This window comes from Trichosurus vulpecula, chromosome 4, assembly GCF_011100635.1.
Source record: "Trichosurus vulpecula isolate mTriVul1 chromosome 4, mTriVul1.pri, whole genome shotgun sequence".
In the NCBI taxonomy this organism is placed as follows: Eukaryota; Metazoa; Chordata; class Mammalia; order Diprotodontia; family Phalangeridae; genus Trichosurus; species Trichosurus vulpecula.
The window spans coordinates 298,561,679-298,633,767 of NC_050576.1; the positions used below are offsets into that span (position 1 = coordinate 298,561,679).

The following is a 72,089-nucleotide window of genomic DNA, read 5'->3' on the forward strand; positions in this document are numbered from 1 at the left end:
ATCTGAGCATGTCACTTCCACGCTTAAAAATCTTTAATAACATCCTATTGACAATATGATAAAATAAAAGTTCAGACTCAGAATTTAAGTTCCTTTGCAACCTGCTTCAAATAATTTTCTAACCTTGCTCATTTCCACACACTCTACATTCCTGGTCTCATCCACTCTTTCCTCTACGCCTTTTTATAGAACATCTATCATGTCTGGAGAACTCTCCCTTCATATTTCTTCCTGTTCAAATCCTTCTTTTCCTTCTAGGCAGAGCTCAGGAGACACCTTCATCATAGAGCCTCGAAAACTAAAGCTCTGTCACACAGCCTTATCATAAAGCCTCCATCATGAGACCTTTTCTGACCTCCCAATCTGAAATCATCTTTGGCCTTATCATGTTTTACCTCATATTGCACTTATCTGAGTACCTGTATTATTCTTCCTACTCTTTCAAGGCAGTAAGTGATGTGTTTTTCATCTTTGTATCACCAGTGGCTCCGAAGTTTTTAGGAGCTAAAGGGAAAAGAACCCAGACCTGTGATTTCATCCATGTAGGAAATTCTCCATATGGAAACTTTCCCCCTCCAATGAAAAACAGGCAGCTTATCTATAACTCAAAGTCTCGGAGAGTTGCTTGAGGTACTAAAAGCCTAGGTGATTTTTCTCAGGGTCACATAGCCAATGTGTCAGAATCAGGAATATGGTTTCCTGACTGGTGTGAGAGGCTTGAATCCAGATTTTCCTAATTTCCAAGTCAGTGTTATGCTGGAGTCAGCTTAGAATAGCTCAAGAGAGTCTTGTTCAGTTTTCAATGTGAACATTTATAATTCAGAAGTCCACAAAGGCTACAAATCAGAACTTGGTTTATTATTTTGTTGATTTCCAGTCTTAAGAAAGTAATGGAAAAAAAGTTAATAAATTAAATAAATGTGTGTCCTGTGAACATCTTTTTTTGAGAGAGAGATAGAGTCTGTTGTTAAACATTTACCAGCACACTCTTGCTCCAGGGTCGACCCTCTATTCCCCATGCCTCATCTCACTGTACACATTGTAGTGACTTAATAAATATTTGCTAAATTTAATTAAATTTAAATGTGAGTGGGAGGTTTGATTTCTAATGCTTCTTTCAATTATGCAATTTTATTATTCCTCTTTTACTTAATAGTTAACATGAGAACTTGGGATGTTTAGCAAAACAAGAGTTTTGAAGCTATCATCAAGTTTTTGAAGGATTAACATATCTAAATGGAAATAGACTTATTCTACTTGGCACCAGTGGGCAGATCTAGAAGCAATGATTGCAAGTGTCAGAGAGAAAGATTTCATCCTCTTGTACGGAAAAACTTAGCAGTAATAAAAGCTATTCAAAAATGGAATGAGCTGCCTTGGTACCCCCTTAATGGAGGTCTTCACAGAGAGATGGGATGACTGTTTGTTTGGAATACTGTAGAAGGGATTACTATTTAAGTAAAAGTTAAACTATATAGCCTTTGGGGTTCCTTCCAACTCTGAGATCCTATGAATTAAATGGAATTAAATTTTGATTGAAAGTATCATCAATATAACCATTTCTCTTACCAGCCAGCATCTCCCTGGTTTGACCCTGGGAATCCTGCTTTCTTTTTGTTTTCTCTCTTCAGCCTGGGACACAAGCCCTGTATTTTTGATAATGTCTCAGCTTTTTTCAAAGGTTATATCGTCTGGTCTATATGTTTTTATTTTTTCCTTTCTCTTCACTACAATATTTTTTAAAATAAGTATCATATATCCTTTTAGAACACTGTTTTTCATTGTCATTTTCCCTTCTGGTTCAACAGAAAGTCTTACATTTCTCCCAAACCGATCATTGCCTCCTTTTATAAAGTCGGGGATTCACTGCCTACATTTACCAATTAAAATCCAAGCCAATTCAATAAGCCTTTATTAAACAGCTACTTTGTGTAAGGGCAAAAGCAAAGGCAGTCCCTTTCCTCAAGAGTCTTCCATTTTACTGGAGGAAGGGGGATGGTTCTAAACAAATAAGCAAATACAAGATAATTTGAGGAGATAGAAAGGGGTGCGCTAGATAGAGCACTAGATGGAGCATGAGGAAGACTTATCTTTCTGAGGTCTACTCTACATACTGTGACACTGAGGAAGTCACTTAACCCTGTTTGCCTCAGTTTCCTCATCTGTACAATGATCTGAAGAAAGGAATGGCAAACCATTTCAGTGTCTCTGTCAAGAAAATCCCAAATGGGGTTACAAAGACTTGAACACAACTAAAAAAACACTGAACAACAGAAGAACAAAAGAAAATACTAAGAACTGGGAGACTAAAGAGAGGTTTCCACATGAGCTAAGAATTTTAGCAAGCCAGGGTCCTAAGAGGCTGTGATGAGGAGGAAACAGTACAGTGGAAAGAAAAACTACAGTCAGAGGATTTGTGTTCAAACTCCATCTTATTACCTGGATGACCTTGAGCAAGTCATTTAACTTCTGTTAACCTCAGTTTCCTCATCTATCTAATGAGAGAGTTGGACTAAGTAGCCTCTGATGTCTTTGCTAGCTCTAGATCTATGATGGAGTCCAGGTCTATGAGAACACTCCAGGCTTGGCAGCTAGCCCCAACCAAAGTCATTGAGATGAAAGATGGGATGTAGTCAATATATGTCAACTTCCATTAAGCAGTTAAATGGTATTTAAGGCCCTGCATTTACATTTTTCTGTGGACACCTCTACTTGTGTCTGTCCTTTGGGGAAGGAATGGGTTTCCCCTCAATGGAATTTTTCAAGGAGAGATTGGATCACTTCTTGTTTGGAAATACTGGAGAAATAAGTACTGTTTAGGTAAAGGTTGGACTCTATTGCCTATAGCATGTTGTCACAGTTAAATGACAATTCTAGCACCTTCCACAAAGTAGGAGTAACTGCTTCTGTTGCTAATATTCATTCTATCAAAGTAGCTGGGGAAAAGGCTAGTAAGGTTCATTTTCCATGATGCCATGCTACCCTTGCAGCCAATAGATTGCAAAATACCCAGTGCTTCCATTTGGAAGCTAAACATTTGGCCCATGGTTAGTAGCTTTCTGTCTCCCCTACCCTGCCTACAAGTCTCACTACAGGAACTGGTCCCAGAAGGAGGAGCTTCAACTATAAACAAATTCATCTAAAAAAGTATCTTTGCCAGTTGGACACACACTCAATCAAGGGCCTATCAAGCTGGAAAGGCTTCATTTATGTCTAGAGGCAGGCACTATGTCTGTTACCCAAGGACCAGGCTAGCTAAATGCAGAGAGATTCATTCCTGGAAGGAGGGGAGGGGTTTGAGGGATATCTGGACCTAGAATTTCATTGTTTTAGAGAACTCCCAGAGTGGAAACTCCCTCCATCAATTTGGATCAGCATCTTTTGTATCTCACAGTCCTAACGGGTTTCCTGGTTGAAAAACTTGCCCAAGGACCACACAACTAGCATAAATCTGAAGCAAGACTTAACCCTAGGGCTCCCTGATTTTAAGGTGAGCTGAAAATCCACTACGCTAGTGGTCTCCAAACTCTTTTGATCCTGCATTCATATCAGAAAAAAAGTTTATGCATACCCCTCCGATATGTGTGTTTACTTATTTATTAATTATATAGTTGTACTACTATATCAATAATTATGGGCATTATAAGACTTATACAAAATATAAATTTGTAAAGGTTGAGGTAAAGATTAAGTAACATTTGGTTCTATAATCAATAGGGATCTGTTGGAGTTAATTGAGTAGGGGAATGAGAGGGTCAGACTTTTATTTTAGGAAAATGACTTGGTGTCTATGTGGAGGATGGATGGGAGGGTCAAGGGTGGGGCTTGAGAGTTGGAGACCAATTAAGAGATTACTATAATAACCCAGGGAGATGTAAGGGGGGCTAAAGTTGGTGGTGCCCTGAAATGGAGCAGAGAAGGCAAATGTGAGATTTGGAGAAAGGAACAAGATTTGGCAACTACTACATATGTGGGGTGAGGAAAAATGAGGAGTTGAATATGACAACAAAGTTGTGAGAACCTGAATGACTAGAAGGATGATGATGCCCTTGGCTACGATAGAGAAGTTTGGAAGAAGCGTAGGATGGGGAGGAGGAAGATAACAATGATAGCTGTGATGCAGATGGAAATCCATGACCATTTCTGCACTTCCTTCCATCACTCACTCTATCCCACCCAAAATGAAAAGGGGGAAAGAGGGTTCTTATAACACTAAGAGCAGAGCCCACTATCTTAGAATATGCAATGCAGCCATGAGGTGATCTGCTGAATAAGGAGGGGAGCAGAATTTTGCCAATAGCACCAGCTGTAGCTACTTCTGTTGGTTTTAGGATTCTTGAGAGATCCTGACCCCTGACCCAGAAGGGGAGGAGGATGGGAGAATAACAAATGAACAGGAAGGAGTTGGAGATTGCTGGTAGGTGGGAAACAATAAGGTTTTACTGGAGACAAGCCCCATAATTGACTTTCGCAGTAAGAGTGGGAAGTTATCCATTTCCCAACCTTCACATTGGTTGATCACGTACCTCTTGAAGCCCATCCATGGCCAGGGATAAGTCCACAGTGCCCATAGGCCACGGTCCCCACTTTGGTGAACAATACACTATGGCATACAGCCTTTCCACATTAACTGTTTCTGATACTTTCTGTTAGTTTATGTTTATATATGGTTTATGTTTATATAGTTTATTTTCTGGTAGTTATATATGGTTATAAATTGTTTTGAATATGTCATCTCATCTAATTCACCCTTATTTGATGCCTTAAGGCACATGCATTATTTTTGAAGTTTCTAACACAAAGCATCACTTCAGGAAGAAAGAGTTTCAGGTACAAACTATACATAATCAAGGTACGTGCCAAGTAACTGCTTCTGTTGTCAACATCTTAGCTGTGTTATTGGTCAGTAGCCAGCCATGCATGACAGGGCACTAGATTTGATTGCATTAGACAGAGAAGCATTGAGTAATATTGTTCTGAGTATACTTCTGAATCTTATTTTTATACGCACACCTCAAAAGTACTGAAATAACAATTCAATTTATATGCACACGGAAGTCACGAACCTCAAGACCAGCAGTTTACTTAGGTCAGTTTCTATTTGAAATAGTGAGAGAACCTTATCCTCACCACATCCTATGAGGTTAAGTAAATAATATTGTCCCCTTGTCACTAATTGATTTTGCTTCTAATGACTCAATTTCTTCCCTGTGTCATTACAGTGGGAGAATTTCATTTGAAAGGAAGAAAATGCAATAGAAATTTCATAGAATCTCACAGTTGAAAGAGATATCAGAGGCCATTCAGGCCAATCTGTAGCTAAATAGGAATGCCTGCACAACATCTCAAATGAGTGACTAGTCTACACTTGAAAACCTCCAGTACAGAGATATCCACTCTATCAAAAGGCAGTTAATTTAACTTAATTCATTCAAATTGTTAAGATTTTTTCCCCTTTCGCTGAGCAAAAATTTGGCTTTCTGAAACTTATATCCATTGCTCCTATTTCCTCCCTCTGAGACAAAGCAGAACAAATTTATCTCTTCCTCATGATGACCTTTCAAATACGAAAGACCTGTTATGCTATTTTGCCTGTCATGTCTAATTGTTCATTCATATTAAATTTGCAGTCCACTAAGACCCCCAGCTATTTTTAACATACTAGTTATCTCTTATCTGTTTGTGTGAATATGATTTTATATCTATCCCTATTTAGTTCCATTTCACCAGACTCATACTATCATTTAACCCTGTAGAGATCTTTTATGATCTTGATTCTTGTGATTTTGGAGGACAGCTAGGTGACACAGTGAGAAGACAGCTGAGCATGGAGTCAGGAAAACCTGAATTCAAATTTGACTTAAGACACTTATTAGTTATATGACCCTGGGCAAGTCACTGAACTTCTGTTTGGCTCCTTTTCCTCAATGGTGCAATGGATACAAAGACACCTACCTTTGACAGGTAGGTACTGTGAGGATTGAAAGGGTTGTTGTGAGAACCAAATGAGATAGTATTTGTCAAGTACTTAGCACAGTGCCTGGCCTATACTAGGCACTATATAAATGCTTATGCCACCTCCTCCTTGATCCTGTTGTCCTATTATTTATTTATAAATTTTATACTAGTACTGCTATACTAGTAATTATGTACAATATAAAACTTATACACAAATATAACACTTTTAAAGATCAAGATAATCATTGAATGATGGCTGTTCTTATAGTCAATAAGGATCTGCTGCAGTTTATTGAATAGGAGAATGGAAAACCACTTGGTAGCTATATGAAGGATGGCTTTGGAGATGCAAGAAATTTGAGGCTTGGAGACTAATTACACTAATCATTGTAGATCACTACAATAGGAGAAGATGATGAAGGCCTGAAATTGACCCACATTGATGTAATCTAAAAATTCCATAAGCATGCCTTATGAGTCAGTGATAAAAATGTGGAACAGACAAGGACCAAAGACAGATAGTTTCTTGGGAAATTCCAATCCACAGTTTCTTCAAAGATGTCATCATTCTTTAGGTCTGAAAGTTCAACTATTTCTATATCAACGTAACTTTATTATCATCTAATACATAAATGTCCATTTCTTCTACAGCATATCATGAGAAACTTTTGTCAAGTGCCTTACTGGTCTAGTTATACAATGTCTAGTGTTTTCCTGATCTACCAATATCATAGAGCTAGAAGGGATGAAAGAAAGGGAAGGAGGAAGGAAAGAAAGAAGGAAGGAAGGAAGGAAAGAAAGAAAGAAAGAAAGAAAGAAAGAAAGAAAGGAAGGAAGGAAGGAAGGAAGGAAGGAAGGAAGGAAGGAAGAAAGAAAGAAAGAGAAAGGAAGGAAGGAAGGAAGGAAGAAAAGAGAGAGGGAGGAAGGAAGGAAGGAAAGAAAGAAAGAAAGAAAGAAAGAAAGAAAGAAAGAAAGAAAGAAAGAAAGGAAGGAAGGAAGGAAGAAAGAAAGAGAAAGAAAGGAAGGAATGAAGGAAGAAAGAAATAAAGAAAGAAAGAAAGAAAGAAAGAAAGAAATAAAGAAAGGAGGGAGGGAGGGAGGAAGGAAGGAAGGGAAGGAGGAAGGTAGGGAGGGAGGAAGGAAGGGAGGGAGGAAGGGAGGGAGGGAGGGAGGAAGGATGGGACAAGGGAGGGGAGAGAAAGGGAGAAAAGAATAATAATCATTAGTACTGATGGCCCTCAAGTTTGCAAGATGCTTAGATAGCTTTCTATGTTACCAGAGAAAGAAAAGAATATCATCTTAATGCTGTGCTATTTGTCTAATTCTTGGGAAATTGGTAAACCACCTATCACATAAAAGGCATTACTCAGGTAACCATTGTACTTGATTAAGCAGAACACCCCGTTCCCCAGACATGCCAAATAACAGAGAATTTATTTTACTTGTTTGCCTTGACATATTTGCAATTAGCTGAGCTATTACTTTCCTATGTGCTGGCGAATGCTCAGCATGCATGGCATGTCAGCGATACTGAAATATAGCTGCACTTGATTAAATGCAGAACCAACTCTGCCGACCAACGCCCACTTAAGTGGTGTAAAAACAATGCTTTCCATTCTTCAGTGCAAACCTAGACTTGACTTTCGGCTACTGTGTCTCATTTTTCTGGGGATAGAAAATCATGAGAATATAATGCTAGAAAGGGATCCAGAAGACATATTCAGCCATTCCGAAAGTCAATGGGAAACATTCAAACTGCTTCACCTTGTACTTTAGACTTAAGGAACAGCAGAAGCCAAGTCACTAAATAATGAATTTCTTTCAGTGGCTCTCAGAAAGGACATACAAAGACTTTTTTTTTCTTCTACAACATTTTCCATGAGTACAGCATCAACGTGCCAATACAGAAAAGAGTCTGACTTATAGTAAGAAAACCTGGATTAGAATTCTTGTTCTACTATTGCAGTCCTTCAGAGCCTGACCTCTCCCTCCCTTCACACTTTTCTGACACTCCTCCTCCCAAGTGTTCTATGATCCAATGACACTGGCTTCCTTGTCGTTCCTCCCACACTGCACTCCAACTCCTGACTAAATGGTTTTTGACTGGCTGTCTCTCATGCTTATTGTGCTTTCTCTCCTGATCTCTGCTTTCTAGCTTCTCTGGCTTTCTTCAAGACTGAATTCAAATCTTTCCTCTTCCCACCTTCTGTAGGAGGCTTTTCCTGGTCCTGCCTTTGACTCCTTCTTCCTTACCACTACTGGAGTCTGTCCTATGAGACTATCTTCTGTTTACATTCTATATCTATATATCTTTTGAATATATCTACTTCCTTCTTTTTTATGTTATCTGTCCCACTAATTTGTGAGCTACTTGAGGTCAAGACTCTTTCTTTGTATCTCCAGTGCTTGGCACATAGTAAACTCTTAGTAAATACCTAGTAACTGACTATTAAATGGGAATAATAATTGCACCTACTTCGCAGGGTTGTTGTGAGGATCCAATGAAATTTTATGTGTTAATCACTTTGTAAACTTTAAGGTGCTTTATCAACTTAGCTATTATTATTATCTTTAAAAGAGATAGAAATGTTACCCTTTTAAAATGTGTTGCTTTCATGAGAAATAGTTTTCATTGCTTCCTAAAATTTGAAATTATCTATGGAAATTTGCTACTTAGTAGAACTTCTTATCTCATTGCTCGTGAAAGGACTCCCCTTCCCTCCCTTTCCTCTACATTCAGCCGCTATGATTGGTTGCTATAGTAACTTGATTGTATTCAATACTAGAGTGCATATTCATTGCATCTCAAGGAGAGAGGATGACAAGATTTAAAGCTGGAATGTAGGATCTAGTCTAACGGATGAAAAACTGAGGTCCAGAAGTGGTTAGGTGACTAACCAAGGTCACGCATGTAGCAAATCATAGTGCAGTGATTGGATTCAGGTCCTCTGACTTAAAATCCAGTACACTACCTTCTCATCATTCTAGTATAAATTGTTCTCCACATCATTGAAAAGATGTCCTGATAATCTGTGGGTGAGATGAATATCTCCTGTGATATTCTGTGACCTGGTGAAGGCTGGGAGAAGTTTGCACTGAAAACATGTTTCTATTGGCATAGCAGGTAGCTAGGTGGTGCAGTGGATAGAGCACTGGGCTTAGAATCAGGAAGACTCACTGAGTTCAAATCCAGCCTCAGATACTTACTAGCTGTGTGAGCTTGGGCAAGTCACTTAACCCTGTTTGCCCCAGTTCCTCATCTATAAAAGGAGCCAGAGAAACAAATGGCAAACCACTCTATGGGGTCATGAAGAATCAGACACGATGGAAATAATTCAACAAAAACATTACCGTAGCAGGCTATAGAGAGGAGGGAAGAAGACAGCAGGCTACATCTCCTAGGACAAAATATTAATAACATTAATTTTTTTAATTAATTAACTTTCCCCATCATTCAAGTCAAAGTGAGGTGTCCTCAGGTCAATATAACACAAAGAAATAACTTCCCCCCTTTACAATGGCATATCATTCCAAGAGGTTATCTCCCTACCAAAACACTGACCTCAGCTGGAGGAATGAATTTGGAGTGAACACATGACCCCACTGATTGCTTAATTCAGCTGCTAACACGCTGCCCCTTGACAGCTGTTGATTCTGTCCAGTTTGCAATAATAAACTCCTCTATTGTCAGCCAGAAGTTGCAGGAGAGGGAAGAGAAAGAGAACGCTCTCCTGCCCACCCAGTCAATGACACAGTATGTTGTCCTTCTGTTCTCAAAGGAGAAAATCAAGTCAAGATGAGAAAAATGCCAAATATAATTGCACTGCCTGGGAGCATGAATGTATATAACCCCAATTAGGTGCAACATATCAGAGAGGCAACAGGAGTAGGCACAAGAAGAAAAGTAATTGTCTTCATGACATTGTTAAGAGATTTCCCAAAGCAATAAGTTGAAGTTGTAAATTCTGCTTAATCTTTTGGCCTAACTTTCATGCTTTTAATAGCAATCCCTACATCACATCATTGCCAAGCTACATCCCAAGTCAATTTATTGAGCATCAACCACAGAGCCAGAGGGAAGCTCAGAAGAGGATTTGAAAGCAAAACAAATCTCAGCAGTCCAGAAGGTGCAAACCCAAATGAAGAAAAAGAGAAAGAGAAGATGACTGAGAGCCCAATGCCATCAAGTGAAATATAAATATTTGTTGTTGCTATTCTAAAATATGTTATTATTATTCATAAATATAAATATCTATTGCTATTATAAAACATGAATATGTTGGGTTATTATTGTAAAATATAAGCATTTTATTATTTTGGAATATGAATGTTTATTATTATTATTTTTATTATCATTCCTTCTCTTCCTCTTCTGAGCAGCCAGTAGCTATATTCAGTTGCAAAAAGAAAAAGCTGCCAGGGGATAGGATGTCCTAGATTTTGCTGTTCATTTTTGACCTGGATTCACCTGAACCAATTTGTGGAGTAAAAAGAACCCTGTAGGAAGTGACAAGGGAAGCAGCCTAATTCTGACCAACAAGAGGGACCTGGTTGCCAATGTGGAAATAATAGGCTCTCAAAGGCAAATGACCACTCTCTCCTAGAGTTTGTGGCAGAGAAGAAGGAATGTGGCCCCAATCTGACCAGCACCCTAGATTTTAAGAAAACTGATTTCAAAGGACTCAGAGGAAGTATAAAATGGAATCCAACAGCTTCATAATCTACAGAATAAGTTGACCCAGTAGAACAGTGCTCAAGAATGAAGTCTTGAAGATAGACATGACTGTAATGAAGAGGAAAAGGAGGAGCTGACTAAACAGAACCACATGGTTGCACATAGAACTCTTCAAACAACTCACATTAAAAAGAAGATAGAGATTGGAAGCAAGTGCCGAGAATTAAGGATGAATTAAGATAAGTATCTCTAAGAATAATTTAAGGAGTGTCTAACACCAGAATGAACTAAGGCCAGTGTTGAATGCTCAGAACAATAAAATTGGGGGAAGGGGAGCTGGCCATCTATGTTGGATGCGTGAGGAGGATCAAAGAAGGGTTAGAACTCAGGAGACATGGGATAACACAGAGATCAAGCAGGATCTCAGAGCCCAAAGGCCCTCTGCTTCAACCCATACTTCAACTAGAATAAAAGTAAGAGTTTATATTTATAGAGTCCTTTATAGTTTACATACATTTTACATACATTTTCTTGGTTGATCCTTACTTTGGGATATAGGCACTATTATTAATCTCATTTTGTATATGAAAACACTGAGACTCAGAAAAATTAAATGATTCACCCTGGGTCACCCAGCTAGTAAGTATTTGAGTAAGGGGTTCAAACCCAGAGCTCTATGCACTGTGATATCACACTGCTTCTCTCTATATGGCAGCTAGATGGCACAGTAGATAAGGCATTGGACCTGGAAACAGGGAGACCTGAGTATAAATCCAGCCTCAGATACTTACTAGGTTTGTAATGATGGGCAAGTCACTTAACCTCTGTCAGCCTCAGTTTCCACATCTATAAAATGGGGATGACAATAGTGCCTACCTCCTAGGATTATTATGAAGACTATAAAGAGGTAATCTGTTAAAGAGGGTCATTTGGAAAAGTCTGAGTGTCCCTTTCTCATACCTTAATCAAGGATGTATTTGATAAGTATATAGACTAGTTCTCATGATTTTTCCCCAAGCACTTGCTATCCTCCCCTCTTTCAGGAATATTGAGACTCAATCCCTCAACTACTGCAAAATTCTGTGGCCCTAGTATAGAACTCATCCATGTACATTTTGTCATTCCAACTGCTCTTCTTTTTTTAGTGGCATTTCTATGCACCCATAGAGCACATGAAAGACTATAGTATTCAATTCAAAGGTTCTAGTTCCACTACTATGGATGTATTTTTTTAATTGTTAAAGAAACCTTGACAGATATTTTCCATTTTCTGTCATTATCTACCTTTTGTCCTCCTTCCAGTTTCATCTTTCAGTGATCCCAAAATAGTCAGGGACGTTGTATCCTTCAGGGCAATATAATTAGAAGTAGGAATGATTTCAGCTTTGTCTTTGCATCTCTAGCACTTAGCATAGTACCTTGTAAATATATGCCATATAATAGAATTTTATTGGATTGAATCGAGTCTCTCATCAAGCTTGCTGTAAACATATTTTCCCTTTCTTCTTGATATTTATTGAGGTTGTATTGTTCATAATCTTCCACTATCCTCTTCTATAAGATTCTGTAAGAGTAAAGACTCTATATCAAGTGTTACCCTTTAGTTGCCATACCTCTGTTCGGTAAGAGGACCAAGTGGTAGCTGGCTAAGGTATTTCTTGGGTTTTTTAGGTCTTTTCATCAAGACAATTGATGACATCAGTTCGATTTCCCAAGTAAATGATGATAGTCTGAGTTGATGTCAATTCTTTGATCTATTTCCCATTTCCATGTTAATAGCTTATCTGAGATTAAGTTGATGTTTTAATTCCATAATATAATTTTCTTATCATTTTCATTCTTCTAATTTGGTATTTGATTTTAATCTTAACTCTAACAAATAAATGTTCTGACTATACTGAGAGATGATTCAGAAATTATTCCTTCATAAGTAATTTATCATTTCCTATCCAAAATTTCACCTTTCTTTATTTGGTGCTCACTAACATTTCCCCAATCTCTTCTCTCTCTCTCTCTCTCTCTCTCTCTCTCTCTCTCTCTCTCTCTCTCTCTCTCTCTCTCTCTCTCCCCCCCCCCCGTCTCTCTTTTCCTCTCCTTCTCCCTCTCTCTCTCTTCCTCTCTGTATTCATAGTATGTCCAAAATATGGCCCACAGGCCTCATATGGCCCGTAGTGCGATTTTGTGTGGCTCGCCTGTGGGTTTTAATTTTCACAAGCGAAAAAATAAAATAATAATTTGCACGGAATGTGTATTAGATTTTTTAATTGCATCGCTAATAAATAATCTCATTGATGTTAATTTTCTTTGGTGTTTTTTAAGCAGTATTATGGACGGAACATATCACACAGAATTTTCAGTCAATCTGTGGGATGTGTTCCATCTACACAATGCAGACTAGTCAGTACGCACCTACCTTTATACTGTTGTGTTGTCACTTTATTGTTTTGTGTTTACTTTTGAGCTTCATACCTTCGCCTGTTGTATTGATAACACACGTTCCCCCACTTTCTATTAGTGTACTATATTTTTTATTCTGGGTGTGGCCCTCAAATAATTATTTTATTTTAATGTGGCCTTAAGATAACCTAAGGTTAGACAGCCCTGGTATATAAGCATGAGACTCTTGTGTAATCTTACCATCTCAGACCTTTTTTGTTTCTTAATCCCAAAACATGGTTTCCAACTTTTTACCACCAATCCTTATTCCTACCTTTTCAATGAAGTTATCAAGTATCAAACATATTTTGATTCCAATGAGGCTAGGGGTCTTCTCAAGTTATCAATATAATTTCTTTACTTGAAACAGCTAGTTGACACAGCGGATAGAGTCAGGAAGCCTGGAGTCAGGAAGATCTAAATTTAAATATTGTCTCAGATACTTACTAGCTGTTTGACCTTAGGCAATTCACTTAAACTCTGTTTGCCTCAGTTTCCTCTACTTTAAAATGGGCACCTGACTCTCAGAGTTGTGAGGATCAAATGAGAGAATATTTGTAAAGTACATTTCAGAGTGCCTGGGGCATTGTTGTTGTTAGGTCATTTCAGTCATGTCCAACTCTTTGTGACCCCATTTGGGGTTTTCTTAGCAAAGATAAGGGAGTAGTTTGTCATTTCCTTCTCCAGGTCATTTTACAGATGAGGAAACTGAAGCAAATACAGTTAAATGACTTGCCCAAGGTCACAGAGCCAGTAAGTGTTTGAGGCCAGATTCAAAATCATGAAGATGAATGTCTCTATGCACTATGCCACCTAGCTGCCCCTATGGGGCATGGTAGGTGCTTATTAAATGCTTGTTTCCTTCCTACTTGCTCCCCCTTTGCAACGGATGTAGGCACTTAGTCTGCAGTTCTCTTCATGGTGGTCCTTTTTGAAAATGCTTATCATAAGCACTGACTGCAATGAATGATGATGATCAAGTGTTGAATGAAATTATCATATTTGCCTTTGAACATGTAAGAAGATTAACTCCCCTATTTGCTACTTCAAGGAGGCTGTGACCCACATTTCCACTAACCTGCACTTGCCTTTCATCTTCTAGTTTCATTTATAATTATGATATAAATATTGATATCATTGGATTAGGGGCTCCCATTTAGGGTACTGTCAGTTACATTAAGGTTTATAGACAGTCTAAAAAGCTCTGCAACTGTCCCTACAGAAATCGAAAGGGGCTTCCCAAGTTTGAAAGACATTGTTATCCTTTTCTGTGTTTTGTGGGTCAGCATAGCTAGAGAATTCATCACATAGTGCCCAGTCTACTAGCAAAGCACCACCCTGTACTCAGCTAGGATGGTTGTCAGGAAGCAAATCCAATCTCTCATCAGGATTGGACTCAAAGCCTTTCTATCTTGATAGAAAGCATCAGAGTTTAAACCCAATTGATGCAACTTAATGCAAAAGAAAGCATTGGACAAAAGAAGGTATCTGCAGCCAGATTTCAGTGTAGGGCTGCCTGACCACAGGCCCAGTACTCTTTCCACTGTACCATGAAGTGCCTCAAGTTGTACAGATTGGTGACTCCTTACTAAGGGGAACTGAGGCAGCTATTTTTCAACCTGATAGCAGCAATAATGAAGTCTGTTTTCTTCCTGGGACATGTATCCTAAAGAATATCCCAAGACTTTTCAAAACAGTTAACTATACCTCTATTTAACATGGATATATGTGATACTCCAAGAAGGAATAGAAAACAATGAAGAAAAAAAAGTATTAGGCCTTGGAAAAGTAATGGAAGACCATAGATACAGGGAGTGTTTTCATCCCTTGTGCCCATTGAAAGCAAGGGATACAGAATCAAAGAATTTAAAAGTTCAAAGGGATCTCAAGAGCCATCTGAAAGGAATCCCTACCAACTCTATCATACCCAACAAGAGTAATCCAGACTCTAAAAGACCATTAAAGAAAGGGATGGGGTAACTAGGTGGTGCCATAGTGCACAGAACACCGGGCCAGGAATCAGGAAGAATCCTTATCATAAGTTCAAATCTGGCCTCAGACACTTAATATCTGTGTGACCCTGGACAAATCACTTAACCCTGTTTGCTGCAGTTCCTCATCTGTAAAATGGGCTGGAGAAGGAAATGGCAAATCACCCCAATATCTTTGCCAGGAAAACCCCAAATGGGGGTCACACGACTGAAAGAACTGAACAGCAGCAATATGTTCTGACATGGGAAATGCAAAGAAAGGCAAAAACAGTCTCTGTCCTAAAGGGGGTAGACAACATGTAAAATAAGAGGAACATACAAAATATTTTCAATACAGAGGAAATGGAAGGTAATGTCAAAAGGAAGGCACTAATTGCTAGGGCAATAGGCAATGGTCTCCTGCAGAAGGGGTATTGGAGCTGACTCCTGAAGGAAACAAGGGAAGCTAAGAGGCAGAGATAAGGAGGCAGAGCATTCCAGGCATGAGGAACAAGCAGTGCAAAGCCACAGACATGGGTGACGGAATGTTGTATTCAAGGAATAGCAAATAGATGCATGTAATACAATTGTTGTCTATCCTTTGTTTCGAAGAGGACCAATGGCATCATGAGTGATGTCTTGACTTGCGAGTGAATTGAAGTGAGGCAGATTCACACGGTATCAGCCTCACTCTTCTCTTCCAGAGTTATCAAAGTCCAGTGGCAAGACAAAGTCAAGATGATTGGCCATGCAGTAGATGACCTTGGCATTTTTAATATCTGGCCAAACTCTAAGCACTTCACAGAGCCTACTTCATCTACCTTCATGACTATCGGAACAAATTGTTCTTGTCCACCCACTCCACAAGGGGGAGTCTTCACTTATCTGGGTATATATCCCCCTAACACAATGACGGGTTCAAGGCCTGTCAATTGTCCTCAACCTGATTTAGCCCTCCTGCCAAGATGCTTTTACTGGGTTGTAGCCACTGCATATGGTACAGTTTCCTGAAGCCACAAGTGAGAGTCGGGTGAAAGGTGGACATCAATAGTAGATGAGCAGCCCTGTAAAGGGCTTGGCAAACTCTAATACCAGACGTGCTAGTCCTCTCTGAATACCCCATAGATCCCTATAATTTAATTATAAAATGCATGGAGGGGAGAATTGTTTAAGATGGTAAAAATAGAAAAAGGATAAGTAGGGAAGGGTTTTGAATGAATCAGGACCTTATATTTTATTTTGGAGGCAAGAGGTAGCCAGCAGAATTAGTTGAGTAGGGAAATGACATGGTTAGATCTGTGCTTTAGAAAAATCCCTGTGTTGGCTGAGTGTAGGATAATTGGAGTGGGGTGATATTTGAGGAAGAAGGGTCTATCGGAAGTCTATTGCAATAGTCCAGGTAAGCGTTAATGAGGGTTTGTAGTGTTGTGGCTGTGCAAGTAGACAAAAGAGGGCATATCCAAGAGATTACATGCTTAATGTGTGGCAAGCACTGTGCTAACTACTGAGACAAAAATATAAAAATAAATTAATTCAACTTATACTTCATTGAGAAGTCTTGTGTCCAGAAAAAGTAAGATAACATTCCCACTGCATTCTGCCCTGATTAGAGGCCCAGATTATATCTGGAATATTATCTTCAATTTGGGGTGCTGATAACATTGACAAGAAGCAACCAGAAGAAAGCAACCAGGACGGTAAGAAGACTGGAAATGATACCATGTAAAAACTGGCTAAATCAAGTTTATTTTAGCCTAAAAAAAGAGAAGACTTGGGTGGAGGGCAAGGAGCATATGTTAGCAATAGTCAAGTCTTTGAATGGCAAGCATGTAAAAATGACTTGAATTTTCAGTGTTTGATCTCTTAGTTGAATAACTAAGAGAAGTGGGAAGAAGTTGAAGAAAAATAGATTTAAAGTCAAGGTAAGGACAAATTTCCTAGTCACTGGAGATACTGAAAAGTAAATAGGATACCTTAGGAAGTAGGTTTCTCTTCTCTTAAGTTCTTCCTTAAGACAGACTGATATCAAACTACCAAAGAATTATTTTGTAGAGCTAGAAAAAAATAGTAATAAAATTCCATCTGGAGGAACAAAAAATCAAAGAAATCAATGGGGAAAAAATGTTAAGGAATGCTGCCTTGCAGTTCCAGATTTCAAAGTATATTACAAAGGGGGTAATCATCAAAACAATCTGGTGCTGGCTAAGAAAGAGAGGGGTGGATCAATGGAATAGATAGATAGACAATACACAGTAGTAAATGACCATGTAGTGTTTGACAAACCAAAAGATCCTCGGTTTTAGGGGAGGAATTCAACATTTGACAAAAATTTCTGGGAAAACTGGAAAGCAGTTATGGAGAAGCTAGGCATAGACCAATATCTCACACCATATACCAAGATAAGGTCAAGATTGATAAATGATTCAGACATAAAGAATAATATCATAAGCAAATTAGGGGAGCAGAAAAAATGTACCTCTCAGATCGATGAATAAGGGAAGAGCTTATGACTAAACAAGAAATAAAGAGGATTACTGAAAGTACAATGGATAATTTTGATTATATGAAATTAAAAAACTTTCATACAAACAAAACCAATGCAGTCAAAAGTAGAAAGAAAACAGGAAACTGGAGGAAAAGAATTATAACAAGTTTCTCTGATAAAGACCTCATTTCTCAAATGCATAGGGAAATGACCCAAATTTATAAAAATAAAAACCAGTATCCAGTTAAAAAATGGTTAAAGAGTATGAACAGGTAGTTTTCAGAAGAAGAAATCAAAGCTACCAACAGTCATATAAAAAAAGGTCTAAATCACTACTAATTAAAGAAGTGCAAATTAAACAATTCTGAGATACCACCTCATACCTCTCAGATTGGTTAAGATAACAGAAAGCAAAGTAACAACAATATTGTAAGGATGATCAAAATGGCTACCCTGATCAAGACAATGAACCAAGAAGAACTCCAAAGGATCCATGATGAAAAAAGTGCTATTCACCTCCAGAGAGAGAACTGATGAACTCAGAATGCAGACTGTTTGTGTTTTCTTTTGTTTGTGTTTTCTTTTGCAACATGGCTAATATGGAAACAAGTTTTGCGTGACCTCATGTGTATAACCAAAATCAAAGTGCTTGCCTTCTCAAGGAGGGAGGAGGCATAGCAGGGAAAGAATTTGGAGCTCAAAACTTTTTAAAATGATTGCTAATTATTTTTACATGTAATTGAGAAATATCTAATGAAAGAAAATAATTATTAAATTAGAATTATTAAATTATAAAATAAATTATAGGTTAAAATAATTAAATTTATAAAAGAAAGTAATTATTTTTAAAAGATTAAGATAATTTAAGGAGAAAAATACTAGCAACTGGGCAATTAGGAAAGAGAAAGACTTCATATAGAAGGCTGCAGGTCTTAAGTGAGTAGGAAGTGCTTTCCAGGTATGGAGGACAACTAGAAAAAAGGCACAGCAACAGGAGAGGCAAAAAATGTGCTTGGGCCAATTTGGCTAGATTGTACAATAAATGAAGGAAAATAATGTATAAAGAAAATATATGCATACATATAATATGTATAATATATAGCATGTGTTTGTGTTTGTGCATGTGTGTGATAACCTTATCAATGGCATTATTGAGAAGTTCTTATTTAGGCTCTCATTAGACTAGATAGAATTCTGAGATCATGTTCAACTCTAAGATTCTATTCTATTTGCAGTTTCATGTGCAATCATCTTTTTTATTATACTATGTTATGGAAATGCTTGTTTTATTTCATAAATTAAAAATAAAATAAATAAAAATTTTTAAAAAAAATTCTATTCACCCTCACTGCTTGCTGCAAAACAACCTCCCCTGCCCCATCCAATTAACTCTTAATACATTTATCATATCAGTTATTCCAAATCTCCTCAAAGCTCCAACCCAACCAGTATTCCCTTCTCTCAACAAATGACCTCACCTCCTACTTTATTGAGAAAATTAAAGATTTTTGTTGCAAAATCCTTCTTCTGATTCATACCTCAGAACTCTCTACAAATTTATTTCATCCTCCTTTTCTCCATTCTCTGAAGAAGACATCCTACATCTGATTTAGTTGTCAGTTATAGGATTATGGGTTTATTACTGGAAAGGGCTTTAGACATCATCTAGTCCTCTTTCTCTACATGGAACTCTTCCTTACATGAAAAAGTAGTTCTCAGTGTAACTGAGTTCCAAACTATCTGGTTTGTTAACAGTATCTCTAAGACAAGATTGTAAAAAGTGTATAGCCTATTTGACCAATATTTTATAAGAAAAAAAGGAGTTCCTATACTCACGGCCTCCACTGTCTTATCACCTGCTAACTTCTCAGACCGTTGACATCTGGCTTCTGACCCCATAACTCAACTGAAATTGCCCTCTTCAAGATTACCAATGATTGAAGTGGAAAACACACTAGAACTAGAATCATAGAACATGAATTTGGGCCCTAGATGTTCCACTCAATTCCTGTGTGACTTTGGGCAAGCAATTTTTCTTCTCCAAGCCTCAGTATCCTTCCTTGTAAAACAAGGCAGGTGGACTAGATGAAGTCTAAAGCCCTTTCCAGTAATAAACCTATAATCCTATAACCTAACAACTAAATCCGATGGCCTTTTCTCAATACTCATCCTTCCTGACCTTGCCGTAGCTTAAAGTCCTGTCCACCATTCCCTCTGACTAGAACTTCTTTCCTCCCTTGGCTTCCTTTATCCTTCTTTTGCCTGATTCTCCTCCTGTTGTCTTTGTGTATAATGTCTCCTGCTTAGTATCCTTCGTGGGATCATTATCCATGCCCTAGAGATGCATGTCCCCTAAGGCTTTGTTCTGGATACTTTTTTCTATGTATTCTCTCCCTTGGTGACCTCATTTGCTCCCATGGTCTCATTATTATGCTGAACAGCTACATCACTGTGCCTTGTTATTATTATGCACAGTGGTAAACAGTTCCCTGTGAACAAATATTTTCAAGGCTCTGCACATAGAGTTTATGGTTAAAACAGACTAATTGTCACAAATGCCATAATAATTCAAATCAAGTTAATAAATGTGAATTAAAATCCTTCTCTGTGCATAGATGGGTGCTGAGGTCTATGAGGGATACTGAAGAAGTATATAGCAATACTGTTACTAATAATAACTGGCATTTATGTAGCACTTTATGATTTGCTTTATATACATCATCTAATTTGATCCTCACAACAACCTTGTGAGGTACTGTATGTCTTACTATCCCTGTTTTACAGATGAGGAAACTGAGGCTAAAAGTGGTTAAAAGACTTGCCTATGGTCAAACATTCAGTAAGTATCAGAAGGGCATAGGATTTAAATCCAAGTCAACCTAAATCCAAGTCCAGGCTTTCTACTACATTGTTATCTGTCATCCAAGGGATTAGAATTGAATTAGGCAGAGAAAAAAATACATAGATGAAACAAATGGAAAGCAATACAGTAGAACAATAATATGTGGTTTTGCAGATGATAATAAATGGATAAATATCAATCTGGCCTTCAGTTTTCCAGGCGCTTCCTGGAAGAAGTGAGACTTGAGATGGGTCTAGCAAAATTTGTCCTGCGAAGTTTGGGTTTCGTCAAAGGGCTGCACCCGAGGACCTAGAGGGCCACATGTGTCCTTGAGGCCAAAGGTTCCCCACCCCTAGAGCAAATTGGGTGGTATTTTGATAGGCAGAGGAGGAGGGAATGTTGGGACCAAAAACAAATGCACAGAGCCAAAGAGAAAATGCAGTGCTCAGGGGACACTGTAGATGGCAGAAATGTGTGTGTTCTGGTCAGTAGTTGAAATCAAGTGCTATAACTGCTCTGTCCCCTCCCTTTTCCACATGCCCCTCCCTCTCATTCTCTTTTCTGTCTTCAGTCCATAACAGAAGGATTGCTCCAAGGGTGTGCTGGTAAATACTAAATGTACCAGGTCATACTTTTAAATTTAATTTGCCTTATTAACATTTTCTTCATCACTTTCTTAAGTCTAGACAACCAACAAAACAATAAATCAAGCCCTGATTTGCAGTGTTTGCTGATTTCCACAGTGAAAATGCTTACATGGAAAGTTAATAATGAGCTTTATGAAACAGTCTGAGCTATCTCCAGAAAACGCTTTTTGCTCCCCCAGATCAGGATATATTCCATATAACTTACCTTCTTATTAACATGGATTTCCTATAAACTAGTTAGATCTGTGGGTTCATCATAACCTCAAGCATGAAAATGAAGGTTATGATGAAACTTGAAACATTCAGACTCCGTTGACCATGATAAATAGGGATGGTATAGAGATGCATATTTAATATATAATTTACTCTTCTGTGTCTAATCTATGTCCCATGTTAGAATATAAGCTTTTTGAGAGAAGAGAAAGTAGATAACATGGGGATTATAATTGTCCAATCCGCAAGAAAAACCACTGAGGCAGAGCCCTGAGCCAATGGCACTTTATTAAAGGGTCCATGGATCCCTCTAATGAAATGGACCTCAGATCTTTCTCACAATCTGAGATGCCTCCTTCCTCTGGGGTCTTATTTTTATAACATCTGATACCTGAAAACTCTAGAGGGGCTACACATAATACGAATCCCATTGGTTGACAGACCTTGCTTCAAGAGCCAAAAAATGATGCATCAGCCAAAAAACATGGTGTATCATCAGGGAGGTCTCAGTTTGGGTGAAGCATGGGGCTTCTCCACTGACTAAGGAGTCATAAGATGGTAACCTGTTCATGTTGGACAAGAGAGAGTGGTCCAGCAGCACAACAATAAGTACTTGGTCACCGTAACAAGGGAAAACAAGGGTGGCAAGCCTCTAGTTAGCTTCCTATGATGAAGCAAGTGAATTTGTAATCTGCAGTTCACAGCTCAGGGACCTGATATACGGAACTTATAATTGTTACCACAATGGAATCATATCAAACTGATTAACACTGATTGGAATAGAGTAGGAGTCTAAATAAATCATTTCTCACAGAACTTTATAAGGAGCTTTTTGATCTTAAAGGGATGGAATAGAGCTAGTTGATGGTGGCTGAGCTTATTTCAACATCTCCTGTTTGAATATCAGCGAACCCCTGAAGAAATAGGAACATTACCTGGAATTGAATGGGCAAAAGCGCAACGAGACATAGAAGAAAAGAATGAAAAACATCAAAGGGGAACTAAGAAGGTAGAAACCCCTAAAGGGTTAACCAAGAATCACAAGTGTACTTGGAACACCAGGTTTGGGGCATGCTTGCTGACTAACAAGACCTGGCTCCTACCCTCATGAAGCTTACAGTCTAACAGGTCAGGAAGAAAGATATTTGGAACGTGAAGGAATTATGTTCGTTGTTTGTTGTTGTTGAGTCATTTCCAACTCTTTGTGACCCCCATTTAGGATTTGCTTGGCAAAGACACTGGACTGGTTTCCTATTTCCTTCTCCTGATCATTTTACAGATGAAGAAACTGAGGCAACCAGGATTAAGGGACTTGCCCAGGGTCACAGGTCTAGGAAGTGTCTGAGGCCAGATTGAACTCAAGAAGATGAGTCTGTCTGATTTCAAGCCTAGCACTCTATGCACTGTGCCACCTAGCTGCCCCAACATTTCTTTTTAACTTCTATTTCTTTCTAATTTATTCTTGGCTTTATTTCTTGTATGAAAATATGTTTAAATTTTTTTTAAAAAAGTAAACAAGCTCTGGAAAACAATCACAGCATTTTATTTAATTAAAATACTATACATATTGTTTACATTTTCATGGAAAATAATGAGTTTAAAAACACCCAAACAGTGTTCACTTTCAAAAACATTATGTGCCCTTCCCAGACACCAACTACCTCCTGCCTTGTTGCTAAGTGGACATTTATCATCTGTCCCACAGAGTTGGGACATCCTGAAAGGACTTCCAGAATGAACCTTTTCCTTCTACTGTGTTGAGTCAGGATTTGCTCAGCTACCACCAGTTTTGACTTAAGTGGGAAGCCAGATAAAGTGTCAGGATCCAACATTCAATGTCCTGGGTCCTATCACGCCAATGGAACCTTACCTTTCTGTTGGAATCCAGAGAGTGACTACTATTTCATTTGGATTCAGAGTTAATTGGGAAATGACCTTCTTCCCTTCCTGGCTCATTAGTGTCCTGAGCCAGGGTCCACCAGCCTTCTCAATTAGTCAGTGGAAGGCAAGACACTGTCACATAGTGTTTGAATGTAACTGATCAGCAGATACTTTACCCCTTGCCTTACCTGGCACATAATGCTATCAGACTTTATAAAGGATACATATTGGTACAATACAACTAATACAACTGAGGAAATCACTGGTTTAAACAGAGCCATTTGACTGCATTTTTTTAAAAAAATCTTCTTGTAACAAAACATTTGTAAAGAGAAAAAAATGATAACATAATAATCCTGAAAAGATAATTTTGCTCAGACTTGCTTAGTACATTTAAAATACAAAGTTGAACAGAAGTCCTCTCCTTCCTTCCTTAATACATTGCCCTAACCTAGGTCCGCCATCCTATATCATAAGGTATTCTTGTTTTGCTCCTGGATGGATCCTTTTAGTTCATATTTCCTCAAGATGTCAGAAACATTCTCTTCCCTGACATATCCTGCTCTTTGGATTTTAATTCTCCAAATACCTAGCTAGGGCTCTATAGTCAACTGTATTTTAATTAGAGGTTTGTTTGTTTTTTCATCCTCCCACATTCAAGCCCACCCTCTACCCTCCCTCCTTCAAAAAATGTTTTTAAAGCAGGTTATAATGAAAGTGAAGATCTCAGTTTCTCTTGCAGTTGGAAAACTGTCTCTCTATGCACCACTCCTTTTTCTCAGTTGATGGGAATAAAGTAGGGCTGAAATTGCTTCTCATGTTCAGGTTCTGTTGGGGGCATTTTCACATAGACTCCTGTAGTGAGAAGACTCCTTTTCTTTAGCTGAGAGAGAGGGAGAGAGAGTGAGAGAGAGGGAGAGAGAGAGAGGGAGAGAGAGAGAGAGAGAGAGAGAGAGAGAGAGAATGAGTTATCATTATACAACACAGAACTTTCCTTGGCATGGTTACAAAACATGGTGGACAGGTTTTAGAATAAGGATCTCTTCTTGATTATATTTCTGAGACTATTGGATAAGGAACGCTCTACGATCTCTGTAAAATGGAAACCATCTTCCCTGTCTATAAGATAGAACGGCAGGGTGTGTGGTAAGAAACTTTAAAGAGGCCAGAAAAAAAAGAGGTACCATCTTTCTCATCTCAGCTCAATGACTATTGGCTGATTTGTGTCTGCAACAGTACTTAATGGGTCAGGGTCTATTGAATTAGAAAGGTAATCAAGTATTGTTAGCTATTTCTCAGAATAAATCCTTGCCCTCCTCTAGATGACTTTTCTCTTTTCCTATATCTATCTTTAATTTGTCACCTCATTTTTTTAAGTTCATTCTGTTGTTCTCTGTGATAGCAGTATGTGGTGAGAAAGGTAGGCGAAACCCACTAATATATCTATCAACAAGCATTTATTAGGCATTTACATGAGGTAGGCATTGTGTTAAGCACTGGGGTTATAGAGAAGGAGGAAAAACAGCTGGTGCCCTTAAGGATTCTAACTGGGTTGACAACATATACATGAATTAGTACTTATCAGACAAATATGGAATAATGGGAAATTATCTTAGGGTCCAGGCAGAAACACCCGAGTTCAAATCTAGCCTCAGACCATATTAACCATACAACTGTGGACAAGTCACTTAACCTGTTTCCTCAACTGCAAAACCGATAACAACAGCATCTATCTTCCAAGGTTGTTGTGAGGATCAAACGAGAACATAATTGTAAATTATTTTGCGTAACACCTGGCACAGAGAAAGGATTTAACAAATGCTTTTTCCCTTCTTCCTTCCTTCCTTTCCCCTGCCCCCAACTTTGCCTAAAGCCAGCCCGATATTCAGAGACTAGTTGCTAGAGTTCATTTTAAATGGAGTTGAGAAGTGAAGCAGCCAGGTGGCCTTCCTCCAGCTGTTAGTCAAAGTGAAACCCTTCAGAAGCACACAGACACTGCCGTGTTGAACACACTGATCTAAAATGAGTCATCCCTGAACCCTCCAGTAGTTGCTTCTCGCTGTTCTTTTCGGGGTTCTATCACTCTTTCCCCCTTCCTCTTTGACTTCCTCAGCCTCAAAGACCTTCAACGCAATGCTGAGTGGCAGAGGAGGCCTTTAGGCTGATGGAGATTTGACAATGGGAGAAGCCCAGCATGGGAAGGGACCAAGGTAATACTCACCATTTTATTCAAGGAAACAGCTGTGATGAGGAAGCTGTAAAAAAATAATCCAGAGCTCACGATTGCCAGGATCCAGAGCATGACTTCAGAGTCTGGGCAAGGTTCAGGATCTGAAACAGAGGAGGAGAAATACAATCTCCCTGTGGTTGGCATAGTGGAAAGATCACTGGACTAGAAGTCATGAGGCCTGGGCTCTAGTCCCTGCTCTGCCATTCATTAGCTGTGAGACTCAAGCAAATTGCTTCCCTTTTCACCCATAGAACGAGAGGTTCAGACAAGATGACCTCTAAGTTCCCTTCCAGTCCCAAGATGAAAATCATTATGACTTAAGAAACTTCTTTTTCTATGGATTGAGGCCTCCCTATATGTACCAAGCAAGCCATTTTCATGGGTGGCCTCTCAGGTAAGTAGTGTAGGATAAGAAAGTTTTGGCAGGGCCCTACCTCTTTCTACGTCAGAAGGACTGACAAGCTTGAACAGAAAGAAAGAAAGTGGGACTTCCTAAATCATGTCTCCATTATTGGATAATATATGGAGAATCTGGAAGCTTGATATAACTTTCCAAGTATGTCATCCCCAAAACATAAGGCTTACCACTCCCCCAGGTGCCTTAGTTAGAGCTCTTTAACCCCAATTATACTCAGTCATTATCTTGACTTTTGGGACTATTGGTAACACGACTGCCTTTGCAAAAGGGCAAACAAGAGACCCAAATAACCTTCCAAACTCAACAATGAATAGCCTAATGCCCAGGAACAAAATTATTTTTGTCATTTCTAGTTGATATGCAAAATAAGGTAGTTCTATAGCATGTATATCATTTCATTACTGTTTTGATCCTTATTACAAAGGTGAAACAGTTTTGCTCACCAATGACGTATATCTGCGTTCCATTGCCCAAACCCATGTAGTAGGGGGGAGGATACATGAGCTCCACTTTGCAGATGTACAGTCCACTGTCCGAGGCCTTCAGTCCTGTGAGAGTGAGCATCAGTTTATCCCCACTGGCATTTCCTGTGCACTCAAGCATGTCATCCATGAATACTGGTTGATTCTGTACCAGATATGTTGAAGCACAGACTTCAACCATCTGGTTGTCCATCTGTCGAAGAAGCCCCACTCGGATCTCTTTGGTTTTGTTTGTCAATTCATAGTTACACACAAAGCTTGCAATCCCTCTGCTGTTGGCCAGGACCACTGCTGGTTGAGTCACATGTACCCCTAGCATTAAAGAAATTCAAAAAAAATATTTCATGACTTGGCAACTAATCAGGGAAGAATCTATGCAAAATTGTGAAGTAGGTTTTCAGACCTTCTGTCCCAATCTAGATATTCCACCCCACTATCCCAGCCTAGCTTTACTCTGTGCATCCAGGAACTTACTGTCCACTGCTTCTTACTAAAGTACTAAATTGTGAGCTGTTAATAAGTACTTGAACAGTAGCTGAATTATTGGGGACAAATTGTGGGATTAAGAAGCCTTAGATGTGAGTCCTAGTTCCAGAGCAGTGACTAGAGAATTTTTTTTCACCTGGAACAAAAAGAGTTGACCAAGAGAGGAAGGATGGTGTCAGAGAAGACCATCACCCAAGGAGAAGGAGGTATTTGGTCCTCACTCCTTTTGTGGGGACTTGGTGAATGTATTGCCGTAGAAATAGATCCCTTGGAGGTAATGGCCACGGGAAATTTTTGCTTTGAAGCATGTTTTGTACATACACACAATACTCCATCTCCATTGAATTCAATCATTTTTATGCCTTTGCTATCCTACATGCCTGGACTGTCCTCCCTTCTCATCTCTACCTCTTAGAATCCATGGTTTTCTTCAAAGCTCAGCCCAAAAGCCATATTTGGCATGGCCATCTTTCCTAATCCTCCTATTTACTGTGCCTCTTCCCCCCAAATTTATATACGTGTGTATATATATACACATACACACATATATATACTATCTGTATCATATATGTATATGCATATATGCACTTATATATTTATATAATGAATCTCCTGATAGAATACTAGTTCCTTAAGGACAGGGACTAAACACGTTTTGTCTTTGTATCCCCCAGTGCCGCGCACAGTGCCTGGCACAAAGCAGGTGCTTAATAAGAGCTTATTTACTAAATGACTGACTGATTGGTTGATGGTAAAACAGGCAAGCAGAGGAGTACGAGGTAAGGTGTGGGAATAATCATTATTATGGAAAGGAAATGTGTCCTCGTGGGGGAAAATGTTCACTGACCTCTCACGTCAGCAACCTGAGACATAACCACATTTACCTATGCTAGTTACTACCCTCTCTAGCTCTAATACAAATAATTGTGACTGTGCACAAATCATTTCATTTCATATGGCCTCAGTTTCTTTAGCCGTAACATGGAAAGAACACTACTATATCTCCTACTTCACAGAGTACTGAACAAAAAGCATCTTAAACTTTAAATTGCCATATAGAAGCAAATTGTTTCAGCCCCTACGTCCATTTTATCCAAACTCTTAGGACCTATAATTCCTCCAAGGAATAAAAAAATAAATCTCCATTAGAAGAATTTCAGACACTTTAATGTACAACTAAGAAGATGTCTGTGGGTAAGTGACTTGAATTACTCAGATCCATCATGTATGCACTGACATGTCTGACCCCATGATTGAATTCAATTCATTAAACACTTATTGAAGATCCATGGTGTGCAAATTACTGAGTTTGGCCTTCAGGGGCCACAAAGACAAACGAAAAAGATCCCTGCCCTCAAAGATAGAACATGTATCTGAGTGTTAAACAGGATTCAAGTGAAAACAGAGAGGTAAATGCAAAGTGCTAGAGAAGGAGAGAAAACAGAGTGTTTATGTCTGGCTAAGGGGGTGTGGAATCAGGATTCTAGGTCTAATAGATCCTAAATCTCCTCTGATGTTGTGCTTCTAGAAGCCTGGCATTGTTTCAAAGGACAACGGGTAGCGAGCGATTTCTGTCCTGAAGGACCATGGGAATGGGTTTTCCAGTGGGAAGTCTTGCTTTCTTTAGAACAATGGAAGCACTCATACTACTTATTATGACCAACAATTCATTAATATTTTACCTCTTTCTCAGACCATCCCAAACAATCTGGCCTCTCACAACTGTTAAGTCTCTTTGTGGTATCACTCCATTATCTTGTCTATTTTATATATTCCTACTCATCTTGTCTAAGAATTTTATTTTATTTTTCCCTTCAATGAGTACAAAATTGTTGACTCAAAGAATTGGAAATTGAGGGGGTACTTATCAATTGGGGAATGACTGAACAAGGTGTGAAGTAGTGGCATGTGGTTGTGATGCAATACTATTGCGTAAGAAATGAGGAGCAGGATCATTTCAGGCAAAACCTGGGAAGACTTATATGAACTGATGCAAAGTGAAGTGAGCAAAAGCAGGAGAACATTGTACACAGTAACAGCAATATTGTAAGTGTGATCAACTGTGAAAGACTCAGCTACCCAGGTCAAGACAATGATCCAAGAAAATTCAAAAAAACCATGATGAAAAATGCTGACTACTTGTGGCAAGAGAACTGATGAACACTCAATGCAGATTGAAGCATATGTTTTTACTTTCTTTATTTTTATTGTCTTATTTTGTTTGTGCTTTCTATTGCAACATGGTTACTATGGAAGTATAAAATAATTTTAATTGAAAAATATTGTTGTCTCATGCAGTTGGTTGAGAAACTCTTCCATAATATTCCTGTCTCTGCTGAATAGCTCCTTCCTTTATGGCCATAAGCTGTAAAGCTATAACTTGCTTGAACTAGAAGTTGCTATGTTCTAGGCTAATTTTTTGACAGGAGATAACAGAAGACTTCACAGGAGTGGGTTGCGTTTTCAGCTGGAAGATTGAGTATAATTTCAACAAGTAGAAATCAAAACTCCAGAAATACATGACATGGCCTGTCTGAAGAATGGTAAATAGTCCAGGTTTATAAAGGTGAATAATGAGAGTTAACACCAGAAATGACCAGATCATTAAGAAGCTTGAAAGTTAGAAAAGAGAATTTTCATTTATTTATTCATTAGTTCAGCATTTATTAAACATCACTATATTAGGCCTGTTGGAGATGAAAAAATTTAGATAAGACATACTCTGACATCAGAGATCTTTCGAACTAGTAGTGAGCGATAAAACACAAATCATTCTGATTTATATGATAGGTTCCTTGGAGAATTGCAAAACAAAGGGGTATGTGTGATGAGACAAGAAAGGCCATTTTCGAGTTGGTTGGAGGAAGGGAAAAGAAGGGCAGAATCTGGAATGGTCTTATGGAAGAAGTGGCACTTAAGCATAACTTTAAATGAGGGGTAATTATACAATAGACAAAGTGGGAAAAGGAAGACATTTGAGGCATAAGGTACAGCGTGAACAAGGGAATCAAGGTGGAAGGATAGAAGATATTTCAGAGGAATAGATTGTAGACCAGTTTTACTGCAGCATAGAGTACTTGGAGGCTGGAAAGGTAAGATGGTACCAGTTTTTTAAAGGTCTTGAATACCAAGCAAAAGAATCTGAAATTTATAGTAGGCAATAGAGAATAAGTTTTTTTAGTAGAAAAATAACAAGATCCAATCTATGCCAAAAGAATTTTTTCTGATTGGAAAGCCTGTTAAGAGAATATTATAATCATCTTAGATGGTGGCAAATAAAAAAGGGCTTCTATTACTTAGGGTTGGTGCAATGAAAATAAGATTATAAATACATTGCTGGAGGAGACTTGGCAATAATCTATTCCAATCTTTTCATTTTAAAGATGAAACTGAGGCCCAGATAGGTTAAGTGACTTATCTTTGATGACAGGAAGGAAGGGTTGAATGCAAGAAAAATTGTGGAGATGGAACTGAAAGGATTTGTGATTCGTTGGATGTGAAGGATTTTGACAATACAAAAATTTGACTCACACTAATAAATATATATATATATATGTGTGTGTATATATATATATATATATATATATATATATATATATATATATAAAACCCTTTAAGTCTTCTAAAGAACACTCCCTGTGTAAGAGACATTTGTTGTTTAGTAGTTTCAGTCGTGTCTGACTCTTCGTGACCCCATTTTGGGGTTTTCTTGGCAAAGGTATTAGAGTGCTTTGCCATTTCCTTTTCCAGGTCATTTTACAGATGAATAAAATGAGGCAAACTGGATTAAGTGACTTGCCCAGGGTCACACAGCTAGTATGTGTCTGAGGCTGGATTTGAACTCAGGAAGACAAATCCTCCTGACTCCAGGCCCAGAACTCTATGCTCTATGCCACCTTGCTGCCTGTGGGAGAAATTCATCATATTCAGTCCTCATTTTATTGAAGAGGAAGTTGAGGCTCAGAGAAGCTAAAAGACTAATCTATGATCACATTGCTTGTATGTCCAATTTGATACTCAAATCATTATACTTCCTCCTCGCCTAAAATTCAGGTTTTTCCAGTATTTCACACTTTCACTACAATATATTGCCTCGCCAATGATTCCAAAGCTACAAACATGAAAGAATCAGTAAATGTAGAGAAACCTTTGTGAAGTCAATAGAACGTTGGACCCAGAGTCAGGAAAACCTGGGTTCAAATCCTGCAGCTGGCCCTTACTAATTATATGACACTGAGTGCTCTCACTGGGTCTCAATTTCCTCTTCTATAAAATGAGGGGATGGGATTCAATAACGCCTGAGGTCCCTCCCTGATCTAATGCTTTAGATAGATAGATGGAGAGATAGATAGAGAGATGGGTGGATGGATGGATAGATAGATGGATGGATAGGTGGATGGATGGGTGGATGGATGAATGGATGGATGGATGGATGGATGGATGGATGGATGGATGGATGAGATAGATGGATGAGATAGATGGATAGAGAGAGAGAGAGAGAGAGAGAGAGAGGGAGAGAGAAGAAAGGAGCGAGCAATTTTAAGTGATGAAAAAAGCTTTATTATTTGAATTTGAGGTGGGAATTACTGAGTTCGAGGTGGAAATAGCTAGTAGTTGGTTGGAATCTTGAACTGGATGTCAGAAGAGAGGTTAGGGCTAGAGATATAGATTTGAGACTCATGGTGTGCTTTGGCCAGGCCCTGCTGCAAAACTCCACCTACCCTCCGAGACATGATGACCATATGTCAATAAGAACCTGGAGGTCCCCACATATGGTAAGAGTTAGTTTTTAAATTCTAGAATTAAATTTTAGTTAAAACTAGTTGGTAAGTGCAGGGGTGGTAGTGGTAAAGAAGTTGTGAAAAATGAAGGGCTGCTGTAGCATGTACCATTTGAGGATACAAGCACTCATAAAGAGAAGGATCATTGTTCCTCTGACCTAGAGAGACCCTCACCTGAATATTGAGCTGAATATTGTGATCAGAACCTGAACTGAGCCTCAATTTGGAAAAAGAGAGAGAGAGAGAGAGAGAGACCAGGAGCCTGTCTGCTAATGGTAATTGCTATTATATAGCTTTGTCTTATGTTTGACCAGTTCATCCTTACCAGCTAATTAATCTTCCCTACCCCTCTTTTGAAAATGTATACCCCTTGCTTGTGTTAGCTCATTCATTTTCATGATCTCAGTACCTTAAGTTAGGACAGCTTTTTAAGTTTCCTAGTACGAATCATCTTCATAAAAGTAGTTATGAATGCCATGGAAATGAACGAGATCACCAACATAGAGAGCATAGAGGAAAAAAAAGAGAATAGGGTAATAGACAGACCCTTAGAAGACACCCACATTGAGAGGTATGAAAGAAGAAAGGGAACCAGCAAAATAAAGGAGAGAAGCTAGAAGGGCAGGATAACTAAGAGAATATATTATCTCCAGAGCTAAGAGAGAAAACCAGCCTGATGGAAAGAAATGGTCAACCAAATTCAAAGCAGCAAAACAGTTGATTAGGATGAGAGTCAAGCAAGAGGCCACTGAATTTGGTTGTTAGGTATTTCTGGTGGTCTTTGGGAGGGTAGTTTCTGTGGAGTGGTGGGGATTAAAACAGACTGCAGGAGGTTACAGAGACAGTAGGATAATGAATAAGTGGAATTAATGGGTTTAAACAAATTTTTCCAAGAAGTTTAGGAGTGAATGAAGTTAGCAAGAGGATGTGGTCGTTGGATGAGCAAGAAGAGTCAAGGGAAAGCACATTTAGGATTAGGGAAGCTAGGCTGGGCTTTAATGTGCAGGCTACAGGGACATTGAAGTTTGGGGGTCGTAGGAGCAACATGACCATGTCCACTCAACTGTATAATAATAGCTAAAGAGCGACTCTCCTCTTTACTCACTGCATTTGCCTGGGAGGGCTTCCTTATCACAGCAAGGGAAGCTTTACATGAAGAAAGCCACAGAGTAAAGGGTGCCAGGTCCTTTCCTCTGTAAAGTAAAGCAACTTTGCTGCCCGGTTCTTGTGGGCTTCCCCAATTGCCTGATCTATGGGCTAACCCATCACTGCTACTACCCCTACCACCATTAATATTCTGCGCAACACAAATGCTTCCCTTATGAGTCCTTCTCTGTCTTGATTCTCCTTTTCCCAAGGTTGTATGTAAGAGAGGCAAGACCTACATTAAGAAAGGATTATGCCTTCCCTATTATCTAAAAAATAAAAGGTGGCATCTTGCACCTCTTAACCTGGGCTATGTCTGGGTATTCTTGAGCCTCTTTCTTAGCTTCCCAGCAACCAAGCTTCTCTTCTTCTCCATCCCAAGGAGAGCTTCCCCCCTGAATAACATTTAATAATCATACCCAGCCTCCAAGCCTTTGGAAAAGTCTATGTTTCTTGTACCCGATTGGTGGAAATCAGAATCTGCGGCTCCTTAAGGAGCCTTAGACATATCTAATATAACAAAAAAAAAAACCAGCTCACACCCCACAGACTCAAGAAATGTGTAGTAATCTCTCCTATCAAATTAATAAACATTTGGATTGCCCATTCTGACAAACTACATGTCAAGTTTCTAAAAATAATGTTTTGTCATTCTATTATGTGCACTATGCCTGGGCACATGGTAGGTGCTTAATTAGTGTTTGATTGATTGATCTTATCTGAACTATCAAACATAATGAATGTTGAGTATGAGATATCCTGGGAATACCCAACTTTTAAATATGGAAAATGACCTATTACATGCCACAATGAACCCTGGTTTCATGTATATGAAATAGGGGAATGTGCTGAAATTAACAGCATAAATATCTGAACTCAAAGTGAAAATCAAATAGTAATAAAATACCTGATACCAACAATCAAATGACCATCTTTGTTTGCTAACTTTAGCTCGACTTGAAATTGCTTTTGTGATTGTTACTTCATAAATTTCCTAGTAAATATTTTTTTAAATTTGACTAAAAGACACAGTAACATTGGCCTGGGATGGAGAGTATCCCACAATTTAATTAAGTGGATATTTTGACCAGAAAATGTTTAATTCATCTCTATTAAATCCCAGCACTGTCAAATAATGACCATTCTCATAAGTATTCAGAGCACTATACTTGGCTATCTGCAGATAATGGCAATGACAGCAAATGATAAAAAGAGTATTGGCTCCAAATTAGAGTATCAGGATTCAAACACAACTTCCTGGGTAACATTGGATAAGTCATTTAACCTCCTTGGACTTCAGTTCCTCATCTGTTAAATGCAGGGGTTGGCTACATGACCACTAAGGTCTTTTTCTAGATCTAGAGCTATGATTCAATGAATAAAGGATATCCATTCTGCATGAGAAAATCCTTATCTTAAAAAAAGAATAGAAGTACCAGAAGTTTTTTTTAAAAAAATACATTCTTACAACATGAACATAGAAACATGTGAAACGGTCTATCTCAAGCTACCACCCATTCTGATCAGGAATTCTCTCTCCCCTATGAATAAACCCACAAACAATTATAGTTTATGTATGATATATTCAAGACTGAGCTAGGCACTTGATACATAGAGCTCCATCTATTCTCTGATGACTTCTTTCAGCTGCTCAGCCTGGAATAGAAAATTTCTCAGAGCTGCCAAGGAGGCCTAAGTTTTGTTTTTAGCTTCTGTCCCTACTGTGAAACCATGCTCTATAATAGAAACAGTGGAGATTTTTATTCTATTAAGTTTTTGAAAGCACTTACCTTTGGAGATACTTGGGATAAAAAGCAGAGAGAGCACCGCCGTGCAGGGCCAGTTCCTGGGATGGTATAGCTTTCCCATTTGTCTCCTGGATTCCAGGAGAACCATGTTACCTGACTCGGAATGTCAGGAAGGAGAATGAAACTTGTCAGGATACCGAAGCTTTGAAATGTGTTTGAACCCACACAGAGTCTGGGAGTTTATATAGGTACCTTTGATCCCATGCCTGTACTATGCATGTGCACACCCGGGAGGCACCTGAAAGGATAACTTTTTGTTTTGGTTTTACGAGAAAGGAAGTAGTGGGCTTGGTTGCTACGTAGACTATAACCTCAAAGTCCTCAAAATAGAAGTGAACAAAACAAGCCAATCCATGGATGGAAAATGCACTCACTTTGAAACTGATGCTTTTTGTTCACTTTGAGGATCTGAAGAATAGGGGGAGGCTTGGAGAATTTCCTGGAGTGCACCTAAATCCCAGATTCAATCCAGACAGCCAAAAACCTTTCCCCTTACCTGTGAATTTCCTAAGCCGCAAAACTTCAGGCTGAATATCCCTTCGATCTAACTGTATAATAAATAGGAGGGAAAGGAAAATTATTGATATAAACTCTGAATTCTGTTTGCATTCCAATAACATCTTCTTTCTAAGGGTGTCTTGATCCTTTAGAAAGAAGCATCATTACTCCAGAGCAAATCTGAGTAAGCAAAGACTTCCTAGTGTGCTGTTTCCATATTATGGATTGTCACTACTGAGGCTAACCAGAGAAGTAGTTGACTTACCTCTACTAATGCCAAGATTCAGTAATGAATCCAGATGTTCTTAGAATCAGAAGCTAATCCAAATGTCCCTAAAATATGTACCTTAAGAAAGACAGAATAAAGCTGGGGAAGGTCCAGGATAAGATAGTTGAAATGATCTGGGGGATAGTAGGTCCACCACATTAAAAAGAAAACCTTCCTTTGGGCTAAAAAGTGTATTCTTCAGACTGAAAACAGATTCTAGGGGCCAAAAGAGGTAGTGGTTATAACTGAAATTCACACCACTATGAAAGATGTTACCATATGAGTAGGATGAATATCAGGTTGCTTACCAAATCCTAGAATATAAGAACTAAAGACACTGCTTAAACTTGCAAAGATATCATTTGGGGAAAAATGTATTAACATTCCTAGTTAATTTTGTAGATTTATTAAAGAAAAATAGTACAGGCTGAAAACACAAATAGGTTCAGAAAATTTGGAAATTAAAGAGTGATAGACCCATAACAGAGTAGTAAACAAGAAGAAAGGAAGGAAGGAAGGAAGGAAGGAAGGAAGGAAGGAAGGAAGGAAGGAAGGAAGGAAGGAAGGGAGGGAGGGAGGGAAAGAGAGAGGGAGGGAGGGAGGAAGGGAGGAAGGAAGGAAGGAAGGAAGGAAGGAAGGAAGGAAGGAGAAAAGGGAGGGAGGGAGAGAGAATTAAGTGAGAGAAGAAAAGAAAGAAAAAGAAGAGTGGGGAAAGGAGGAGAAAAAAAGCAAGGAGAGGAGAGAATAAGAAAAGAAAAGAGAGCTTGAGATATTTAGGGTACATTTTTAGTCATGTGAATCCAAGTTCTCTGGCTCGGATCCAGCACTCTTTCCATGCATCATGTCATCATGGAGGACCACCAAACCTTCCAGAAACCATTATTACCACTATCAGAGACTGAAATGGATATATCATGGGTCTGACTCAGTCTAATAAGTCTTATCTTCTTCTATTATGTAGGCTGTGTCCTATCAGTTCATATTATTTGTCCATACAAATAATTAATTAATGGGCAGCACTGAATCTGCTAAAGTAATTACCAAGCTTCCCTTTGCCGTAACCAGATTGCCTCAATTTTCTGTGGATGCTATTAGGGGGTGTGTGTGTGTGTGTGCATGTGTGTGTGCGCGTGTGTGTGTGTATCGTTGTCAAGTCAGCTGCCATAGTATGATAGATTTAAAGCTGGAAGGATCATTTAGTCTAATCCCTTCTTTTTATAGATGAGATACTAAGGTTCACAGAGGGTAAGTCATTTTCCGCTGTCACAGAGGTAATAAAGCAACAGAACTGCGATTTGAACCCATTTGACTCAATATTCATCTTTCTACAGTACTAAGCTGCCTCTATCTGAATTTTTTACATTTGGTTGGCAGACACTTCTCTTGGCAAATGGTCTCTTTGTACACTCTTAAAACAAACATTATCTGGGAACAAAACAAATGATGAATCCCTGTCAACCAAGAGTATAATTATGGAGTAAATCCCTTTATCTCCAAAATTGCATCTGCAATATTTTTATTTGTTTTATTTTATAAAATTTGTAATTAATAATTATGATACATAATGTTTTATATTATTCCATCATGGCAAGATGAAAAAAAAAGAGATAGTCCCCAAGCATAGGATAGCATAGGGTCAGTATGCAATATGACTAAAAATTTGAATTTAAAAAGAAGGTTTTAAAATAAAAGTGCTAGGAACATTAAATAGAGAGTAGAAACGTATTTTTTTCTTTAAATAGAGCCATTTTTTGATTGATGTAGTGGAAAGAGGAAACCTGGAACTCTGCCACTAATTGTATTACTTTGAACCAAGTACTTAACCTTGCTCTCTCTCTCTCTCTCTCTCTCTCTCTCTCTCTCTCTGCCTTGGTTTTCTCATCTGTAAAACAAGAAAGTTGGACCAAGTAAGGTTTTTCCAGCTCTACATCCTTGACTGGGAAGTTCCCTTCCAAATTCTAAATGCTGTGCCCACCATGATCGAACAGAGGCTAGGACATCTCTGATTAATGTCATTCAGAGTTAATACTAAATGTTTGTTTTAGTAAAAATTAGCCAATTCATTTTCTTGCCAAACATTTTTTTCAGTACTGCCTAACCAGCAGAAAAAGAGTTCATTTTGAATTTTTTCCTCTTTTCATTCTCCCTGAATTTTATTTCCATCTTTGGCTAGTAAATGCTGAAGTGATTCAAAGACAAGGAGACAGAATAGGTCAATTATTCCTAAATAATCCAAAATGAACTCTGGATTTCAGACTTTAGTCAACTGCCCTAGAGTTAGGAAGACTCCTCTTCCTGAATTCAAATCTGGCCTCATTTACTAGTTGTGGGGTACTGAGCAAGTCACTTAACCCTATTTGCCTCAGTTTCCTCATCTATAAAATGAGCTAGAGAAGGAAATGGCAAACCACTCCAGTATCTTTGCCAAGAAAACCCCAAATGGGGTTGCAGAGAGTAGGACACAACTGAAATGACTGCACAAAACAACTTCCCCTCAATCAATGTCCAGGCTGTGAGCAGTATCCTAGGATGGAAGTTGAGTTCTGACACCAACCCACATATGAAATTTCCGGAGGACAGGTTTTCATTCAGTGTGATGCAGTGGAAAGTTCTGTGGTCCTGCCAATCAGAGGGGTCTATATCCCAACTCTGACATTTTCTGCCTGGGTGATCTTTGCCAATTCACTTAGTATCTCTGTGCCTTAGTTTACTCACATGTAAAATAAGGGCATTAGACCAAAATGACCTCCAAGGTCCCTTTTAGATTTGAATTTGTTTCTTAGACTTTTCTGTGCCTCCATCAATTTCTGAAAGTAGAACAAAAACTCTTGGCAGCTTGATTGGGTCAGAACACCCATGATCTCTTACAAAGAAAAGTGCATTTGGCACAGTAAATTCTCAGGCACTCAGGAGCCAAAAATCCAGGTATCTCAGTGGTTAGTGCCATCATTTTTGAATCTCCCCCTTTCCCTACAACATCCTTTGCACATATGTAGGTTCCTTAATGATTCCATCAAATAGAAGTTAAAGATGGGAGAATTCAATTTTGCACTTATCTGAAACTCTCAAAAAGGGAGAATGGGGAAAGTACAAAGGAAAAGAACCTGAAGCAATTTGCTAAAAGGATTTGGGATTCATGGTGACTTCATTCACCCAATGCCCTCCTTGTCTCCTGCTGAGATGGTTAAGCCCAAATTGGCTGCCTTCTTTCAGTTGCTGCTGGACTTCTAACGTGATCAAGATTTGCCTGCTTTGCAATGGTCCTGGAGTTCAAAAGCCACTAACCCACTTCTCTTAGCTATATTACTTTTTTTCTTTTTGTTCTCAGAAATTGAAGTGCTGTGGCTACAATGGGGGAGGAAGGCTGTTTCTGGCCTAATTATCAAACTTCTCTCGCTGTAAAGGTCATTCCACACACCGTGCTTAGTTCTACATTTTCAAGCTTTTAAATGATGCTCTCCCTTTCTCTAAACGTCCTCTTCTCATCTTTCACACTAAGGGCATGCCAAAAAACCCAACTTATACTGAAAGATTTGCCCCTGGGCCTTGACTGTAGTATCTACTGCAAAACATCCTTTGCTTGATGGTTTCAGATGTAATGGGAAGAATGAAAAGTTTAATATTTGCATAGTATCTAGTTTCAGGATATCCCATTACGTTTCACGTGTAATTATGCCTAATTAAGGTTACATATTCTGTGTTTCATGCTAATTAGCTCATCACATAGCTGCCCCTTTTTAATGTTTGCTTCAAAAGGAAAAAAGAAATCATCTAAAAAAAACTAAGTGACTGCTGGAAGAAGAGTCTATCAGTCATCAAGCTTCAAAAAAAAGAGGTAAAAAGAAAATTAAATGACATGCAAAAGGGTTGGGAAAAAAAGATGCATTCGTTACTTTTTAAAAACTAATATGAGGCTGGTTTGAGAGACCCCAACAGAATGAACTTGCTAGAATGATTTTAGCCCCGAGGAGATTGTAATTCACACCATAATGCCACTTACATATTTCTGATCTATAATGAAAAAATTAAAAATCAGATTTCTGCTAAATTTTGAGTTTGCATTGTTCACTTGCTTCAGGTTAAATTGTATTTGGTTGTCATTGAAACAAAAGGCTTCTTTTGATTTAGGGCAAACCATTCACCACTCTGGGCCTCAGTTTCCTCAACTATAAAGTAAGAGATTGGAACTAGATGTCTGAGGTCCTGCTACCGATGTAGGAAACTCAGCCAAGTCATTTAACCTCTCTAAGTTTCATCCTCTGTGATTCTTCCTCTGTAAATTTCATCCTCTGCAAAATGAGGAGAGATAGTGAAAAGAGCACTGGCTTCAGAGGCAAAGGACCTGGGTTCAAATCCTACCTCTCATAATTCCTAGCTGTGTGACTTTGGGAAAATAACTTAACCTCTCTGGGTCTTGTTTTCCTCATCTATAAAATAAGGGATTGGACTAGATGGCCCTTCCAACTCTGAGTTATCTATGAGCCCATGATACTTTCAATTCTAACATTTTGGAACATTATGTTGGTTTCGCTGGTGAAATTAGAGATTTATGCATAAAAGAATGGGCCCCACAAAGGCAATTTGGAGAATTCATCTCTGATTGACTCATTCCTTGTTTAAGTCATCAGATTCCCCTTTAAATACATATTCATTATTATAGACAATGATGTCACATAATATTTCCTAATTTAGTGCTATTCGTTCCATTCTATCAGCAATCTTCATTTTGTATGTGTAAGAGAAAAGCAAGAAATAAGTGCATATTCACTCTTAACTTGCTGGCGCTGAATGCAGCTAAACAAACTAATCTATAGGGTACATGGGAGACTGGCTGGGAGGGCCTCAAAACCCAGCAATAGAAGAGCTTTCAGAGGATGATTCCTTCATCATAAAAGGTCCACAAATAGCAAGGAATAGCTGAATGCATTCAAACTATGTCCCAGATGTGCATCTGAGATCACACACTTAGCAGATACTAGCCATAGGTGTCCCCCAAGGCTCTGTTCTAGACCCTCTTTTCTGTTCCCTCTATACTATCTCACTTGATAATCTCATCCCTCCCTTGGGTTTAATTATGATCTCTATGCAGATGATTCTCAGATCTCCACATTTAGCCCTATTCTCTCTGCTGAACTACAGTCCCCAAATATCAATTGTCTTTTGGTCACCTCTAACTGGATATCTCATAGGTATCTCAAACTCAACAAGTTCAAAACAGAACTCATTATCTTTTCCCAAAAATCCCTCTATTCTTCAGAATTTTTCTATTATTATTTGAGAGCACCACCATCCTCTCAGTCACCTAGGTCTGCAACTCAGTATCATCTTCAATTCCTCAGTCTCATTCACTCTACAAATACAATCTGTTGCCAAAACCAGTCATAAAATCTTCTGTGTCATCCTCAATCTATTCACCCTGGCATAGGCCCTTACTTCCTCTCACCTGCAATATTTTAATAGTCATTTTTCTTAGATTTTTCTTTTTCTCTCCAAGTCATCTTCCATTTGCCTGCCAATGAGATCTTTCTAAAGCCTAAGTCGAACTATGTCATCCCCTTATTTGATGAGTTCCAGGGGCTCCCTATGGCCTCTGAGATCAAAGATAAGTCATTTGTTTGGGGTTTAAAGTTGTTTATAACCCGGCCCCTTCCTACCTTTCCAAATCTTCTGACACTCTATCCCCTTTCACCTATGCTATAATCCAGCAACACTGGTCTTCTTACTATTCCTCAAATACAATACACCATCTCCCATATCTGTGCCATTGCAAAGACTGTCCACATCCTTGGAATGCTCTGCGTCTTCACTTCTGCCTCTAAGTTTCCCCAGCTTCCCTCAAGACTCCACTCAAATCCCCACTTCTGCAAAAAAATCTTTTCCAGTCCCCCTTATCCAGCTCAGCTGCTTGTGCCTTCCCCTCTCAAATTACCTTCCATTTCCACACATCTTGTAAGTAAGTAATTATTTCCATGTTGTCTATATCATTACAGTGTAAGGTCCTTGAGGGTCCTTGACTGGTTTTGCATTTCTTTGTATCCCCAGGGCTTAGCACAGTGCCTGGCACATAGTAAAAGCTTGTTTATTGACTGACCGATCCATTAAAACCGCCAAACTGCCTCATTTTCCCATTTAGAATAAATTTGAAATGTGCCTTCTATGTCACAGATCAATATACCAAGCAAGATCCTAAAGCTTTCTAAACTGAAAGGCATTCTACAACCCTCTCCAATGCCTGCACTTACTGTTTCCCCTAAAACCTACCAAAAAACAAACAAAACATTGTTAGCTTGCTATTAAAATGTAGGTCATTGGGGCAGCTAGGTGGTGCAGTGAGCAGAGTACTGGTCCTGGAGTCAGGAGGACCTGAGTTCAAATTTGACCTCAGACACTTGATACACTTACTACCTGTTTGACTTCGGGCAAGTCACTTAACCCCAATTGCTCTGCCTTCCCCCCTCCAGAAAAAAAAAGAAAACGTAAGTCATTGAGACTAGATGCTTGATGAAATTCATTTGTCTGTATAACATTTGTAGCTGGTAGTAATTTCAGCCCCAGGCACTGTGTTTACTTCAGTTTCTTGAGGAACAGAGACAATCACTGTCTTCATATGTCAAGCCTCTCTGCCTTGGTTTCTGGAGCATTTGAATAATTTCAGGTCATAATATCCTTCACACCTCTTTAGCTCACAAGGGGCTATTGTTTTCATACCTTAGATGAGAGAAGAGCAAAGAAACATCTTCTACTCCTCTCTGCATTTGAGTGGTTGTGTTTGAAGTAGCAAGAGAAAGTGTGTTACTGGTTTTTTCTTTCCTTTGACATAGAATAGTTCAGTGAGGAATTTGGAAAGGACCTAAGAGATTATATTCTCTGCTGTTGTATTTTTTAGATAAGGAAATTCAAAAGCAGAGAAATGAAGTGACTTGCCCAACATGATACCAACAATAACAATTGTAACTGAGAAACTGTACTGAAAATAGCCCATTGTCACAGATCCAACTGTTGCTTACAATCACCTGGATATACCTTTGATCAATAAAAATTTGAGAACAATGTTTTATCAGATGTCGTCATATCATGTAATCACAATCTCCAAGTTACATGTAAAAAGAACCTTTCAAAATGTAAAGATCTTGCAGAGTATGTCCAGTGTGACGTAGGAAACAGAAGGATGCCCAGTAACTGGTGAATGGTTGAACAAGTTGTGGTTTGTGACAATGGTCAACTATGATTGTGCTGTAAGAGATGATGAAGGGGGTGGTTTTCGATAAATCTGGGAATATTTGTATAAACTGATGAAGAGTAAAGTAAGTGGAACCAAGAAGATTTATTCAAGAACAGCATACTGTGAAGACAAACAACCTTGAAAGATCTGGCAACACAACCAAACACAACTCCAGAGAACTATGAAGATAAAAGTGACTATACACCTCCTGAGAGAACACTGATGGACTCAGTTCACACTAGACATATTTGGAGGGAAGGAAGAAGCTTACCATTGTATGAATTAGTTTTGCTTGACTATACAAGTTTATAACATGGGTTCTGTTTTTCTTTTTATCTCTTTGAGGGGGAGAGCAGTATAAAAGGAAGAGAAAGTAGATCTTTGTGAAAATGAAATAATATGTAATTTAAATAACGACATGAGGATGGAATGAGGTGCAGCTAATCTCTGTACCAGAGCTGTACTGAGGATGTTTTCAGCAATCTTAGATGAGTTTTCATTCGAACACTTTGATGTGCTTACAAAAAGTAGTTTTCTTTAAAAAAAAAAAAAATCTATCTGTACAAGTCTTAAATATGAAGGAATAAAAGTAGAAGACAGACTTGTCTCAACACTATTTCTATCTAAACCCCATCAAAAAACATGAGGAGAGAGATAATAGTGATGATGATGTGGAGAATCAAATAACCACTAATAGCAATAACGTTTATTATTGTTATGTAATAACACTTTGAAGTTTCCTGAGCACTCTACAAGTATTAACTCATTTGTCCACTAGGTGGCGCAGTGGACAGAGCATTGCGCTTGGAGTCTGGAAGACTTGAGTTTGAATCCAGCCTCAGACATTTACCCCCAAACAAGTCACTTAACCTTTGTCTGCTTCAGTTTTCTGGACTGTAAAATGGGGATAGTAAATAGCACATACCTCACAGGGTTGTTTGCAAAGATAAAATGAGATTATATTTGTAAAGTGCTTAGCACAGTGCAGGTACATAGCAGGTACTTAATTAATGCTTACTTCCTTCATTTCAGTCTCACAACAGCAGCAGCAACAACAAATGTGTGAGGTAGGTGTGAATGGTATTTTTAACCCCAATTTACAGATAAGGAAGTTGAGGTTTAGAGCGATCATAGGATCGTATAGAGTTGAGAGGGACCTCTGCATGAAACCACCTGTCCCTATGGTACATAGTTAGAAAGTTGTTGTGTTTGTCCTTCATTTTCGAAGAGGACCATGGCATCAGGGAAATGATGACAAGACCTGCAGTTGACTTGGATTTGAGTGAGGGAGGGCTGTGCAAGGTCACCAGCCTCACTTTCTCCTCCAGAGCCATCTGGAACCAGTGACCAGAAATTCATCAGGATGACTGGAGATAACCCAGGATGCAATGGGAGACCCTGGTCCCTTTAGGCTAAGGCCTTTTCCTGTACTCACTTAGAATGATGTAACTAACACCCATTCTCAGAGACTGGACCACAATAGGTCCCTGCCCGAGCTCCTCTTAATGGCTGTATTTTGGGCCCTCCTGGCTCAGAGTGAATGTAACTGTTTCTCTATGGAACAGCAACCCGGAGGGTCTTCCCCTCCTATCTTGATTTTTTTTCTTCTTTTCTAATTAAAGGGGCTGTCCCTTGATTCACTTCTTAAAGTTAGAAAGTGCTAGTTACTGGAAGACCTTTAAAGTTTGCCCCCTCCCCTCCAATAAAAAGCTTGAAGAACACTATCTCATTAGTCAGTGGACATCTAATTCTGCTGAATCCTAATTAAGTGTTCTTTCCACTGTACTATCCTGCATTAGTCACCATCTTCTCAAGTCCAACTGACTCACTGCATATTTCTGACTCCAATTTTCTATTATCAGCTATCTATCTATATATGATCATCAATTTTCTATCACTTCCATAGATAATCTAGAAATGAACATTCTCCAGCCTACACCTAGCCCCAATTGCTGAGTCTTTATATACACAAACTTTCAGATAATTAAAAATCGAACAGCTTTTATTTAAAATAAAGCTATACTTGGCATTTATATTGGTATTAGTGTTATAGGGTTAGTCAGAGGAGAATGCTCCACCCCCTCACACACCATCTAATTTGCTGGACCAGGTACTTTCCCTAGAGCTAAGGTAACATGCTTAGCTCCAGGAGAAGTCTCTGAGTTGGAGGTCCCCATAATAATAAGAGCTCATATTTAAATGAACTATTTGAGCAAATCAACCAATAAGCATTTGTCAAGTGCCTGTATTCACAAATAACCCTATGAGATAACCAATAAAAAGAATTCTTGTATCTGTCTTAAATATTGGAATGGGGCATACAGAGGTTCCAGGAGCAAGTGTTGGAGAGGTTCGTGAACCCGGGTCTCCGGACTCGAAGCTCTTTCCTTCTCTTTAGTCTTCACATTATGTTAGTTCTGTTGTGTTTCCTCCTGAGACAGCAAGGTGACTTTGTTGGTAGAGTCCTGGCCAGGAATCAGGAAGACCCAAGTTCAAGTCTTGCCTTAGACACTTACTAGCTGTGTGACCCTGGGCAAGTCACTTCACCCTCAGTTTCCTCATCTGTAAAAAATGTGGATAATAGGGGCAGCTAGGTGGCGCAGTGAGTAGAGCACTGGCCCTGGAATCAGGAGGACCTGAGTTCAAATTTGACCTCAGACACTTGACATACTTACTAGCTGTGTGACCTTGGGCAAGTCACTTAATCCCAATTGCCCTGCCCCCCCCCAAAAAACGTGTATAATAATAGTACCTGCTTCACAGAGTTGTTTCAAATATCAAATGAGATACTATTTGTAAAGTACTTGGCACAATGCCTGGAGCATAGTATATATTTAATGCAATTCTTATTCCCTTCTACCCCTCATAAAATAAAAAATAAATTCCCCCCAACCCTAGGTTCACTTGTTGTGACTGAACATCTAGACATGCGGCTGATATCCAGATACTTATTTAGACCTACAGAATGCCTGCAGAGATGAACATCATTTATATTTTATAAGAAATCATTTTTTCACTAAAATATATTCTATAGAAGTAGAAACCTTTTTTTGATTCACATAGTGACCATTTATCTATAATTAAAGACACCAATAACAGCAGTAAATCCATGAAATATACAGGGAAGTGAACAAAGCAGATTACGAAAACATGAACAATGTAGGTGGTACTGTATTTAAGTTAATATATGAGTTGTCCCAGAAGTCTTAGTGGAGTTCTAAGCCCCAATAGTGTTAGAAGTATAAATGCCACAAACATACAAAAATAATATTTCAAAGTTTAATTATTTAAAAATATTAAAACATATATTTTTTGAAGTAGAACTTATTTTTTAAAAAGTCAATGCCTTTTATTTAAAGAGAATAAGTCAAGAAAAATAGAAAAAAATGAAAAAGAAACATAAGGAAGAAAAGAATGAAAGAAGTTGAAACTGTTAATAAAAGATTATTTCCATATATTCAAAAGAAATCTAACCCTTCTGACAGAATTAATCAAAGATAAAAGAAAATTGAGTTTCCTTATGGGTGAAATTTACTTGAGTTTTTGGAACTTGAGTTCTAAAAACATTTTGATAAGCTTATCAAAAATGAGAATCCATATTTGGAAATATTTCTTACCAAGAAACAGATAGCATTTTATCTAGCAACCAAGTTCGATTGTAATGGATAAGATATGATTAAGAACATTTTACAGATCCTCTATGGTTTAAATAAGAGTAGTTTCAGTACAAATGACAAAGTCAACTGGCTTAAAAGCCTTCCTAAAGAGTAGAATGCTAAGTGTGTGGTTGCCATTCAAGGAAACACAAATTATCTTGTCAATGACAGGGTGTTCTGTGCATCCCTTCATGCATGATTGCCAACTGTTCGACTATGTATCTCTCAAACACTACCATCGCTGCCTTGAGACCAAGTTACTGTAACACCTTCAAGAACTTTTAAGTTTCAAAAACCAAACCTCAAAGTGCACACATTGTTTTCTACAAAATGTCTCTGATAAGAGAGGAGCTAATGAGAAGAAATGCATCAAGGAAGCTACCTACTCCTGCAGTGTTTCTAAAAAAAATTCTGGGCGAAAGCATGAAAGCAAAGAGATAAAAGTCTCTTCCATTGACTCTATTCATAATAATAATACTCAATTTACATTCACAAGATTTCAGAGTTGGAAGGGATCTCAACATTCCCTCTCTGGATCCCAGTTTACTCAATTCTAAAATGAGAGGGTTGAACTAAGAAGCCTTTAAGGTGCCTTTTGGCTCTAAATCTAATGATCCTATGATCTTATGATCTAATTCGATACATACCCCACAAAATGTAACACACCTGACAAGTGGTCAAGAACTTTTGTCTAAATATTTCCGTTGGAAAAGATACTGGAGTGGTTTGCCTTCTCCTCGTTTTACAGATGAGGAAACTGAGGCAAACAGGACTAAGTGACTTGACCAGGGTCACATATAGAGTAAGTATCAGAGGCTGGATTTGAACACACGAAGATGATACTTACTGATTCCAAGTCCGGTGCTCTATCCACTGCACCACCAGGCTAAATATCTATAGTTCCTTGGACTGGTCCTCATTAATCATGAATTAAAGGCCTCTCACTATCCTGGTTGCTAGCAGTATCGATGTCCTGCCTAAAATGTGGAGCTGAGAACCAAACCTAATACTGCAGATGTGGTCTGATTGGGGCAGATAGAGTGGTACTATTGCTTCCTTATTCCTGGAAACTCTACCTCTCAATTTTTACCACTTAATCCATCAACAAGTATCTATGAGGTACCTACTATGTGTTAAGCATTATGCTAGGGGACATGAAGACAAAATGAATCTGTCCCATATTTAACAAGCTTTCTTTCTATCAGGGTAAACAACATATACCTATATATAAAATATATGTATGAAATACAATGTGTACAAAATGTATATGTTTGTATAATGTATTATACAATTTGCATATATATAAATACTAAATATAAAATATTTACAAAATAAACACAAAGTAATTTGGAAAGAGAAAGAACAGCAGGTAGGGGTGGGGATCCGGAAAGACTGGGCAAAAGCCTGGAGCCTAGAGAGTCTAAGGCAGAAGGGAAGGAGAGAGTGCTTTTAGTGCCAGCCTGGTGTAATGAAAGGAGCACTTGATTCTGAGTCAGGGGACACACTATGCCACCATATATAGGAACTTGGGCAACTCACTAAAATTCTACAGGACTCAGTTTCCTAATTTCTAAAATGAGGCAGTTGTACTAAAAGATAGAGCTTTCCCAAGGTAGCCCAAGGTTAAATCATCATAATTGTCCCCAAATTTATTTCTCAGAAGTGTTTGTCTTCTCATGATTCAACGCAAAACAGTGGATAAAATAAATGCGCACCATTCCTTCTACTAAAACAGGCAACACTGACATGGATAAACATGAAGCAGATGAGTGAATGATGTAGATGGTGGAGAGAAACCACATGCTCTGTTAGAACATTTTTAAGTGAGAGATCGGTATATTTGATATGTTATCTGGTAGCTGATTCTCAAACCAAATGAGAGCTTCATGATAAGAGTTGCTGTTTTAAGCCTCCTTTCTCCTCTCTCCTTTCCCCACTCCCCTTCCCTCCTCTCTCTTCCTCTCTCTCTCTCCCTCCTTCCCTCTCCTCCCCTCCCCCTCCTCTCTTCTCTTTTCCATTTTCTCTACCTCTCTCTGTCTCTCCTTCTTTCTCCCTCTGTTTCTCCTTCTCTCTCCCTTCCTTCTTCCCCTTTCCATTGGCAGCCCCTACCCCCACTCCCTGCCACCTTCTCTCTCTCATGCAGACCTATGTTTTTTCTAAGTTAAAGGGGCCTAATAGTAAAGAATTTCCTTCCAGGAACATCTGTCAGCAATTCCTCTATAAATTACAGTCTTAAAGAGTAGGATAGGGATTAGGCCTATGATTTCATTGATAGAGGTCACTCCCAGGTGAGGAAACTTACTTTACCGATGCAGGTCAGCACCCTCTCTACAACTAGTTAGAATGCCTGATCTGGACTCAGAAATACCTGAGTTCAAATCTGGCCTCAGACACTGTCTGGGTGGTCCTGGGTAAGTCACTTAACTATTACATGCCTTGGTTTCTCCATATGTATACGGGGGTAATAATAGCATCTACCTCCCAGGATTGTTGTGCGGATCCAAACCTTAAAGTAAATGCTAGCTATCATTATTAGAGTCAGTTGCCAGGTGGCTTGCCCAGAGACACACAGCTAACGTGGTCAGGCACAGAAGTTGAACCCAAGACTTGACTACAAGACCTACTCTCTCTCCGCTGTGCTACAAATACTTCTCCACCTAACAGCTGGTGTTTATGCTTCACTTAAGGTATTACAAAGTGCCTTACGTACATTGTCACATTTAGTCATCACAATAATCCTGTGAGGTTGGTGTCATTATTATCTCCAAACATGGGGTTTAGAAAGGTTAAGTGACTTATCCACAGTCTTACTGCTAGTCAGTGTCTGGGATCCAAACCTAGGCTTTCCTGAGTCCGAGTTTAGAGCTCTATTCCTTACAGCACTCAGCTTCTCAGTAATGAGACATAGTGAATAGCAGGCTAGCCCTGGAGTTAGGAAGACCTGGGATCGTATTCTGCCTGTGACACTAGCTGGGTGACCATCATTGAACTTCTCTGAATCAGCGTCAGGCAGACTTGCCATGTGCCTATTGACCTAATACAGTAGGCAGACAGATAAACAGAGACTCTGTGATCTCCCTGACAGTGAGACTGCGCTGTGATCTGCTTGATACGAGCTGAAGGAAGGCTTCGTGTTGCCAGGAGCGTAGCTCAGGAAGGGTGTGCAGGGCTGGGGAAGGGGGTGTCCTAGGGTTAGATGAACACATTTAACTACTTACGTCAAACAGCGTTTTGGAGGAAACTGTTCAGACAGACAGCTCACCTTCTAGTTCTTGAGCTCTGCCAGGGGTGGGAAACCTGCAGCCCCAAGGCCACATGTGGCCTTCTAGGTCCTCAGGTGCAGCCTTTTGACTGAGTCCCAGTTTTACAAAACGAATCTGTTTATAAAGGGGATTTGTTCTGTGAAGTTTGGATTCAGTCGAAGGGCCACACTTGAGGACCTAGACGGCCACATGTGGTCTCGAGGCTGCACCCCTGCTGGCTAATTGATTCAGACCAATAATCTCCTACAAACACGTGACAGGGGAGCAAGAATGAAAAGTAGTACTCAGAGTTACAGTAGGGATGGGGTTCATTGCAGTGGCGAGGGCGGTATATCTGAGGTCCGAGGACGTGGATTCTAATTCTGATTGCCATTTATAACCTGGCGGACTTTGGGCACGTCACCATAACCACTCCAGACCTTGAAGGAGCTGGACTTTTTAACTTCTTAAGGTCCTTTTTCAGCTCATAATCTATGATCTTAAAAGTGTACTAAAGTGCCACAAATGAAGTACCAAGGATATATTAGTTATTATTATTTACAAATAAGGCAGATAAGACAGAGACAGAGAGAAAAAGGGAGGGAAGGAGAGAGAGAGAGAGAGAGAGACAGAGAGAAAAAGAGAGACACACAGAGAGAAAGATACAGAGAGAGACACACATAGAGAGAGATACAGAGACAGAGAGAGAAAGGGAGGCAGAGAGAGAGAGGGAGAGAGAGAGAGACAGAGACAGAGAGAGAGACAGAGACAGAGAAAGACAGACAGGGAAAGAGAGACAGAGAGAGAGAGGCAGAGACAGACAGAGTGAAAGAGGGAGGGAGGGAAGGAGGGAGAGAGAAAGAGAGAGACAGACAGAAAGACAGAGAGAGAAACAGAGTGACAAAAAGAGACAGAGGGAGAGTGACAGAGACAGAGACAGAGAGAGGGAGGGAGAAAGAGAGAGAGAGAGACAGAGAGAGACACAGAGAGAGAGAGAGACAGAGAGAGACACACAGAGAGAGATACAGAGACAGAGAGAGGGAGAGAGACAGAGAGAGAAAGGGAGGGAGGGAGACACAGAGAGAGAGCAAGAGAGAGAGAAACAGAGGCAGAGAGGGGAGAGACAGACAGAGACAGAGAGAAGGAGAGAGAGAGAGAGACAGAGAGAGAAAGGCAGGGAGGGAGACAGAGAGAGAGAAAGAGAGGGGAGAGACAGACAGAGAGAGACAGAGACAGAGAGAAGGAGAGAGACAGAGAGAGACAGAGACAGACAGAGTGAAAGAGGAAGGGAAAGAGAAAGAGAGACAGACAGAGAGACAGAGACAGAGAGAGAAACAGAGTGACAGAAAGAGACAGAGGGAGAGAGACAGAGACAGAGAGAGGGAGGGAAAAAGAGAGAGAGAGAGAGAGAGAGAATAAATAGAAATGGAATTTTTTCATAGTATCACAAAACCAAGAGCATGGGTTGCAACTGCAGTCCTTAGTACTGGAGAGGCTGCTAAAGTTAGTGGATTGTCTGATGGCTAGATTTGGAGTCAGAAGACCTAGGAAGCAAATCCAGTTTGTGCCACTTAAACACTTGGGTACCATGAGAAAACCACTGGACATGATTCTCCAGAACTCATTTTACTCATTTGTAAAATAGGGGCACTAGGATCCTTGGGACTCTTACATGGCTAAATCTATTGTCCCCTGTGACTTGGATTTGAATCCAGTTCTGATAACTTATTTCCTATGTGCATTCAGGTAACTTAATTCACCTCTCTGGTATTCAGTTTATTCATAAAATAAAAAAGTTGGACTAGATGCCCTCAAAGGTATCCTTCCATCTCTAAATCTATGATCTTATTAACAGGGTAAGAGTTGTCTTATCTCTGATACGGCACTAGGGGGAGCCTAGAAAAGAGAACGAAGAGCTGGGTGTAATCCATTACCCCTGTAAAATCATACAAATTTGTATCTTACTGGTGGAAAATCATTTGTATCTTTTCTTGTAGTAGAATGGCGATGACAATACACATTTGTTTTTGTTTTCTGACATGCCAGAACTTAAATATCTATATTGGGGTCCATTACTACAATGTAAAGGGTCTACATCAAAGAATTAGATAAGCCACTTGTGGGAAATTCTCATAGCTGAAGGGTACATAAAAGAGGAGAGAGAGCCCACAAGCTTAGTGGATAAGGGCAGCAACCATTCTCACAAGTGGGGTAGCAGCTGTTGTTTCACAAAATTGGGACAGTACATCAATCCACATATACCACAGATGCAACCAGTGGTGTGCTTATATTGACTCCCAGAGTCAATTGCTAAATTTCCAGTATGAGCATTTATACCTCAGAAATCAGAAAATGTTACAAATCAGGGCTTACTTTTTATTGATTGTCTATACTTAAAGTGATTGAGAAAATGTCATTAATTCAAATTAAACATAAAAGTGGATCATGCATACATTTTTCCCTAGAAAGCTGGTTATTAAACATTTACTAGCATACCTGCTCTGACCAACACCTCCAGAGCAAGGCAAGAACAAGATGCAGAAAGAGTACAAGGCAGGAATTGCATGCAGAAGGGCTATCATCAGAGGGCAGCCAGACAGAAGGAAGGGGGCCATGATACTCTTGCAAGAGGCTACTCCTCAGACTTGCCATGTCCTTAAACTAAGCTCTCACCAGTTTGATGGTTGGGTTCTTGGGTCCATTTTTACTTCATGAATCAGGAAAGCTTAGGGAAACAGAAGTGAGCCAGATCATTTATAGACAGAGGTTTTTCTGGACAAACTACAACAATCTGAATGTGTTATGTGGGCCCCTTCAAATCAGTCACCTTAATAGACATGCTTATTCTAACTATGTTTCCAGTGTCCAAAACATTTTGAGAACTTTTTTGGAATTGTCTTTTGAATCAAAGAGATAAAAGAAAAATAATTTCATTACTTTATGTTGTTCATTCTTTTTTCAGTTATGTCTGATTCTTCATGACCCCATTTGGGTTTTCTTAGCAAAAATACTGGAGTAGTTTACCTTTTCCTTGTCTAGCTCATTTTACAGAGGTAGAACTGAGGCAAACAAGGTTAAGTGAATTGCCCAGGGTCACACAGCTAGTAAATGTCTGAGGCCAGATTTGAACTCAAGAAGATGAGTCTTCCTAACTCCAGGCCCACTAATCTGTCCACTGTGCCACCTAGCTGCCCCTTATTATTTTGTAATCATGGCGTTTTTTAATGCCAAAAATGATATTAGCCTCCTGCTTATCTCCTCCTCTTCAACAGACTGCATTCCAAATGAGTTCTGTTCTTAATGAGCACTGTTAACAAAAATCAGTTCCATACAAAAAAGAAAAGATTGGCTGCTTTTGAGAATTTTCACAGGAATGTGTCAAAAGCATTGAAAAAATTCCCAAAGTTCTTAGCAATGGCAGCGTCCTTGAAATGTCTTCTATGGTCATCCTTTGAAAGTGACAGCATGCATTTGGTTGTTGTTCAGGGGCTGATCTCAGGTTGCCAAGCCTGTTGTTCTTAGAAGGATGCTACTGATTTCCATGTGTTACTGGAGTTTCCCACCTACTGCTTTTTCATGTGATTATCCAAGATGAGTGGGGCTGAAACCAGACCGTGGTTTTCCAAGAGCAGACAGTAGAAATTGAGATGAGAGTATACTCAAAACACCCCCACCTTTTGGTTTCATTACGCTCTTGAAACTTAGGTCAATTTTGTGAAACATGTTGACAAAAATGAATTGCGTTTCAGCCACCTTGACCCAGTTAAAACTTGAGCTGGGTAGATGCACTTTTGAGTTGGGGGATTAGATGTTAAAAGTAGAAGTGAACACAAATGAATGTAACTAAAAGGGAGGGACATAATATGAAAAATTCACTAAAACAAATCTTTGAGTCGTAAGTGGACAGTAGTTGCTGGTCAGGTTTCCAAAATGAAAAACACAAATTTTTCTAAGATTCTGGGAAAAAAAGTACTTTTCTGATACCTTCAGACTTTCCAAGAACATCCTCTGCTTATTTAGAATTAAACCATGAGAAATTTCATACTGAAAGGTGTTAGGTTTTGCTTACATGAGAAATACTCGGGAATGGAACAGCAGATTCACCTCTGTCACTCACTTGACTGCCTTTAAGCAGAAGGTCATAGAGGACAAAAACCATCAAAGACTTGTAATTCGTAAGAACAGATGGCTCTCACCCAACTCCTTGGACTGCAGTAGGTATTAGTCTAAGACATCCCTAAAGGAGTTCAAGACAAAAATTTCTAACTCTGAGAACTAATCAAAAGAAATGGATATATTTAGCCTAGAGAAGAGAAGACCAGGGGAATGTGATAGGGAATATGAATGTAATTCAAACACAGTATTTGAAGGGCTGTCACTTGGAAGGAGGATTTAGACTTGTCTTGCTTAGACCCAGAGGACAAAACCAATACTCATAGTTAGAATCTGCAAAGAGGCAAACTGAGAAATGATATAAAGAAAAACTTACTAGTAATTAGCTCAATCCCAAAGAAGAACAGCCTGACTCCAGACTTACCAGGTTCCACCCTCAGTGGAGGTTTTCAAGCACAGTCTACATGGGCCCTCATAGGGTGTGTCATAATGGGGCTTCTTTACTGGGTGTGGTTTGCAGTAGATGACAGATGAGTCACTTCTCACTTTGAAATTCTGTGATTCTTTAATTCTGTGTCCACCTCTTAGGTAATAACAGCAGAGAAAGCATCAACCTTAAAACCATTGAAACTATTTTTGGTCAGCTTTGGGCATTCTCTCTCCTGCCCCTGAACCATTCACGCACATGCATGTGCATTCACACACACACAAACACACACACACATACACACACACACACACGCGTGCGCGCGCGCACGCGCGCACACACACTTCATCTGAAGGTCTAGGTCAATAAGCCTCTAGTTAGTCCTAAGATAAAATATCAGACATTAGGGAGTGACTACATTCTTGTGAGAGAGACCATGCTGTAAATGGACTTACCAGATGGGACTTACCCATCTGGGGATGATATATGGCTTTCCAGTTTTTTACCTCTTTGGGTTTGTTCTTCCTTTTGACGTAAAGGAGATTGGAGACAGCTATGACTTTGTGACCTTCGAAGGTCAAGAGAATGAACCATTAGAAGTCTGGGATCTGGAGATTTGTTGGACACATCAGGATGAAGAGTAAAGTGTAGAAAAAGCCTCTTGACCCAGTTGAAACTCAGAAACATGCAGCAGCTACACCACATTTGGAAGTAAATTTGGTGGGGGCGAAAGCTATGTAAAAATTGGGTCAAGTTTGAGCCCACTCTGTCTATACTACCCAGGTAGTACAGGGAGAATGTGCCCCACCCCCCGAACCAGGTATTGGGAGCAGATCCTTGTGACTTCTGTGCTTGCTCAAGCTTTAAAAAAATTTCCCTTTTAAATAGGTATTATTTGAACAAAAACTACATTGTACGTTAAGTTTTAAAAACCTGAAGTGGTAGATATAGTCTCTCTAACCCTGCTACCCAATCTCAGACCCGGTGTGATAAATTCTACAGGATAGCTGAGAAAATGAACAGAAATAGACTTCAGCCATTACCAGGGGTGGGAAACCTGTGGCCTCGAGGCTACATGTGGCCCTCTGGGTCCTCAAGTGTGGTCCTTTAACTGGCTGTGGTTTGACTGATCCATCCATCCAACTCAAGCTGATGTCAACAGGGACTGATTAACAATTGTAAGTTGACAATAAACCAAGGAGAAGATTCTTTGAAGGTCAAAGTGTCACCTTGATGAGCATTCTTATTTTATGGCTCAATACAGGGTCATCAAGGGACTCAAATCTATGGGTGGTTTGTCCTTTGTTCTCAGAGAGGACCATGACATCAAGGAGATGATGACATGACTTGCATTGAATTGGATTTGAGTGAGGGAGGGCTGTGCAAAGTCACCAGCTTCACTTTCTACTCCAGATCCATCTGGGTCCAGTGGCCAGGTATAGATCAGGACAACTGGAGAAGCCTCAGCAAGGACTCAAAGGTAGGGCTTATCCAACCTAGCCAACCTTCCCTTGGCTGTTTATCAATCTGTAGACACAACCCTATTCTTCTAGAAGGGTAGAAAGACTACTAATGTGGTTCACATGTCCCCTTTAAATAATTAAGACTTTCCAAAGGACACTCATTGAAGTTTAGAGAGCAACCTGGATACATAGACACCTGTGAATTTAAATGGTCTTTTAATGGCACAATAATGTGATCTCACTTTAAAGACTTTCATCTGCTTGCAGCTATTACATTAAAAGTTATAATCCGTTACACAGGATTTGCAACACCACCAACTTATTTCACTTTAAAACTCTAGCTGACCAACAGTTTTGTTAAGTAAATCTTTGATGTTCACACACACACACACTCACGTGCGCGCACACACACACACACACACTCCCACATTTGCAGACACTCCCCAACACCCTGGTCTCTGTCTCTGTGTTGCAGAAGACCGTGAAAAGAGTCAATTCCATGTCTTTCTGCATCCCAGAGACAAAAAAAGAAAAAAAAAACATTTCTTTTGCTCCCTTTTCTAGTTTTACACTGATAAAGGCTATGTTGTATCCAATTATACTGAAGAGCAGATGGAAATGGCACTTCTTAAATATGAGAAATTCAAAGACATTTAATGCAGATTGTGGTTGGGACTCACAGTTAATACTGTGAACAAATCATTGATCACTCATACTTTATATGTTCTCTTTCTCACTCTCTACCCACTGCATCCCTCCTGTTTTCGGTCTCACATAGAACACCAGAGCTGGAAGGGACTTTAGGGTGGGATTTGAACCTAAGTCCACTAACTTCAAATCCAGTTTTCTTTCCATCATATCTCACAATTTGACATTATTTAAAAAAAAAAGAACTCTCTGACAATCTTAGGTGTCAAACAAGGGAATGAATTCCTGTTGTCAATGGAGGTACTCAAGTAATTATTAGATCATGTAAAATTCCATACCAGGTGAATTTTACATTTGAACTAAATTACCTAGATCTCTTCCAACTCTAAGATCTAAATATCTATGGCTCTAATTATAGATTATACAGAGGCCTATTATACAGAATATAGATTATACAGAAGTCTATGATTCTATTTATAGACTATACAGATTAAGAAAGAAGAGGACTGGGGCAGCTAGGTGGCGCAGTGAGTAGAGGACCAGCCCTGGAGTCAGGAGGACCCAAGTTCAAATCCAGCCTCAGACACTTGACACACTTACTAGCTGTGTGACCTTGGGCAAGTCACATAACCCCAATTGCCCTGCCGTCCCCCCTTCAGGAAAAAAAAGAAAAAGAAAGAAGAGGACTTCAAGAGCTAGAAAGAATCAGGAGCACAGGGGGCAAAAGGAAAAAATAAAGAAAGGCTGAGCTGTGGTAGAGAAAAGAGAGATCAAGGAAGGCCATTGGCCTCCATAGGCATCTCAGAGCAGAAGTCTTGGGCTGAAGCTACTATTTGTATCCACCTCTTTAAGGACTAAGAGAAGTTCCAAAAAAAGTTCTGCTCTTCATTCCACTTACTTTCTCTGGGCTTATCCATTAACAGATACTATAATATACTCTATCTATTTCTTTACCCTCAATTTTTTTAATGACTGTAAATTTATTACTTCAGCCGTAAGGAGAAAGGGGGTTAGATAGATATAAACATAAATTCAAATTAGGGAAGATAATCTATTAGGAACATTCCTATTAGGAATGCTCTTACCTGGGGGCTCTGAACTATTATGATTGTATTTTTAAATTTTAGTTTAATATAAACTCCATAAAGAAGCAAAGGAAGAGAACCTACGGACTTAAGGGACCATTGGTTATATTTCCACTAAGCTAAAAAAAAAGAAGAGCTAATTACTGTAACAGCAAGTGACATATTAAAGCCCAAAGACAAAGGGAGGTAGGGAGAAGAGGACAGTAATAAATATTCCCCAGCCAACAGTGTCCTCTACAAGAACATCCACAACCACCTTGGATAAGATTGAACTTCACCATAATACCACACCTAGAGGTCTATGCTGTGGAACAATTTTTGGGCAAAATCACCTACGATAATATAATGTCTCCCAAACTTTATCATGGTACATAGTAGATACTATATAAATGTTAGTGGTTATTATAATATTCCATATCATAGAAGATCACTCATATTAACAACTCTTTCCCTATCGTTGTCCTGATGTGAGCAGAGCACACAGAGGCCAGAAGAAGGAAGGAGAAAGGAAACTCTCCCCACCTACACCTCTCACACAACTATAGCTTCTCACACTGTTCCAAAAGCCATACCCTGTTTACATGCCATCACTTAACACTATCAATGTATAGGAATAAAAACTGTTGGGAGGAAACCACACATAACAATAGTAGTTTGAAAATAAGTTGATAACATCTTCTAGCATATAAAACAATTAAGTTTCAGTTTGTATGGCACTGGTAAGCCAAGAAATAAATAAATAAGAGATGTGTTTCTGATTGCTGGAGTTTGCATGTTCTGGAGTGAGTGAAAAATTTTCCTTTTATGTGGAATAAATAAGGTTTCTCAGGCCATGCTCTGGTGAGGTTTACCCAATCAAAGAAATTACATTCTAATCTTCCTGCACAGCAAAGAAATATGACAGTTATGGAATCAAGGCTACTCCATGATTGCCTAAAAGGAAAAAAGAAAGAAAGAAAGAAAGAAATAGAGAAAGATAGAAAGAAAGAAAAGAAAGAAGGAAAGAAAGAAGGAAGGAAGGAAAGAAGAAAGAAAGAGAGAGAAAGAAAGAAACAGAGAGGGAGGGAAGAAGGAAGGAAGGAAGGAAGGAAGGAAGGAAGGAAGGAAGGAAGGAAGGAAGGAAGGAAGGAAGGAAAAAAGGAAGGAAGGGAGGGAGGAAGGGAAAGGAATGATACAAGTTGTCTCAAGCATCTTATTTGGTGGAATGAAAGCAGGGAATTTATCCCTGAATACCATCCCTGTTCACTCTTCTGTTCCATCTGACCAGCCTCCACCTTTGTCCTACTGCTACTCCACACACTGACAAGCCAGACACTTTAGTACTTGGGGAGGTGAGGAGGTACCCCCAGAACAATACTGAGTTTTTTGTGCTTTAGTGAGAAAGAGCTCTAGACTTGGAGTCAGAAGAAACACATCCTGTCTCTGCCACTCACTAGCTATGTAGTATTGGTTGGGCAAGCTCATTTCTGTCTAGACCTTCCTTAGTTTCCTCATCTATAAAAGAGTGAATAGGCATAGGTGACTTTTAACATCACATACAGATTTAAAGCCTATGACACTATGTACACAATCCATATGTCAGTACCTAAAGGTGGACAGGGTGGGTATGATACTCGTATATTTAACAAACTTCACAGGAATGTATTGAATATCTTTGGCATTGACCAATACTTATAAGCCTTGGGTGCCTATAACAATGATATATAGAATGCAGGTAGTAATAAGTGACATTTCTCTAGCATTTAAGCTTTAAAAAGCTCTTTACAACTTATAACAACCCTATAAAGTAAGTTACAATAGGTATTATAATCCCCTTTATAGATGAGGAGATAGGAGAGCCAAAATGTAGCAGCAAGGGGAGCTTTGATCACCTAGACAAACTTTCATAGTTTTGCTTTGCTAAAAACAGATTAATTCTTGACATATTCCTGATAATGCCACCTACCAGAAAGTTAAGGAGGCAGGGAAAGGAAACGTTACTCACAATTCTAAAGAATGAGCAGGAAAAGGTTGGTGGTGTGGAAATAAAGGGAACCCTGGGTAAAAGTAACCACATTTTCTTGACCTTTACAACGGCAAAAGCTGGGAATCCTGAGACATATGTCCTAGGCATTAGGGAAGCAGATTTTACAAAGATTGTAAAGGGGAACATGGCTTACGGAGGGTGAAAAGATTCTCCAAAAAATGTAATTCTGATTATATTTCTGTGCCAGGCACTGTGTTGAGTGCTAGGGTTACAAACTCAAAAAATAAAATATCTATTTAAGGAACTTATATTCTGTTGATGAGAAGGGGGAGGAAAGAGGGGAAAATGCATGTTTAGAGGTAAATGAACACAACAATGTCACTAAGGGGAAAGTAGGGAATCAAGAAGGACCACATATAGAAGAGGAGACCTCAGTTGAACCTTCAAGGAAGCTAGGGATCCCAAGAGATAAAGGAGAAGAGAAAGGCCATTCCAGGCATGGAAAATGGTTTGTGAAAATGCATGAAGTCAGGAGATAGAATGTCATACAAAGGGAAACCTGGGTTGAGATTCCTCTGTCTATACCTTACTAGACAAAATTGTTATGGTCAAAAAAATGTTATCACAAGTTGGCTGTTCAGTGTATTTCCTACTTAGTAGGACCTGTCCAGAGGTTACAACCCACTGGCAAAACTTTTAATAGCCCAGAATTACCTCCATGCCACTACAAGACATTAGAATATGACTCTAATGGAATAGAATCTAATTCTGGTAAAACAATCATAAATAATTCTGATGAAAGAGAAGAGAGGGAACCATCTAGAGAAATTAATGGGAAATGTGGCTTCATAGGAAACTCTCTGAGCACTCAGATAAAAAAAGGAAAATACGTATATAGGCTATGGAGGAAGGAAGAACATAGCCAAGGATGAATAGAAGTGACACAAATTTATAAAAATGGAGTTAGGAAAGCTAAGGTTCAGAATCAGATGAGGCTTACCAAAAAAATGTTAAAGACAATAGAAATGCTTCTTTGCTGTGTTCTGAGCAAGAGAATGATCAGGAAAAGATTAGGCTCATTGCTTGAAAAACATGATAGAGAAGGAAGAACTACTTATATTTTTTTTCATCTTCTCTCCTAAAGAAAATAAGTTTTAAGCTGATGAAGTTAGAAGAAGCATCATTAAGAGAAATTTGAAATAGAAAGGAAACACTAAAAAAAAATCTCTAGAATAGGGGAGAAGATATTAAGAAAGAACTTATAACTTATAACTTTAAATGCGTTTAAGACTCCATTCCTAGACAGATTAAATTCCAGGGTAGTTAAAGATAGGAATGTCTAGAGGAAGCTAGGTGATCCCATGCATAGAATGCTAAAACTGGAATTGGGAAGACCTGATTTCAAATCCGACATCGGACTCTAGCTATATGTGATCCTGGGCAAGTCACTTAATCTGTCTGCCTCAGTTTCCTTATCTATAAAATAAGGATGATAACAGAACCTACTTCTAAAGTTTTTGTGAAGGAAAAATGAGATATTTGCAAGGCACTTTGTAAACCGTTAAGTATGATGTAAATGCTAACTATTATTCACCATCACCAATACTTTATGAGGAATCATGGGCAGTGGGAATGACATCAAAAGCCTAGAAATTAACAAATGTCATGGTTTTCAAAAGTGGGAGAAAATGGATTCTGAATGTAAGATTAACACCAGTCTTAACAAAATTCTACACAAAATTCTATAATTCTATACTATTTTAAGAATATAGATTTAGGAATTAACTATACACAAATGAAGTGCTAGAAATTAGATCAATAAGAAAGGACAAAAAAGAAAGAAAATGGGGCCAAGGATGAAACTTTGAAGGGCATGAATATTAAATGGTTAGGGACAAAAAGAATAGCCAGAAGAAGGAAGGAATGGAAGGAGGGAGGGAGGGAGGGAGAAAGCGCTCTGCTTTTTTGATGTGGAAGCTGGTAAATCTTGTATGATCCTGTCTGTAGCTCCATGATATTTGGATTGCTCCTTTCTGGCTGCCTGCAATACTTTCTCTTTGACCTGGAAGGGTTGCAGTTTGGTGTTCTGAGAACCCTGATGACACAGTTTGGGGTTGCTTAAGATTCTGTTGGCAGTTTAGTCTATGATGTTGAACTAAAGTAGCAGCCAACAAAAGTTTATAAATGGACATATCTTCTATAATTGTAAGGGTTTCCCTAAAATTTATATAAGTAGAGAATCTACAGATAAATGTCTTAGGAAAAAAACATGGGTGGGCATACCCCATTTATCTTTTTAAAAGTGAGTTTATTGCCCAGATTAAGTCATCTCTTTGACCACATTGACTCATGGAAAACACAACATCCTGTTCATAAATTTTCATTGGCCATTGTCCTATTAGAAAAAGAGCTTAGAAAATGTGTTTCCATTAGGAATGTCCTCTGTTTCTAGTAATGTGATGGTCAATGAAAGCATGATTATTGTGAACAGGATATAATATTGCTAGTATATCCTAATGACACCTGGACTTTGCCATCTAACCTATTGTTGCATTCTTATGATTTCTGGGCTCTTTAGTCCTGAACTGTCTCATACCCCAGTTAGTGTGTGAGCTTCTTGAGAGCATAAAGTGTTGCTTTTTTTTCTTTGTGTCCCAGAACTTAGCACAGTGCTTGACACATAATAAGCATTTAATACATACTTTTTCATTCATTCACCATTGGGCAATTGTTTATATTATCTTCTTGAGCACATTTTACATTCCCAGGTTTTGGTAGTATAAAACTGCCTTTTGTTTGTTTGTTTTTGCTAGTTAGATTATACATGTTGCAATCACATTTGCAATTCAACAACAATCTATTATGCCCAAACAGTATGAGAGGTTCTTGCTAGGGTTAAAAAAAAAAATAAGACATTTCCCACCTTTCAGGAATTTGAATTCCAATGTATGCAGATAACGAGTACAAGGGAATCTTGAGTAGGGAGAATGGAAGGGGGAAAGAGGGAAGGAGAGGAAACATTCAAACTGAGCTTAGAAAAAAGACAGGGATTCAGAAAGTTAAAAAAAAAGAAAAGAAAATTTTCTGCAGAAAATATATAGATATATAAATATATTCCATATAGAAGCTTTCTTATAACGGTGTTTTTTTCTCTCATTTTCCATTTCTGCCTGTGAAAGGAAAAGATGAAAGAATTCTTAGATTTCAGAGAACTAAAAAGATTGGTTAATATTTTCTTTCTGAATAAATTGGAAATAGGTTTGTATCATTAGAGACATCAAAGTCTGGGACAAAGCTCTTGAAATGGCACTTTTTTAAAGTAAAACTGGCTATAACTTTGAAGTTATGTGGACATTCTTTGGAAATTTCTAATTCAAAGAGAAATTTAAAGTCAGTCATTTCTACTTAAATCTGGGAATTGAACCAGGGGATTATTAATTAATGATTGATACAAGAAGGAACATGAATGAGATTTCTAGCCAGATTGGTGACTGAATCAAGACATGTTGCCTAGCTTCTTAACATTCATCCCAGTAAGACCCTGACATTTTCAGCAAATCAATAATGATCAAGAAATTCAGTGAGAAACAACACTAAGTGACTTCCTCCACCCCAGAAAGAATTATTCCAAGTACCAAGGAACCACAGTCAGGATCACACAAGACCTAGTAGCTTCTACTCTAAATGAGAAGAGATTTTGGAATACAATATTCCAAAAGCCAAAAGATATGTAGAGATACACACACACACACACACACACACACACACACACAAACACATCTTTAATATTTTCTTTGTTGTTGTTCAATCATTTTTCAGTCATGTCCAACTCTTTGTGACCCCATTTGGATTTTTCTTGGCAAAGATACTGGAGTGGTTTGCCATTTGCTTTTACAGATGAGGAAACTGGCAAGCAGGGTTAAGTGACTTGCCCAGGGTCACACAGCTAGTAAGTGTCTAAGGCCAGATTTGAACTCAGGAAGATGAGTCTTTCTGACTGTAGGCCTGGCATTCTATCCACAGTATCATCTATCTGTTCCAGTCTTGCTCATGGCTTATGATAAAACGTGGACATGGACTTCCGGGGATGGAGCCAAGATGGCTGACTGGAAAGCAGGGACTTGCGTGAGCCCCCCACCACAGTCCCTCCAAAAACCTATAAAAAATGGTTCTGAACAAATTCTAGAACTGCAGAACCCACAAAATAGCAGAGGGAAGCTGGGATCCAGCCCAGGACAGCCTGGATGGTTGCTGGATGAGGTCTATTGCGCACAGAGTGGAGGGGAGTGGAGCTTAGCGTGGGAGGCAGCAGGACCAGCCAGACCAGAAGCCGGGCAGAACGGGCACTAGCACCCTGAATCAGTGAGCTGTGGTAGTTACCAGACTTCTCAACCCACAAACACCAAAGACAGCAGAGAAGGTTAATGGGGAAAGCTGCAGGCGACAGAGTTCAAGGTTTGGCCACCACCCCAGGGGCAGCGGGGGAGGTGCAGCTACAGAACTACAGCTGCAGTTACTTCCGGCCCCAGGCCCACGTGGTGGGAGGAATTAAGTGGTGGATCAGAGCAGAAGTGAAGAGCCTGCTGAAGATTTGCGTCAGGTCCAGGTTGGTGGTTCTTGAGGAAGGAGGAGTGCTGGGGTGGCAGAACTGGCTATATAGAAGTAGCTCTGAAATCAACGGTGCATCCCCTCAAGCTTGGAACAAAGTGCTCTTTGCTCTACAAGCTGTCATACCCCAATGAAAAACTCAAGGGTCAAGTAAGTTGGCTGGGAACACGGCCAGGCAGCGAAAACGCACCCAGATTCAGTCTCAGACTTTGGAATCTTTCTTTGGTGACAAAGAACACCAAAACATATGGCCTGAAGAAGTCAACAAAGTCCAAGAGCCTTCACCAAAAGCCTACAAGAAAAACATGAACTGGTCTCAGGCCATGGAAGAGCTCAAAAAGGAGTCAGAAAAGCAAGTTAGAGAAGTAGAGGAAAAATTGGAACAAGAAATGAGAATGATGCAAGAAAACCATGAAAAACAAGTCAATGACTTGCTAAAGGAGACCCAAAAAAATACTGAAAAAAATATTGAAGAAAACAACACTTTAAAAAATAGACTAACCCAAATGGCAAAAGAGCTCCAAAAAGCCAATGAGGAGAAGAATGCCTTGAAAGGCAGAATTAGCCAAATGGAAAAGGAGGTCCAAAAGACCACTGAAGAAAATACTACCTTAAAAATTAGGTTGGAGCAAGTGGAAGCTACTGACTTGATGAGAAATCAAGATATTATAAAACAGAACCAAAGGAATGAAAAAAATGGAAGACAATGTCAAATATCTCATTGGAAAAACCACTGACATAGAAAATAGATCCAGGAGAGATAATTTAAAAATTATTGGACTACCTGAAAGCCATGATCAAAAAAGGAGCCTAGAAATCATCTTTCAAGAAATTATCAAGGAGAATTGCCCTGACATCCTAGAGCCAGAGGGTAAAATAGAAATTGAAAGAATCCACAGAATGCCTCTTCAAATAGATCCCAAAAAGAAAACTCCTAGGAACATTGTCGTCAAATTCTAGAGCTCCCAGGTGAAGGAGAAAATACTGCAAGCAGCCAGAAAGAAACAATTTGAATATTGTGGAAAAACAATCAGGATAACACAGGATGTGGCAGCTTCCACATCAAGGGACCGAAGGGCTTGGAATAGGATATTCCAGAGGTCAATGGAGCTAGGATTAAAACCAAGAATCACCTACCCAGCAAAACTGAGTATCATGCTCCAAGGCAAAATACGGATTTTCAATAAAATATAGGACTTTCAAGCTTTCTCAGTGAAAAGACCAGAGCTGAATAGAAAATTTGACTTTCAAACACAAGAATCAAGAGAAGCATGAAAATGTAAAGAGAAATCATAAGGGACTTACTAAAGTTGAACTGCTTTGTTTACATTCCTACATAGAAAGATGATGTGTATGATTCATGAGACCTCAATATCATAGTAGCTGAAAGGAATATGCATATATATATATATATGTATATGTGTGTATACATATATATACATATGTGTGTGTCTATGTATGTATATATGTAGGTATATATATATGCACACAAAGGGCACAGGGTGAGGTGAATATGAAGGGATGATATCTAAAAAAAAATCAATTTAAGGGATAAGAGAAGAATATATTGAGAGAGGGAGAAAGGGAGAGATATAATGGAGTAAATTATCTCACATAAAAGTGGCAAGTAAAAGTGGTTCTGTAGGAAGGGAAGAGGGGGCAGGTGAGGGGGAATGAGTAAATCTTGCTCTCATTGGATTTGACCTGAGGAGGGAATACCATACACACTCAATTGGGTATCTTACCCCACAGGAAAGAAGGAGGAAGAAGATAAAAAAGGGGGGATGATAGAAAGGAGGGCAGGTGGGGGGAGGAGGTAATCAAAAACAAACACTTTTGAAAAGGGACAGGGTCAAGGGAGAAAATTCAATTAAGGGGGATAGGTTAGGAAGGAGCAAAACATAGTTAATCTTTCACAACATGAGTATTGTGGAAGGGTTTTACATAATGATATGCATGTGGCCTATGTTGAATTGCTTGCCTTCTTAGGGAGGGTGGGTGGGGAGGGAAGAGGGTAGAGAATTTGGAACTCAAAGTTTTAAAAACAGACGTTCAAAAACTACAACAACAAAAAAAAGTTTTTGCATGGAACTAGGAAATAAGATACACAAGCAATGGGGCATAGAAATTTATCTTGCCCTACAAGAGAAAAAGGGAAAGGGAGATGGGAGGAGAGTGGGGTGACAGATGGGAGGGCTGACTGGGGAATGGGGCAACCAGAATATACGCCATCTTGGAGTGGAGGGAGGGTAGAAATGGGGAAAATATTTGTAATTCAAACTTTTCTGAAAATCAATGCTGAAAACTAAATATATTAAATAAATTTTTAAAAATAAAAAAAATTTTAAAAAACATGGACATGATCAATATAATCAACAAGAAGAACTGAGCAATAATAGACTAATCAAATTTAATGTGGATAAAAACGAATAAGTAAAACAGAGTGAAAGGTACCTCACTGATGTACATAGACAGAATTTGTCTTGCTCTTTCTCCTCACCCATCTCAACCTCATCCACCTGTCCTATCTTTCCACTCTGCCTCTCCATCACCCTTTTTATTTTAGAAAACATTAATATAGAATACCTTGATGTAGGTTCTTTTGCTTGACATTTCAGTTTGATTAATAGAGGGAAATAGTATAATTTACTAATTCAACATCTTTCCTTCTATTTTCTTTTCTTCTTTCTTTCTTTTTTTCTTTCCCTCCTTTGCTCCTTTCTTCATTCTTTCCTTTCCCAGACATTTATTAATACTATTTATAGGTATAACACTGCAGACTTCCCCATTTATTTCTCCATTTCCCTTAGGTCTTCTCTGTCATCCAATCACCTGTTACTCCTTTCTACTTTGTAATTCTTTTTTCTCTCTACAACTCTTCCCTTCTCTTTCTTTCATGTATATGCCTTTCACTTTCCTTCCTTCACTTTCTTTTCTTCTCCTGCTCTCTCTTGCCTTGTCTCCATTTTATTGCATGTGTCCAAAATGCAACACTAAATATGCTTTTCAAATTTTGGTACATTCATGATCTCATTAATATGGATGCCCCTTTCGACGGTACTGATCATTATTCATCCATGCTTTTTCATCCTATATGACTCTTGACCAGGAGTGTGAAACCTGCAACCTTGAGGCCATATGTGGCTTTCTAAGTCCTTGGGTTCGGCCTTTTGAATGAGTCCAAGTTTTACAGAACAAATTCTTTTATTAAGGGGATTTATTCTGTGAAGTTTGGATTCAATCAAAGGGCTGTACTTGAGGACCTAGAGGGCCACAAGTGGCCTTGAGGCTGTAGGTTCCCCACCCCTGCCCTTGACTGTGTTCTCTCATAAATTCTGCAAGAGGGGTCTACCTAATCTGCTGGAGGTAGAAGGAAGACAAGAAATATGGGTATGCTTGTCACCATGCTTCTTTTCTTGCTTAATAGCTAATGACAAACCTATAGTGCCAGTGGTTTACAAAGCACTTTACATACCATAGATTATCTCACTTGCTTAGGCCAAAGAACTTGCCTTCATGGTCCTCTACATAAGAGCTGAGCCAGGTCCTGTATCACTTTTAGGTTTCTTTCTTATGCAATGCTCCTGCTTGGTTTGTCAGCTTTCCTCCAGGTTTATTCATGGCAGGTCTTCCACTTAGGCCATCTTTCTTTCCCACAAGGGAAATATGAGCAGAGCCTGCTACTGTTTTCAGAAATCACCAGCCCCTGTTCAGTTGTCACCTGCTTCCTTTCCATGTACATGCCTAAGGTCAAGTCTGGTTTCTGCAGCTATAAAGGTCAAACTGGTGAAAATCTTCTAAAAGGGGAAACCTGTAAATTATCAAGGCTTCCTGTCATGGAGAAGGCCTAACCACAAAACAGATCAAGAAAAACTCAAGGAAACATTTCATTCACAGGTGGAGGAACTATTAAAAATGAGACAGGAATGCAACAAGTTTAAAGTAATACATGTGTTTGTTGTAGCAGCTCTACCATTCATTTGGTGTGGGTCCAATGAGAATCGTAACTAGGAATTTTTGTGCCTCAGAAAAGCACTACAGACCTCTCACCCAGAGCAAACCACAGCCTCAAATTAAGTGTAGTGAGATAAGAGAGAGAAGGGAGGTTGAGGCAGTAGGCAGCACTCTGTGGGCGAATACAAAGCCCTTGAGATAGCAGGAATGACTGCTTGGCAGGACACCCCAGTTAAAGTAAGTAAGCCCTCTGGTGGCAAACTTTAAGGGGAGGGGAGGGTTGATCAATCAAGTTAATTTAATTCAACCCAGTAGAATGTAAGCTTCTTGAGGACAAAGACAGTTTCATTTTTTGTCTTCATCTCTATGTCACCTAACACAGTGCCTAGGTAATTAATTAATAAATTAATTCTCCTTCACACAATTATTATGGAAAACTAGGTATTTAGGTCCGTAATTTCTTCATACTTGAAATCAAGATGATTGGTTATTACAGAGACTGGAATAATAACCCCTGAAGCAAGGAGTGAGGTGCTGTTAAAGGGTTTGCCATGCTCTCCTCTCCTCCAGCCCTCAAAGTATCATGATAGAATATTATAATTAGGAGGCAACTCAGGGATGCATTATCCGATTGTTTCATCACCTAACCCAATTTCATTTTATAAGAGAGGAAACTGAGACCCCAGAGACGGTAGGTGCTTTGACGAAAGTTACAGGAGAGGGCTGGTTCAGCTCTTACTGAAATTGGGCTGATACGAAGTCCAATATAGCTCACATATCACAGACCCATAGTCTGTTAGGTATGGAAGGACCTAAGAGACCACCTTGACCAATGTCTCATTTTATAGAGGAGAAAACAGAAATCCAGAGTTGGTGTCACAGAAGAAACTAGGACCCAGGACCCCTGATTCCCCAATCTACTGTTCGTTGAGTCAGGATGAGGAAGGCTAGCAATTTCAATTGCAGAATTCTAAGAAGCAAATCTATCCTTCTACACCCCATAATAAAGGTCATAGAAACCACAAACCAGACACCATGAAATGAATCACAGCAGACAGAATTTAAGGTGCAGTGGATAGAACATGGGACTTGAAAGAACGGATGTCCAGAAAGAACAAGTGAATTGCCCTAAGTCACATAGGAAGTAGGTATTCGAACCCAGGTCTCTGATTCCAAACCCAGCATTCTTTCTACTCCCTGGAATCAGCCTGCCACAGTGATTTGAACCACTAACAACTCTTCTTTGACCCCAGAGATCCAACCCATTCTGAATCTATCTAATTATATTATCACTGAATTCACATTCCTCCATCTTCTACACAAAAATAGTATGAGATAATTTATCAAGAGATTTAATAAAATCCAGGCAAAATATATTTATAATATTCTCTTTCTCTATTCAGGCAATTAGGTGGTGCCATAGTGCAAAGAGGTCCTGAAATCAGGAAGACATGTTCAAATCTAACTTCAGTCACTTCCTAGCTGTGTGACACTAAACAAGTCACTTTATCTCTGCTTACCTCAGTTTCCTTAACTGTAAAATTGGGATAATGATAGCACCTATCTCCCAGGGTTGTGTGAGTATCTAATGAGACAATAATTGTAAAGCATTTAACATGGTACCTGGAACTATATACGTGCTATATAAAATAAGCACTACATAAATTTTAGCAATCATCATCATTTGGTAACCCTGTAAAAAAGGAAATGACATCATATCAAGACTAGACTCATTTCCTTTTTGACTGGGTTACCAAATTGATAGAAAAGGAAAATGCTATAGGTATCATTGACCTGGATTTGTTTAAAAGGAATAGGTATTATGCTCATCAGACTTGCTGATGGTATAAAGCTGGGAGGGATAATTAATGCACTGGATGACTTAATTTACAAAGATTTTGATAGGCCAAAACAATAAGCTAAATCTAGTCAGATGAAATTTAATAGGGATAAATATAAAACAATGGATCTCAAACTTTTAGTCGCCTCAGGACCCTTTTGCATTCTTAAAAATTAAGAACCTCCCCTACCAAAGATCTTTCACTAATATGGGTTATATCTATCAATATTCACTGCATTAGAAATGAAAATATCTTCGAATTATTATGAAAATAGTTTTGACCCTTGAGGACTCCTTGAAGGGAACAACAAATACATCTAGAAGGGTATAAAAGTTTTCTAAATTTAGAAAGAAATAAGAAGGTGAGAGGATAGGATAAGGGAGGAACTTCTAGAAGGGTGTGTAGATTAAGAATTAGGAAGGTGGGAGGAGAGAATAAGAGAGAAATTTTTAGTGGGTAGATTAAGGAATAGGATGGCAAGGTAGTGGGTAGAAGTAAATTAGATGTGTGAGGAAGGATAGGGTAAATAGGACAAGTACAATGGTAAGGAAAAGTTGGATGGAGGGAAATACATGAGTAATAATAACTTTGAAAAGTTTAACTATGAATGTGAATGGGATGAATTTACCCATAAAATGGAAGAAATGGACAACAGAATGGATTAAAAATCTGAATTCCGTAATATGTTGCTTACAAGAAGCAGTAAAAAAAAAAATGAGAGATATATACAGAGTTAAAATAAAGGGCTGGAGTAGAATTTATTATGTTTCAGCTGGTGTTTAAAAAAAGCAGGCATAGAAATCATGATCTCAGACAAAGTTAAAACTAAAATAGAATTAACTAAAAGAGAAAAACAAGGAAACTACACTATGTGACACCAATATTACTCAATATTGTTTTATACCATTTAAAGTGATTGCAGACATAATAAAGTACCTGAGAATATACCTATGAAAACAGACTCAGGAACTACATGAACATAATTATAAAACACTCTTTATACAAATAAAGTCAGATTTAAATAATTGAAGAAATATCAATTATTCATGGGTAGGCAAAGCCAATATAACAAAAATGACAATTTTATACAACTAATCTATTTGTGTGTGTGTGTGTGTGTGTGTGTGTGTGTGTGCGTGTGTGTAAAACCAAAATTTATTTTTGGGCTACATTACAGAGGGGGCTCCATAAAAATTTCTATTAGTGGTGGTGAGATGTGTTCATGCTAGCTTAGCAAACACTTTTGGGAGTTAGCAGAAAATGCTCACACAAATATGTGTATCTGCTCCCTGTTATTTGTGGCACAGTAGAAAAAAAGAGCACTGTGTGAGGCAGTCAGGTGCCTGGATTCTAGTCCTGGCTCTTTTAGTAACTGGCTGGGTGACCATGGGCAAATCTCTCGCTTAGAAGACTCTATTCTTCCTCTATAAAGTGAGGGGCTGTAACAACAATGTTGCTACTTGCCGCTGCTGTGGCTATGTAAGGCCAATAACACCAGCACATAAAGAGGCTGCCAACACAGGTCCTTTAATCTGCTTTTCTAAGGAAAGCAACTTTATTATTTATTTATTTAATATTTTTCATTTTCAGCATTGATTTCCACAAGAGTTTGAATTACAAATTTTCTCCCCGTTTCTACTCTCCGCCCCCCCACTCCAAGATGGCATGTATTCTGGTTGCCCTGTTCCTAGTCAGCCCTCCCTTCTGTCACCCTACTCCCTCCATCCCCTTTTCCCTTACTTTCTTGTAGGGCAAGATAGATTTCTATGCCCCATTGCCTATATATCTTATTTCCTAGTTGCATGCAAAAACTTTTTTTTTGAACATCTGCTTTTAAAACTTTGAGTTCCAAATTCTCTCCCCTCTTCCCTCCCCACCTACCCTCCCTAAGAAGGCAAGCAATTCAACATAGGCCACATGCGTATCATTATGCAAAACCCTTCCACAATACTCATGTTGTGAAAAACTAACTATATTTTGCTCCTTCCTATCCTATCCACCTTCATCCAATTTTCTCCCTTGACCCTGTCCCTTTTCAAAAGTGTTTGTTTTTGATTACCTCCTTCCTCTATCTGCCCTCTCTTCTGTCATCCCCCCTTTTTTATCTCCTTCCTCCTTCTTTCCTGTGGGGTAAGATACCCAATTAAGTGTGTATGTTATTCCCTCAAGTCAAATCCCATGAGAGCAAGATTCACTCATTCCCCCTCACCTGCCCCCTTTTCCCTTCCAATGAACTGCTTTTTCTTGCCACTTTTATGCAAGATAATTTACTCTGTTCTATAGGAAAGCAACTTTAAAGGGTTAACAATCTCACTTTAATCAAACATATATATATATATATCATTTACTTAGTTCAGGGGGGAAAGCCAGCACCCTGAACTTTAGAGCAAATACAAACAGAAATTACAAAAAAAAAGTATCAAGAGATCAAATAACACAAACCAGTAGACAGTCTTCTAGTTTTCTGTCCAACACAAAGGAAGCACCAACATCTGGGTTTTCAAGCTGGGGGGGTGGGGGGAGCTCTTAACAACAGCTACCCAGAGCCTCATCTGATCAAATCACACAACACTCTTCTAGTGAGTGAGAGCCCCAAGCAAAACACTAACATCTGAATTTATATACTCTGTTCAGGGTCAG

The 72,089-nt window shown here is 38.9% G+C and overlaps 1 protein-coding gene across 1 annotated transcript; it reads right to left on the reverse strand.

The window, feature by feature from the left end:
• Nucleotides 1–23,469: 23,469 nt before the first annotated feature.
• Nucleotides 23,470–34,681, reverse strand: CTLA4 (cytotoxic T-lymphocyte associated protein 4). Its single transcript, XM_036757233.1, has 4 exons — nucleotides 34,441–34,681; nucleotides 26,199–26,549; nucleotides 25,329–25,438; nucleotides 23,470–23,990 (listed from the first exon to the last, which is right to left on the reverse strand). The coding sequence occupies exons 1-4, from the start codon at nucleotides 34,544–34,546 to the stop codon at nucleotides 23,886–23,888; spliced, it is 672 nt and encodes a 223-aa protein (XP_036613128.1). The 5' UTR covers nucleotides 34,547–34,681; the 3' UTR covers nucleotides 23,470–23,885.
• Between the last annotated feature and the right edge of the window lie 37,408 nt (nucleotides 34,682–72,089).

What these genes read in the sequence shown, in the direction of transcription:
- CTLA4 (XM_036757233.1), bottom strand. Translation starts at nt 34,546, where the DNA reads ATGGTTCTCCTGGAATCCAGGAGACAAATGGGAAAGCTATACCATCCC. An exon ending in AACGCAGATATACGTCATTG is followed by an intron (nt 25,439 to 26,198) that starts GTGAGCAAAACT and finishes CCTCTGTTTCAG; the next exon opens with ATCCTGAACCTTGCCCAGAC. An exon ending in CTGTTTCCTTGAATAAAATG is followed by an intron (nt 23,991 to 25,328) that starts GTGAGTATTACC and finishes CCTCTCTCTCAG; the next exon opens with CTAAAGAAAAGGAGTCTTCT.